This window comes from Podarcis filfolensis, assembly GCF_964270895.1.
Source record: "Podarcis filfolensis genome assembly, chromosome: 3".
Taxonomy (NCBI): domain Eukaryota; kingdom Metazoa; phylum Chordata; class Lepidosauria; order Squamata; family Lacertidae; genus Podarcis; species Podarcis filfolensis.
In genome coordinates, this window is record NC_139606.1 from 101095171 (window position 1) to 101167259 (window position 72089).

Genomic DNA, 72089 nt, shown 5'->3' on the forward strand with positions numbered 1-72089 from the left:
AGAGATCCTCGTTATTACATATTTTTACATGGCAGTTTATTTGTATATATTCTAAAATGTTATATATGGACGTTTTATGGCCTATATTTGTAATGTCTAATAAAGGTTTGGCAAAGTAAGTTCTGTAAGTAGATGTAAGGGCTGCCCTACACCTGGATTTTCTGTCTGTGGGGAATTTCCAAAACGTGGTGCTTTCTCCTGGATCTAAGGCAAGCCAATAGAAAAATCGTGTTTTCCAGCTCAACAATTTTTGTAGTTTCCTTAAAAAAAAAAAAAGGTCATCTTCGAAAAAAGAGGAATCCTATGGCAATCCTAGATCAGGGCCGACCCGCCCATGAGGCAAGGTAAGGCAGTGGCCTTGGGCGGCAGGATCAATGGGCCCAGTGGACCCTAACATATAGTTTTATTCCTTTCTTGTTCCTGATGTAGATCTGCACTCACCCCTTCTTCCCGAGGGGAGGAGGGGGCGCCATTTTGCGGTTTGCTTTGCCTCAGGTGCCAAAATGCCTTGGGACGGCCGGCCTTTGTAGAGATGCTAAAGCATCTGGCCCAGTTGAAGGCTGACGTCCTGTCACTTCCTAGGCAGCAGTAAGCGTCCTTGTGAAGGGGCTGCAGTTACTACCTCCCAGGGGTTATGTATGTGTAAAGTTGCACTGTGAATCTGCGTGCCTTCGAAGGCGCCTCAAGTACAGACCAGCTCGGCTTCTCCTCAGCCTTTGCACAGCCTTTGCGCGTTCTTACCTAAAGGCCTTTTTAAACCTTTCCTATTGGTTGGCGATGATGTAATACGACAGAACATACGGGCATTTCTCTCTCTGTTCTCTCTCCCCCCCCCTCCGCCGTCCTTCCCGTTCCTGGTAAGTACTGGAGAGAAGGCCGCCCCAGCGCTCAGCCAATCACAGCGTAGAGGGTCTATTGTGGCCTTGGGGGGTGGAATAGGGAAGGGCTACTTGCTCGGTTGCTTTTCAAACACCGCCTTCGTTCTCATACCCCGCCCTCCTCCCCCCAATCGATGTGCAGGGATTCACGCCTGCGTCCTTGGCTATTTGAGAAGCTTATTATGAAGGACGCGGAAGCTGGCGAAGATAGGCAACTTTCGCAGCCAATAGTAAGAGGGCAACAATGGCGGTGGGGGGGAAATAGGAGGAAGTTAGCGTTTGGTAAGAGAAAGGAGCAGGGAGGGGCGGGAGAAGAAGTTAATTGGCACTTACTTCGACCAGTGACATTCCATACTGCATAGCCTATGTTTTTTTAAAAAAATATTGCGCATAGGTGAGGACGGCGAGCTTGGCAGACTTGATTGGCAACGGCAGCAGCCAATAGGTACAAAGCTGAGACAGAGGCGTACACCCAACGGGCATTTGTGGAAATAAGCTGGCGAGTAAGTGGCAAGCGAGCGAACCAATGGACGACCAAGAAGCGAGAACCTGACAGGCAGGAAACCCAATGGGGATGCGAGCCGAGGGCCGCGCATTGAATGACGGCCTCTGCGGCCAATGGCAGGGGGCTTCTCACCCTTCTCTTTTGCGTGTGCGTGCCGGCAGGACCGAATCCACTTTGAGGCGCTTGTGTGAAGGGAGGGGGCGCTCTTCCCCTCCCCCCGCCCGGTGCATTCTGACGTTGCGCGGCGGGGAGGGACGGCCCATTAGCGGCCGCTGGGACGGGGGCTCCCAACATGTCCGTGCTGCTGGCTGCGCTCGGACTGCCACAGCGGACGACCGCGAAGGGAGAGGCCGTTGCGTGAGGCGGAGGCGGGAGAGACGGCTGCTGCTGCTGCTCCTCGAGCTGTGGCCTAACCTCAACCTTAGTCGGGAGAGACGGAGGCCGCCTGCGCGCGCGGGCACGGGGGGGCTTCTAACCGAGCGGCGAGCTTGCGGCGCCAGGTACAGGCCCAGGCCGGTTCCGCCTGAGGGGAAGCGGGGGAGGGGAAGGGAGGGGAGAGGCTGGCGGCGAGGAGGAGGACGGGGCCTCGTCAGGCAGCAGGCCTCGAGCGCGGGTTGGCTGCGGGAGGAGGGCGGGAAGAGGGCGGCTTGGGCTCGGGCCTTCACTCGGGGGTTAGGCCTGCGCTGGCGTTACGGGCGGCATCGGCGGGGTCTTCTGCGTACTGCGTAGTTCGGAGCGGGAGGGGCGAGGCGAGGCGGCCGAGGAGGAATGGCTGGATTTGTGGCTGCGTTGTAAGACTACGGGTAAGAGGAGGGAGCGGGGAGAAGAGAAGGGGAGCGCGGAGGAGGAGATCCGGCGGTCGTTGGTCGGGGTGGCGGGATGGAAACGGGTGGCTGGGCGGGCGGCAGCGGGGAGGGGGAGAACCTCTTCGTCTCGCGTCTCATGGCAGATCGGGCTGAGTGGGAGGGGAGGGAGGAGCTGCCGCCGCTTCTGCTTCGGGCCTCGGTGTGGGATGTTCAATTTGGGATTGGGCGTGGAGTCGGGCTGTTGAAAAAGGAGAGAGGCCTGAGCTTGATAGGGGAGAGGTGGGGGGACGACGACGACGACGACGGTCTTCTCGCCATTGTCTGAGTTAACCCCGGGAAGGAGAGAGGCCTGCATTGACGGCGATCTCCCCATCCTACCCTCCCAAAAATCACTGTCTGTTTAAGGCCCCGTTATTTAGTTCCCGGCCACGATCCCAAAACACACTGCAATGGGGTGTTTTTTAGAATTCACTCCTCCTTCAGCCTGCTTAAAAAATAAATAAATAAAAATGTTGTTAGCACCCATGTCCAAACGCCTGAAAGTTTTGGACTTGCTGCAGACCGTTAAGATTAGCTGAAGTGGGCAGTTTTTCGTGTTAATGTGCTTTCTGCACAGTATGAGGCTAACCTTTTCTTTTGCGGAAAGGACCTGGCTTTTTGGGTTACCAGTGACATACGCTGGTTATAGTTTCCATCCTGACCATGTCAGATGTAGCAATGGGAAGTATCAGTGGGGGATACTTGTGCCTGTAGGTGACTGACCTGGGGTTAAAGTTCTGACTCTGCTTATGAAATTTGTTGGCTGATTTAGTCTTCATTATTTTCATATAAATAATAGTTACTTATGTGTTAAAAGTGAAAGCATAGTATAAGTATGTTTTAAGGAAGGCACTCTGTAGGCTTACATCATGTTCCGCTTATTTGAAGATAGGTCAAGTGAAAGGTGCAGGATTTTGGATTTGGGTCAGGGTTGAAAAACTAGTGTGGTGGATTGAAAATTAGGAGTTGGATTTAAATTATGCTCAGCTATGAGAATTGCTTAGGTTAAAGAATGTAGTCCAAACCTACAAGATTAGTAAAGGACTGGAGTATATTTAAAATGCCCTGAGACTGTGGGCTCTTTGGGGGCTGGGGAATTATCATTGCACTTGTATGCCTTTTTTAGCAGTAGAGGATGGAGGCATCAAGTATTGCAGACCTACATTAGTTGTATGAATGTTAAGATATTAGGTCAGGAATATGACCTGTGAATCTGTTTATTTGCTCTGTATAGAGAGGTGCATTTCGTACATGGAGCCATCTTAATGGAAGCTCTTGTAGAACAAACTAGGGAGTAAGCCAAAACACTTAGGTTTTTGTGCAAACATCCTTCATATCATTGTGAATGTAGGTCCAGTGCTGGATGACTAGAATCCTGTCCCCACAGGATAACATAACCTGGGTGAAGAGTGGGTAAAAAAATTGAATAAAGTATAATAGATGGGGACCTGCCACAGAAAGGATGAACTGAGTGCATTTGCCTGTTGGACCTTTTTAAACTCTTGGTGTAGGGTTGTTTTGGGTATCTGGCCATATGTAAAACCGTCAATGGCTATGAAGCATCTTTGTGGCTTGACCTACAATTAGATTGTGACAGGTAGCAAACACTTTTAGACAGTCACACGTGCCATGGCTTCTACTCAGAACTTGGGTGCATGCCCAGCTGTTAAGCACTCTTTTGCTCTTTACTGGAGGCCTACTTTGAGCAAGGTAGAGGACCAGCTTCCCCTTCCACTGGTATACTGCTAGCACAACCCATTACCCCATTGACTATCATTCAACACATTAGTTTTCCTTCTTGAGTGAACAGTGGAGGGGCCCTCTTGTACCACTCAGATTTGACCTCAGTGATCCTTTAGTTGCTAATTTCCTACTCTACTGGCTCCCTAAGGGTTAGGACAAGGTTCTAACATCATGCACTATTTGCTACATGAAGGAATGGCTGTGTAACTCACCACAGCTGACAAGTTTGTTTTAAGAGAATAGCCATGATCTACTTGGCCATGTTGAGCTTTATGTTCCACTGCTTATGTTTTTTAAGTCTGCGCAGGGCTGAATATATCATCAGTAGAGGATGCGCCTGGTTGCGTGGAGGCAATTTTTGGTTGACACACCTGATCAACCTAGTCTTAAAGTGGACAATAAACTGCAGTAGTAGTAGTAGTAGTAGTAGTAGTAGTAGTAGTAATAGACTGCTCTCTTATTGATCAGATAACGGTATGGGAAATATGTGTTAGCAGTTAACAGGTCACTATATGGAAATACGCATTTGGAAAGACAGGAAGTGCAATTTTCCATGGAACAGGAATATTTGGGAAAGGTTGCTAAAGAGGTGAAGACTAGCATTTAATTAAACAACTTGGCTTTAATGTTTTCAGACATTTTGATTAAGAATGTTTTCAGCTTAGCCATGGAAAGCCAGGCTCAAATCGCTGCTCATGTCTGGTGGCTTTTGCTAAATTATGGTTTATCAGCTACCTCCCCAGGGTTTTAAAAACAGTCACTAGCCAACATCTCCCACTTTGTAGATTGTATGGCTCCCTCCTTTGTGATTTGTCTCTGTGGTCATGGGCTGCAGGAAACAGGCCCATGGGTTAACACTGCTGGGGTAACTGCTGCTATTCCGGTATTCACCTTCAACTGAAATTGGGTAAGGGTAACAGGCTTAGGCAAAGTTATTTACCAAGCCTGCCTAATCCTTCCCCTTGCTGCCAGCTGTGTACGCCCCCTTCCTCAGTTGCCTGTTACTACTACTATAGATTTCTAGCTGTAAATGGATAGGAGAGGCTGTTCTACACAATCATGGTAGCACTGTTGTTTTTTGTTCTATTCTTTTCTATTCTGTGTACTCCTTCCATAATGGAAAGTTGAGAAATATAGGCAGACTAAGCTGCATAGCTTTTTCCACCTGGGCGGGGGGAGGGGGAGATCATTGCAATGGAAGTGAGAAGAAAATTCTAACAATTGTCCATTTATCTGATGCAGTTGATGTGCCCTAAACAAGCAGGTAACTGGGGATCTGTAGCTATATGTTTAGGCCTGAGTTATCCTAGTGCTGGTTCTTACCTGGGAAATCCTGAAAACTTAGGTCTTACACTGACTTTAAAACAGGGTCCAGGATTCATGTCTGTGTTCAGCTGAGCTTGTGCTTTTTTCACTTCAGCCTGGATAGCTCAGTGGGTTAGAGTGTACAATGGTACCTCCGGTTACAAACTTAATTCGTTCCGGAGGTCCGTTCTTAAGCCGAAACTGTTCTTAACATGCGGCATGCTTTCGTTAATGGAGCTCGTTACCCGAAGCATTCGTAAGGAGGATGATACATAACCCGTGGTTCCACTGGAGTGCTGATAATGCCACGGTTGCTGCATATTTGGGTTGGACTAGATGATCCTCAGGGTCCCTTCCAACTCTTTTGAATCCATGAACCATCCTGATAATATGTGTGAATATTATATAGATGCATGGATGTGGAGAAGAATAATGTGGCTACTCTCCAGCAATGGAAGTCAATTGCTGTGGAGTTCTGCCAAAGCCTAAGTACTATCTTGACCATTTTAGCGCTTATGAATGTTTTATCTTTTAAGCAGAGGGAAAATTGAAATGGCTCAGAAGCTTGGTTCCTTCCAACCCCTTCCATCCCTCAGCCTTGAACCCTAACATACATTTTCTCTCCTCCCAACCACTTCAAACCTTCTTTACTTAGTGACCAATGTTAAGGGTGAAGTTATTTTTAGCTCCATGTTTAATAAATTTTGTACTTCATCTGTATCCTTTAAAAGCATTGCCAATTTCTCAGAGCCTAAAGGCTAAGTATCAGTTTTAATTCAGTGTTGATTAATATTATTCATTGAAAGCTACTGAAAGTAGATGGCCCATTGTTCAGTCATCCTTCTTTAATCTATGCAGTCCTTGCCTGTTTTTTTGTGGTTGAAATTGAGATTGCAAGCTCCTTGGTGTAGAGACCTGTGCCTTGATTATATTACTCTATAAAGCACAATATGCTTTGGATTATAAATAATAGAAATACCTTCCAGTGTTTCAAAGAGGTTCAGGCTTTGGCAAGTCTCCATGTGAAATACCATATTTTTCGCCCTATAGGACGCACGGGCCCATAGGATGCATCTAGATTTTTTTGGGGGGGGAAATAAAGGGGAAAAAATTATTTTCCCCCCCCCAGGCGCGGGGCTGGGACGGGGGAAGCCCAAGCTTCCCCCCGACCCCAGCCCCCAGAACGGGACCCAGAGCCATGCCGAAGGCTTGTGGGGCTGGGGGAGGGGGAAGCCCTCCGCCAGCCTCCAAACCAGGTCGGGAGACAGCGGGATGGCACGCTGCCCCTCTCCCGCTGTCCCCCGAGTTTGCGGGGCTGGCGACAGGGAGGAGCAGGCTTCTCCCCCCTGCCAGCCTTCTAACAAAGTCGGGGGACAGCGGGATGGCGGCGTTCCGCCTCCGCGCTATCCCGTGAGCTTGTGGGGCTGGCGACGGGGCTCTCCTGAAGCCTGGAGAGCGAGAGGGGTCGGTGCGCACCGCAGGCTTCAGCGAAAGCCTGCATTCGCCCCATAGGACGCACACAGATTTCCCCTTCATTTTTGGAGGGGGAAAAGTGCGTCCTATAGGGCGAAAAATACGGTAAGTTGTGTAATGAATGCATGACATACAATACCTAGTAAATGTACCAGTTGAAATTTTTAGTGGACTAGTAAATACATTTGCATAAGTAGCTTAAATATAAAGTGGGCCAGAAATATGACAGATTCTGTGGTCCTTTGGCGATTTCAGTTGACCACTTGCAGTGTGATATCTATCCTCATGGCGAGGAAAGTGCTTTGTGGTTCTGTTATCCTGCTTTCCACATGTTAATAATGCTTGCATTACAGCTTGGCCAGATGCTAAACAAATTCAGTTTGCCATGTAGTTGCAACCATGATACAATAAATGGTAAATGAGAACACTGTGTGTAGTAGTTGGAGAGTAGAGGTGAACTTTGAATAAAATGTATGCTAAATATATTAATAGAAATTGGACAGTTGGGAAGGTAAGTAAAAAGTAAAAGCCTGTTCTTCTCATATTCATAAAGTTTTAGCCCGAATATTAAGAAGCATTTTCAAATATTGAGAAACTTGGCCACACATTGAAATTTGGCTACATATTAGGGAGCAACATGGTATGTACAGTATTTGACTTGAAATATGAGAAGGCAGCAATAATAAAATTATATGTATTTATAGCCATAGACCTAGCTTGCACATAATACTTAGCCATGATTTGTTTAACGAACCACTAGTTAACCACAAATTGTCAAACAAACCCGATTCTCCAAAGTCTGATTTGTTTTCTGCCTGCTATTGCCTCATGCCTTTGTAGGTTGGGGTGGCCATGGTTAAAGAAGGATGTTAGGTTCATGCATAACATAATAGGCTATAGTTAAAGCAAGCCATAAGCCAGCAGAAGACTGTGGCTGCAGATCTTGTAACAAGCTATGATTTAGCAGTATGTGCTAACCAGGCCATATTCTGTATTTGAACAATATTTCGGAGAACTGTATATGAAACTTGGCATGGAAGAACGGTTAAATTAACTGAGTTGCATGGAACAGTGGGCTGATATGTAGTCTGCCTTGCCAAATCTTTTGGAAATTTATACAACTTAGTTCTCTAAGCGTGTGTGTGTGTGGTGGAATGATTTTTCTGCTGATCTTTGTGTAATATATTTATACACCACCTTTCCAGCAAGGAGCTCAAGCTGATATACATGGCTCTTCCCATCTCCATTTTATCCTTGCAGCAGCCCAGTGAGGTAGGCTAAGCTAAGAAAAGGTGGCTGGTCCAAAGTTACCCATTGAGCTTTATGGCTGATTGGAAATTTGAACCTGGATCTTCTACGCCCTAGTCTAACTGGCCCTACCATGCTGGTAGGTTGTTTTCCAATGTCTGGTAACAGGGTGACATTTAATTCATAGCTAGCTAGTTAAAGGCGGCAGCGGGGGAAGGAATCCAATCTCTTTAAAGATTGCTTCTTGTTGAAATCTTCTGCAGGCTCTTTGTCTTTTACCTCTCACCAGTGGTTCAGCTTCATTCTAGATTGTGCAATAAAGAGTCAGTTGTGGTATTTTCTAATATGGCAGAAGTACTACTATTTTCGCACTCTTCTCAGCCTTCTAACCTATGATAGAATGTGGAGTCTGAACATAAAAATCTATAGCAACTAGGATATATATGTGACCTAAGAGGTTAAAATGATGGAGTCTAAAGAAGGAGAATAATATTAATGAAGATCAAAACAAGGGATTTTGTGAAGAAATTGGCACAACTGAAAACATATGAGATATACTCTTGACTGTATTTGGGTTATTATGATTGTAAAAGTTTCTGTGTTAAGACTGTATTTAATTAATAATAAATAAAATATATTGGGGGGGGAATCCATAGCAGCTAACATCTCATCCTGTTTGCAAATAGAGTCCCCAAGTTCTGACTTCTTAACTAATTAATGCCTTATATAGGATCTTGCTCCAAGTGTTCCAGCCACTTACTGGATTGTGCCAATAGTTTTGTTGTGAAATAGTCTTCTACTGTTCCTTTAATAATGCTAAATCATTGTCCGTTATCTTCCCCAATCTCATAGTGGCCTAGCTTCTGCTGTGCCATAACTCCTAGTAAACCTGCTTATTGCTCTCTTCAGCTTCACCATGTGAAAGCTTTGGAAGCCAGCTTTATTTGTAAATGTGGTTTTTGCAAGTACCTTAACAGTAAAGTATAGCAAATGAGGTGTGGACCAGATGTGTTCATAGACTTAAATATCAGAATCTAATCTGGGTTAATCTGTCACAAATTGCTTGGAATAAACTTTGGGAATTTTTTTTGTTATGCAATGCCAATTTCATCAATTTCCAAGTCAAGGAAAATAATTGTATTTTTCACTACACTGTCCTTGTTCAGCTATCTGCATTACTGAATTTGTAATATTGTTATATACCTCTCATGCTTTGGATTATTTGAGTACTGTTTAAGCTAACTCCCCTACCTATCCAGGGATGATTTTTGCAACTATGAGTTCTGATATGAACTCTAAAGTGAACTTGTTGGTTCGACATCACAAGGACATTTCTATTTGCTGAAGTGAGTGAGAGAGAGAAAAAGTCAGGTCTGTACTGTCAGTTGTAGAGAAGGGATTTTTTTGGCACACAAGAGACTAGGTGAGAACTAGAACAGCTGTTAGGTCTCTAATATGTTTGGAAATTGAGAATTTGACTGCTTCCAATTATACTGCATACTGTCATGTAGTGACATTTACATAAAATACTGCATGTTTCCTGACTGGCCCTTTGCCTGCTATAGGCATCATCCTGTATACAGTCATTGGGCTACTTTATTATTTACCCAATGTAGATGACAATGCATCATTTTATTGTGATCCTGTTTCTGATAATGCTGCTGCCTATTTAAAGAGGTTTTATGAAAGCTCATAATGCAGGTTAAAAAATACAAATTAAATATGTAGCTTAGTAACAGCAGTAGTGTGTTAATAAATGTGTATTAATAAACACTTGGGTGTACTTAAATAAAAAAAAGTCAGTGTATATTTAATGCATGGATCTGGGACAGCTTATGCTGGAAACAGTCAGGTTTATAAACGTGCTCCAAAGCATCCGAAGAACATGTGCAGGGGCTTTGGAGGCACTTGAAAAAAGTAAGCTTGTGGTTGCTTCTGAGTACAATAGAGCTCATTTTATTGTATATACTATTAAGTCAAAATCACTATTTTAATATTGAAATGACAATTATAAGTTATTTTTTAACGTCAACACTTCAGACCTGCATAATTGCAGGTAGGTGCTTATTTAGCCAAAATAACACCATCCATGCACAATAGGAGAGATCAGCAGGCTTGGGGGAATTAAAAGAAATATAACCTCCTGCACCAAAACTCTAGAAAAAAAATTGAAAGAAGAAAAACCTCAAAAGGGCCCAGTGTGCACTGAGCCACAGAAGACTCACTGGCTGGGGGAGGGGAAGCGGATAGACTGGTGATCTTTTGAAAGATGCTGTATTTCTAAGTGAAGGGTATGGTAGGAAAGGATTTGTATGCTTCCAGGTCAACCTGTAAGTGAAATTTTAGATATGTTGAGGTCACAAGTTACTAGACCTGTGAAGTGAATTTTTTTCATCACACCCTTTTTTCTTAAAAACTTAATCAAAACCCACTACTTGAGTTTGTGCTAGAATGAGGGGATCTAAAGTCTCTTAGAAATCAAATCTCTCTGCTTGGCACCAAACAACAACAACAAAAACTCAAAGGATAAACCCTTATTGCATATTGAAACACCACCACTAAAAGGAATAATTAAGTAATATATTTACAGTATCTGAATGAAGAACAAAAATAAAATACAGAACGCATGCATCCTCCTAGCTCTGACTTTGTATTTAACATAAACACAGAAGTGGGTAGTCAGTAACCTTGTATGTTTTGAGTCTTTTGATTGGATCCATGTGGTGTTCCCACTGTACCACTTGCTCTTCTTCCCACCAACAGAACTCAGATTCTCTGATAAAAAGATAACTTTGCAGATCTCTCCCTACCATATTATTTTCCTTTAACATCAGACTAATTTCCCATCATATTCCAGTAGACTTTGCAACTAAAACTGTTCTGAATGCATGGCTCAGCCACTTCTCTAACAAAATACTGGGAGGATGGATTTGCATAGTAACTAGGTGTTAGTCCTAGGTTGAACTGTTTTCTTATCAGTTGAATCTAGGAGGGGTGCTTTTGGCTAACTTTGGTGCATAAGTAGAGTACTTTGTTCAAATTCCACCCCCACCCCAGATAAGAACTTTACAAAGATTGCTTGTTAGGTGAACGGTCATTTCAACACATGGACAGTTTTCTAGCACTGTTGGTTTGAAGTTGGACCTTCTGTACTAAACAGTAGCAAACAAGGATTGAACAGCAGCAGTAAAAAATAAAAAAATTCTGACTTACTTTTCCTTATCTGTCTATTGAAAACTTCTTGCCTTAGACCACTGTATCTGGGCTATATTATTGAGCACTAGGCCTAAATTGTAAGCTGTTGTGGAAAGTCATATTAAAGAATTTCATGAAATTTAAAAGGAACTGTTTTGGCGGTGTTATATTAATCACTTGTTGAATTTCCATTATAAAATATTTTGCCTTTTTAATAGCCAGCTCAGTTCTCCTTGTGCTGGTCCTTATATAGCCAAAACGGCACCATTTGCATATGAGGGGATTCCTAAAGTTTGCAGAATTGCAGTTGTTTTTTTAAATGAAAAAAGCACACATTTGGCTCTAAATAGTAAATCACAGTATTATGGAAGCATAGTGGTATCCATGGTATCTGGATGATGGGTTCAAGCCCTCAGTAAGTCATGAAGCTTTACTGCATGACTATTGGCCTGTCACTGTTACTTGGCCTAGTGTTAGCAGAGGTGCTATGCATGTACAACAACAAATTTTAGTGGAAAAATTCTGAGTTATGAATAGATTGAAGTCTTACTATTTCACATGTTTCTTCAGCAGAGAAGATAAAACTGAAACCATTTCAGCAACACCTTACTTTAGGTGTGATTACACCGGTAATCACTATTCCTAAAGAGAAACAATGTTTGAAGTAAAATTTTAATGAGATAACCTTGACAGTGCTGCTATTCAGTTTGTTTAGAACCTGACATGGTTCTCGTCAGAGCTCTCCTTTCAAGATGCCATGACATAAGGCTAAATCACTTTGCAGACCTAGAGCTGTAGTTGTGCAAGGTGCAAGGGGGGGGGGACGGAATGTGGAGAATGGACACCTATGATGAAAAGATGCTGATAATAAAGGACCTGCTCAGGCAACAAATAGTTGAGGATGATAGTTGCAAGAGGAAGAGTGCAGCTAGCGTTACACCTCTTTTCTCAGATTCTTCACAGATTCCCCCCCAAAAAAAAATCTGGGTGCATGTACCAGGAGCTACACTGTAGCTAGAGTTAAAGATGATAGAACAAAGAACCAAAGGCAGAGTTTGCAGGGGTAGAGGATGAAGAACTCTTATCTCCTTAATTGAGCTACCAGCAGTGGTTTCTCTATAGATGACCCATAGTTAAATCATGTGAATTATAGGACTCACGTAAAACTGCATGCACTTAGGAAATGAATTGGAAGTGCATCTACTCTTGGCCCTGGCCCCTGGCCCTATATGCACTGCTGGTTAAATGCAAATATCCCCTTTATATTGTCAAAACAAAAAATTTTTTTTTCCTGCCAGTAGCACCTTAAAGACCAACTAAGTTAGTTGGTCTTTAAGGTGCTACTGGCAGGAAAAAAATTTTTTTGTTTTGACTATGGCAGACCAACACGGCTACCTTTATATTGTGTTGGGGGTACAGCCAGAAAACAAGTGGCAGGTCACACGATAGCTGAAACTAGATCCTAGCTACCAATCTGTGTGAAAGATAGTTGTCTCTGGCAGTTTTCTCAGTTGGTAAATCCTTAAACTTCAGGTGAGGTTAGGATACACATAGAATATAGGTTGGGGGTCTGGGGCTTGTAGAATCAGGACCTATCCTGAGAAGGGAAGGAACACCTGCACTTACTTATACAGTGGTGCCTCACAAGACGAAATTAATTCGTTCCGCGAGTCTTTTCGTCTTGCGATGTTTTTCGTCTTGCGGAGCACGGTCAGTCGCAACTGTACTTCTTCAAGCGGTTTTTTAAAAAAGGAAACAAACTTGCAAGACGTTTTCGTCTTGCAAAGCAAGCCCATAGGGAAAATCGAAAAAAACCGAAAAACTCTTTTGTCTTGCGAGTTTTTCGTCTTCCGAGGCATTCGTCTTGCAAGGTACCACTGTAAATTAAGTCCTTTTGAGTGCTGATTGTTCCAGTATGCCAATTGATGGGCATAGCTATTAAGTTTAATCCCTTCTCTCACTATAGGCAGGCATCTGGTTATGAGGAGAGCTTATTTGGAGAACCCCTGGTCTTCTAGATGTTTTACTTCAACTCTCATCATCCCCAGCCAGCATGGCTGATGGACAAGAATGTAATCCACCAGCATTCAGAGCAGGGGCCATCAACCTGTTTATCTGTGGGCACATTCAGGTGAGTGCTGTGGACAGCACTCCTTCTGGTCAGTTGTTTCTCCCAATTAGTGCCACCTCAAACTTCACTTTTCCAAGGCATCTCTGATCCAGTAGAAATACAGTGGTACCTTGGGTTAAGTACTTAATTCGTTCCAGAGGTCTGTTCTTAACCTGAAACTGTTCTTAACCTGAAGCACCACTTTAGCTAATGGGGCCTCCTGCTGCCGCTGCGCCACCGGAGCACGATTTCTGTTCTCATCCTGAAGCAAAGTTCTTAACCCGAGGTACTATTTCTGGGTTAGTGGAGTCTGTAACCTGAAGCGTATGTAACCTGAGGTACCACTGTAATCTGAACCTTGAAGAACATAAACCTTAAATAGAGTTACTCTTCCAACTTCCTCCTTCAGCTCTATGTACTTTTCAAGAGAGAAAAGAGTAAGCACCCTTACCACCAAAGGGGCAGTTGGAAGGGAATGTTCTCTCAGTAGCTTTGGTAGGTACCAGGGAAAGACTTCAAGAACATCATTGGAGATAACAAATGTCTTCTTGAGAGATGGAGTTCTAAAGAAGGCAGTGGTGAAGCCACAGTAAGAGCTGTTCAGTGGTGGAACAGACTCCCACGAGAGATGGTGGACTCTCCTTCCTTGGAGGTTTTTAAACAGCGGTTGGATGGCCATCTGTCATGGATGCTTTAGTTGCAATTCCTGTAGCTGAGATTCACTGCATTGCTACCTTGTAAGGAGTTGGACTAGATGACCGTTGGGACCCTTCCAACTCTGATTCTATGATTCCTTAATCTAGGAGTGTTTATCGTGGACACTTAAGCATGTCGTTCAGTAAAGTAGTAGTTGGAGAACTCAAATCAGTGCTTGGATTATACTGATTATTTGGACCCTTTGCAGTAAGATTCAGACCTAGTTTTGGGCCAAGGCCCACCTTGGTTGCCAAGGGAAGGTATGTGTGGGTAGGGGAGTATGACACTTAGTTTTTGGGACACCTGTTTGTTTTCAGTACCATTAACCACGGTATCCTTTTGGGCTACTTCTCAGGATTAGAACTTTACACATGATCTTGTGGCTGTTCTGATGCTTCCAGAATCAGATGGTGGTGCTGATACACTTCTGTTCCACCCCTTGGCCATTGGGGTACTTCATTGTTTCTTCTTGTCCCCATGTGGGTACAAGGCAAACTCAAGAGGGAGCAGATTCCTGATCCTACTAGAAGAAATAAACCTGTAGCTGCTATAGTCATTGTCTTCTCTTTTAACATTAAGGTCAGGGTAAGAGCACACAAACAGCCTGCCCAAGTGCAGCATTGTGTTTTCCCTTATGAGGAAAACTGTTGCATTGTGGCAGTTGTGATAGGGGGTGGAGAGTCATGTGAGGAAATGGATACAGAAGCAGATACTCCCCCAACATTTTTTGTAAATGAAAGCTACAGTCCAAAGTATTCTTAGAACACTATGTTGGGCAAGTCTTCATTTTCTATGAATGACAGTGCATGGGAAAGCTACACATTATTAACTCCAAGACTTTCCCTCACATAATGTATCCAGTCATACTTGTCATTGTGCTGTATATTTTACTAGTATCTCCAATTCATTGGATGGGTTCAAAACAAATATAGAATCCCTGTTGATGCCAAATCCAGATCAGCTAAGATCTTAAGGATTATAAATAGGCGATAGGCATTGAAGAACAAGATAGCATTTAAACTGCTTATAGCGGCTTTCCTTCAACGAAAGTCATCTTCTAATATTTTGCTAAAGTTGGAATAATTAACTCTTTAAAATTGGTTCTTTTAAGTCTCTCCTGTGTATGTTCATGGCCAGGGACTACTGTGTCAAATTGTTATTGATGATACAATGATTCATATTGTCTAAATCTACAGCTTCTGACAATTCCTGAATATATCCATATTTTAAAATCAGTGCTACATGATATAAGTGTTGAAACCATTTAGTTGGTGTTCCTTCACTTTCTCTGTCATTAATAAGAGGTGAATATTTTAGTTTGATATGGGCTTCATACACTGGTAAAGATGCAGGATTGTAAAATGTAATTTCTTGTACCCACATAAATTTAAGCACAAATAACCATTAACTGCATGTGTTTTTTATTAAAAACCAGCAAGTGAACATTTATGGAAAGTGCTCAGATTATATAGAAATATCTTTTAGAACCCCAGAGGTAGTTGCATAATGTTGCAAAAAATTACCATGTTAGCCTTTACAATCACTGGTCTAACTGTTCATAAAACAGCTGTAGAAATAGTAGTTCCAGTGGTTCAGCAAGACAGGAGTAACATATTTCTCCTCACTATAATTGTATAGTGGCAGAAGCCTGAATATGTGTTGCCAGGAGCCCGTAGTGTTTGACTAGATAAACTATCTTAGTAATTCTCATGTTTTATGGGCGGGAGACTTGATTTCTGAACTTCCATGGCTGGCGACTCTGCAGCCTCTGGGAATCCATGGCCGGCTACTCTGAACTGTTTTTCAAGTTTGTCTTGTCAAGTTTGTTTTGTACTTATTTATTAACAGGATTAAAAGAAAAGGCTATCCTCAACCCTCAAAACTAGTTCCAATCTAGCAGTCTTGTCTAAACAGTGTTCAGATTATTAGGAATGGGATCTTCTCAACAGGCTAAATGCTTTGTTTCCATAAGTCTGGTGCCAAAGTGCTTGAACTAGTCAATGAAGTAAATTTTCAGGCTTTATTGTAGAGTAAAGCAACCCTGTAAGTGGTCACTTTCTAAAGCTCAGCGTTATGTTAAGCACAGTATAAATGGGTAAACAATTCCTGGTTTCGTATGTGTTTCTGAAGCATGTACTATAAGAAGAGTGACATAAGGGCATTTTACTACATTCTTAGTTTCCTAGATTCGTTGTATAATCTAGAGGTACTAATTACTACTACTTTTTCTCTTAGGAAATTCCGAGTTAAAATAAATGTTGCATCCTGCATTATCTGAAGGCTTTCAAGCTTAATCAGTTCCTGTTGGCTGAAGGAATGTAAACCCTAAGGTTTTAGATCTGTGCAAAAATTGGCAGAGCTGCAGTTGACAGGTAAATACTGTTTTTACTGTAGACGCAGTGCAGTGGAACATATAATTGGTCTCTCTACATGTTGGAACCATATTAATTAATAGCATTTATTTGTTTAGAATAGATACCTGATAAAAAAATCCATTTCCTTTTAAACATCCATTATATCTGTGATCCTTCATTTTCAGGCTGTTAAATGGCGGTCAGCTAGTGGTATGCCTTTAGTAGTAGCAGCTTACAATTTCTGCAGTCAAATATAGGGCACCGTTAGCTGGCTTGTGACACATTTATGTATATTCTCTTACATGCATATATTCATTATGAAGTTGCCCAGCACTGCTTTAGAGAGTTTTTCATGCCTCATTCCTGTGCACTACAAATCCTGTTCCCTAGAGCTAAAGTTGGCAGTTCTAGGCAACAAGCAATTCCTGGATTTAGACTATCAGAAATGTTGGAAAGAAATAAAATAAAAGTGTACTTGCAGACATTTGTATATCCAAATGTCTATAGCTATGCTCTGCCTACACTGTCAAGAGGCAATATGCCTCTAGATACCAGTTACTGGGATTCTCAGGTCTGTAGAGTGCTGTTGCACTAAAAGTCCTGATTGCAGAGGCATTTCGTTTGCCTCTGATAACAGGATTCTAGGCTAGTTGGGCCGTTAGCCTGATCCAGGAGTGTCTACTCAAACTATTATCTAGATCCATGCTACATTGTTAAATTGTTTGTGCTCTCATAATCCAGTGACCTCCAGTGTGGGTGCCACTATTGGCCATATGCTTCATGGTATGTGGCCAGAACTGTTGGGAAGACTCATCGCACATACACTGTATCCCAGTAGAATTGATAACAAGTTGCAAAATATAACTTGATTGTGGTAGCCTTTCGAATTGCGATTACTTCCCTAAAGTTTTATTGATACTCAACTTGCTGAATAAGATAGTTGGCAAAGTTCTCTCTCCATTATTCAGAATCATTAATGAAACCTCAGACTTGTCCCTCTTAAAGCATTGTTTGCCATTGTATCTGAACTGAAAAGTTGTGATTTGCCTTTGACCTTCAAAGCAGGGTGGCATTCCTTAGTTTGGAGGGCAAGGGAAATCAGTTTGCTGGTTCAGGTAGAATGATAAATTGGTTTGCCTAAAAAACAAAAGGAATCAACAAAGCAGACCATGTAGTAAGGGTAGCTTATTGGCACAAGGCTCATTCCCCAAACAACAAACCAGATTACATGTGAAATGAGCCGTTGGAACTAGCTCACAGTTACCTGTTCATAAATGAAAGTAATAGTTTATCTCATACATGTGTTCTGAACTGAAATGCTTACATTTTGCACATAAGCAATCCTACGTATATAAATGAAGCACAACTAAAATATTTGTGAAGCGTTCTGAAGTGTATTTTAATGCTGAACGGTAGTGATCCTTTTCCGAAGATTTCATTCTAAAGCTGCTTGACTCTTAATATATTAGTCATGTGGTGGGCTGTTATGAGAGCCCTTTTGAAATTGTGCTATTATTCCTCTGTATCAGTGGCTCATAGAATGTAGCAAATGCTACCTACTTTATGTTGTGTGAAGGTAAAGTAGATGTTTCAACATACCATTTTATCACTTATGGTGGTTGTGTAGGGTAACAAAAGAATTTTGGGAGATAGTGTACTCAAGAAAATGTTTAAAAGAGTGCTTCCCAAGAACCCAGCTTATCTTTGGGGAATAATAATGACAGAAATCCCCAAAAAACAAATTAACTTATGGATGTATGTAACAACAGCTGCCCAAATTCTAATTGAACAAAAATGTAGAACAGATATTGTCCCATCAAGAGAAGAATGACATCTCAAAATACTAGAATAAATAAAATTAGCCAATCTGACAAACAGATTAATAAATAAAGATAAGAGACTGAAAGAGGATTGGATATTACATACAGATTATATGGAAAAGTATTATAACAAGAAAATAATCATAACAGGTTGAAAAAACACTCAGCAGTATATGTTACAACATGAGATTACATAAAATAATGAAAATCATTTAGAAGAGTAAGAAAATGCAGTTAAAAGGTCAGATAGGAAACCATGGAAAGAGTGGAAGGGAATTAAAAGTAAAGAGATATAGTATTTAAATAACTTGAAAGAATGTAGTTACGTTATTATTATTACTACTTGTTCATGTTTTATATTTATGCAGTTGTCTTTCTTACCATTTTGTGCATGACTGTAACATAGTATGTGTTCTCGGTGAGATATAACAGAAAAGCAAATAAGAATTTTTTTTAAAAAAAATAGATATGTCAACATTCATTGTATACCTGTAGATGTACATGAAGCAAAAGCTGCTTTTTAAATTGTAGCTTGGCCTGGTTGCGGGGAACATAAGATTCTGTGTTTATGTTGGAAGACCTTTTATTTTTTTTACTTTGTTTTTTCTTTGTGTTAACATTTCAATACAAAGGAATTAATCAAACATCTGTATGCTAGTATAGGCCATGGAAGCTCTGGTTTAGAATGGCAGAGCACCATCGTAATCAATAAATTTCTGTAATCCAGCTGTATAATGGGTGTACTTAATTGGTAAACGACATACAATTTTGATTCAGGGAAGGAAGCCACGAGACAATCTGTGCATTCATAAGAGTCCAATGGAGTAACACTTAACTGTACAACTTTATACTGGCTGTAACTGAGAAGTAAGCATGTTTGCTAATTTCTGTTTAAAGAAGCAAATAAAGCACCCTCCCCTTACACATGGAAACCAGTATGGTGGGGTACAGGGTTGCATACATTAGTTCTCTGTGTGCAAGATGTATTTTATATGGAGGAGCTTTCATGTTCATTACTTTCCCACCTACAGTCTGGTGCTACAGTCCCTAGAGGCCTGCATGAGTAGATTGCTTTCATAATACTTAAAAGGAAAGGATAAGGACAATGAACAGCAGATATTAGTAATCTTTCTGTCTGCCATGACAATCTATTGTTCACCATAGTTTTGGCAGCCATGGTCAGGTTGTGTTGAATGTTTCAAACAGTTCTTTGCATGATTTCTAGTTGATACGACTTGTATTGATGGTCACATTTTGTTTTGCAGATTTCTTTGCAAATTAGGTAAACATGGGTGCATTTTTGGATAAACCAAAAACTGAGAAGCATAATGCTCATGGGGCAGGAAATGGGCTGCGCTATGGCCTCAGCAGTATGCAAGGATGGAGAGTGGAAATGGAAGATGCTCACACAGCTGTTGTAGGAATTCCTCATGGTTTAGAGGACTGGTCCTTTTTTGCTGTTTATGATGGTCATGCAGGATCTCGTGTGGCAAATTACTGCTCAAACCACTTATTAGAACACATCACTAACAATGAAGACTTCAGGGGAACAGAACAGCCCGGCTCTGCTCTTGAACCTTCAGTGGAAAATGTAAAGAGTGGAATCAGAACTGGCTTTTTGAAAATTGATGAGTACATGCGCAATTTTTCAGACCTCAGAAATGGCATGGACAGGAGTGGCTCAACAGCAGTGGGAGTTATGATTTCACCTGAGCACATTTACTTTATCAACTGTGGAGACTCTCGTGCTGTTCTCTATAGGAATGGACAAGTCTGCTTCTCGACACAGGATCACAAGCCTTGCAATCCAAGGGAGAAAGAGCGAATCCAGAATGCAGGAGGGAGTGTCATGATCCAGCGTGTTAATGGCTCGTTAGCAGTTTCTCGTGCTCTGGGGGACTATGACTACAAATGTGTGGATGGCAAAGGTCCTACAGAACAACTTGTTTCTCCGGAACCTGAGGTTTATGAAATTGTAAGAGCAGAAGAAGATGAGTTTATTGTCTTGGCTTGTGATGGAATCTGGGATGTAATGAGCAATGAGGAGCTCTGTGAATTTGTTAAGTCTAGGCTTGAAGTATCGGATGATCTGGAAAAAGTGTGCAATTGGGTAGTGGATACTTGTTTACACAAGGTATGCAACTTACTCTTTCTCTCCAAATAATTGAATAAAGTTTTTCTTTTTTTGCAAAATCAGAAAACTTCCTCTAGTAAAATAGCATTGAAAGGATAGTTTCTCAGTAAAGAATGAGGCAGTGCAAATTCATGCAATTGCAAGCTTGTTAGGAGATCACCCAGCTATTGGATTTATGATTTTGAAGGAGGATTGATAAAATCCAACTTCAGTAGTGCAGCTTAGTACATTTGAAAATGATTATTTTTGACAGTGTTTCTCAGTATTCCGAAGATGAATGTAGAAGGCTTGGATTGCCAGAATTGAGCAGTTTTTTCCTTGAGTATCCTGAAATGTTTTTAAATGAACTTTGATTATCAATATATTAAAAGGAATGTCAATGAATGGTGCAGCATTTCTTTTCTACTAATGGTTGTGCAAATTAAGGTGGAAATAGATATCAAGGAATAAAGTAAAATACGTTCTTAACCACAATAGGTCACATGAGAAACATGTGTTTAGGAACATACAGTTACTTAAACAAAATCTGAGTTAAGAAATGTGTGTCAAACCAGTAGTATTTAAGATTTTTAAAAATTTACACTGAATAATCAGGTGGTCTGAAAGAGAGAAGCTAAATCTCAAATTTGTACTATTTTTTTCCTCCCAAAATATAGGGAAGTCGTGATAACATGAGTATTGTTCTAGTTTGCTTTTCAAATGCTCCTAAGGTCTCAGATGATGCAGTGAAAAGAGATGCAGAATTGGATAAGCACTTGGAATCACGGGTGGAAGGTAAGAAATTGCATTCTGAATTAGAAGCTTCCTTTAGTTGGTGATGCACACAAACACACACCCAAGCTCCCAGAAGCAACTAAAGAGCTTTCGTCAAAATTTCGCTGGAGTATAGCACCAGTACAGCTAAAGAGAATTTTTGGTCATAAATGTACATCTGAACCACAGGAATCCGGAGAGTAACCTAGTGTAATTGCTGGTATTTTTGTCTCGGCTTATACAGATAGTTCAGCTCCAAAATTCAGTTTCTTATTTGAAGAATATGCATTATCTTGCAAATCTGCCCACTGGCCAATTATTAGTAGTGCAAGGTGTTAACGTTTTAAAGCATGGTACAGTTTCTACTATTGTGCCAGCAGATGCATTGGGACTTCTTCTCTTCCCACTTCTGCACCTCCCCCCCATCTTCTTCAGAGAGTCCTCCAATCCTCAAGCAGATTTTTAGGGTGAACAGGGGGAGGGGGCTGCCAGAAAGAGGGAGGGAAAGTCCCGTTGCTCTTGGACCAACCCATTGGGTGCCACTCATATTGTAAAGTTAGGAATGTTAGCTCATCTTTGATTAAAACATAAACTCTAATTAAGCATAGCAAATTCTTTTACAGAGCAGGCAAAGTGGCTTATATTTTTCAGCTACTGTAGCTATGGGATAATTTGGATTGGTGTATGTGGCTTGATATGCTGAACTGGCAACACCACTATTCATATTTCATAAGCTCTCTCTACATAAGAATAACTGCCTGGAAGGTTAAAATATACTCAAAGTCCTGATGCATATTTGGTGTGTGTTTACAAACTTGAGATTTTACTCAGGAACATAGTGAGTTGAATTATGAAATATCTGTGTTTTTAAATCAACCTGAAGTTTAATTGGGAGATGAGAAATAGCCAGAAACCTTAGTTTGATGGTATATTTTTGTGGTAGTATATGGTACCAATTTTACTTGAGTACAGGCTATTTTCAGTATAAATTACTTCAGATGTAAGCCACTTCCCCCTACCCCACCTCCTTTTGAAGTGTTTCTTATGAAGCTGACATCCTGTTCATATAAGAGGGTGCAAGGAGTGAAGTATCTTCAAGTTAGAAGGAGGTTAGGGGCATGGGTAAAGTCAGGGATTCACCACCTGTGCCCTTTCAGGTGATGCTGTACTGGAACTCCTATCAGCCCCAGGTGATGGTCATGGATCTAGAGAATTTTAGTCCAGCAACATCTGGAAGGTCACAGGCTTCCCACCCCTCATATAAATGCCAGTATGTTCTGAGAGAAGCTGGTATTGCTTTTCAAAGACCTCAGTATCTTTTACTTTCATATATTTTGGGAGAAATGGAAGGATAACATTCAGACCTTGAGAATAGAAACTACTATTTTGCATAATGGACTTTTGAATATTGCATTTATACATTTTTTGGAAGCTCTGAAAGGAATACCGGTGTAAACTTAGCATTCTAGTTCTACCTACTCATATTAATTTGATGCTGCTCTACTTTTGCTTTCTGACCCACAAAATCAATAACCAACTTTTCCCCCTCAGTTCTGTTTTGTGAAGTTTTGTAGGCTCTCTATTTAAACCAGAGTGGCTGATAAACGTGACTCATAACTAAGTTTTCTGGAAAGGTTTGAATTGGAAGATATTCCTAGGCAAATTAGGCTAATTTGGATATGGTTATTTGCATCAGAGAATTGCCAATTTGCATTGGAAAACTATTCTGATGCCCTAGAATAGGATACAATTTAGCATATTTATTTTACTTGTATTAAATAAACAAAGCTTTACAATACCCCATACTATATTTTGCCCCAATACAGCAGAAATATTTTACCTGAAATATTCAAGGGCAGGAAATTAAAACACACTTAATGTAGTTTAAACATTATATTACATATAATTCCTTATTGGAATACTGTAATTGTAAAAATTTAAAGTACAATAACATTTACTTCCCCCATGTTGTAGTAATTTAAGGTGGGGGGGTGTTATCCAGTGCTCTACTTGTGGAGTTGCACTTGTGCAGTGGAACACCCTCTAAATCTGCTTCGGAGGGTCATCCAATCCTCTGGAGCAGATTTTGAGGCGGTGTGGGGAGTTGTAGGGGACAGGAAAGAGTGGAAAGTTCTTCTGCACAAGTGAAAGTGCTGTTCTAGTGAAACAGCAGCATTGGATATGGCCAAAAGCTACTGAAAACCGTTTAAACTGAAAACCAAAGAATTAGGCATACTTGCAAGGCATGAGGACCTAAAAAATGTTAGTTACAATTTTGAAATTGCCAATCTTGCCTAATACTGTATTTGCAGTAATGAACTTATGAAACAAAAAAAATTCCATGGAAATAATGCTCAGAAAAGTTGTCCGCATCACCTCTGATAATGGAGTAAGATGTGGAGATGTGTTGACATCATCTTCAACCAAGTGTATGTTTCTGCTCACGTGGCCATGTTTGATAACTCAGGTCTGCACACCTTACTTGTACTCAGTCCCAGAAAGATTAAAACTGTGACCAAACAGTGAAAAGTGCACCATGTGAAGCTAAAGTCTGCACCTCGTATAGATTACTATAAATATGTATGATTTCTTTTTACATAAGCCTTCAATCTTTATAATAACCGGAATTAAAGTTCCCTCCCCCCAGCCATTAGATATCTTCACCCTTATTGACCATGAAGGTTTCAGCAGGCATTGCTCTCACTTATTGACCAGGATAGGCTGAAGGGATCCCTAGTTAGATGGCTTGGTTCCTGTCTGTATTGATAATGGGGGGAACTGGTTTAGGGTACTTGGCTACGCTCCACACTTCATGCTATAAAGCACCTACTGAAGAGGCAGATGCAACATTGAATTCAAAGGGCCACTGTCTTATTTGAACAATCAACAAAATTGTTTGGGTCATCTGTGTATGGGGCTTTCAGTTTTTTTCTGTTTGCTTCCTTGATTTAACTATTGCAATGTACTGTTAAAGGATGTATCTTGAAAGCCTCACCCAGTAAGCTTGCAGAATTGACCTGCTTATCAAACATTTTCTTGGAATCTCTTCATTTAACTCCTAGAAGTTCCCCTGGATACAATACTTGGCATTGTCTGAGCTAATGGTTGGTTGTAAACTTTTTTTTATTAGCTTCTCAAGCTTCCTTGCAGATCCTGACTGGGTACAAAATTAAATGTGTTTGTTGTCCTTAACAGTGTGGTGAAAGAGTTTTGTGAGTTGGAATGGGGTGAATAATGATCAACTAGATGATGAAATATGTCTTCATGACAGTACCTATTTCAAGGGTTAAATGAAATCTTTTATTTAGTATTAATATTGTCTAGGATAGTTGTTAGAATAGTGCATGGATGAGCTTTTTCAAGTACTAAAAAGTACTACATTCAGATAAGTTACTGTTTGAAAACATTAGTTTTTAGGGACACTTGCAGGTAATCGAGCTGTTAGTTAACTTATTATACAGTCTGGTCATAATGCTGTAGAAAATACAGCATAGCGTTTGGGTGGAATGGAATGGAAAATTATTATCTAGATGGGTGTTACCTAATATGCCCAAGTTGCTTACCTTTGTGCAGTTCTTGAACTATAGAAGTATGTGTATACCATTATCAGGGCACCTTGAGTCTTGTTTGAATCAGGAATGGAAATGGCATTGGAAAAATATATAGACTAATTCAGCTGGAAAATTCACAGCCTAACATTAGGTCAGTGTGAAATTTAGCTGTCCACTTCCCACTGTGGTCTCCTTCTCTCCAGCTTACAGTCCTGGGAATCTCAGCAGGGACAGACTTTGGTACTATGGTGCCCTGAGCTAGGCCAAAATTAGGTGCCCCCCTCTCAACTCTCTTGCCATCCTGGGCTTTGGAAAGGGGGCACGAGGGCTCCAGTGGTGTCCTAGGGCCCTCCCATTTCTCCAAAGCTGGGTAAGTGTTAACTAGGCTTTGGGAAGGAAACTATAGGACTCCCTCAGGACTACCACACCACCTTCCCGTAGCTGGGCAAGTGCTTACTGGCTGCGCTTTCTGCTGTGGGGAACTGGTTGTGCTGCCCTAAAACCACCTCTGATCTCAGTGCTCAGAAGAAGGGGTCCTACACTGCTGCTTTGCTGCAATAGTGCCAAATACTGTTTAAAATTAACTATAAATGTTTAAAGTTACTTAAACTGTTATGGCAAAGCAGCAGCAGTGCAGGTGCACTGTGGATGATCACAGTGTCTTGCTCTGTGAAAGGCCCCTTCAAGACATAGGGAGCTGCCTTATACCAGGTGAGGCCACTGTTCTAGCTCAGTATTGCCTACACAGACTGGCTCTCCAGAATTTCAGACAAGAATCTTTATTGGCTACATCCAGAAATGCCAGGGATTGAAACTGGATCTTCTACATGCAGAGCAGATGATGTAGCACTGAGCTACAGTCCCACCCCTCCTCAAACTGATATTTGGGGTGGGCGTGCCAGAGTGTACTTGAGTTGCTGCCACTTTGACATCAGATAAGGAAGCATGGCTAGTGAATAGGAGAGTGGGCTAGCCAGAAGCATGGTGGCGTTGTCTTGATGGTGGTGGGTAGGCTTGTCAGCAGCAGATGTGGGTACACAATCTGTGGTCCCTCCCAATCCAATTCCAATAAATATCTGTTGCTTGTAGACATAGGACATTACAAATACAGTAGAATCCTATTAGCACAGACATAAAACGTCGATAAATATATTCTCCATTTAAAATGCAGTCAAAATAATAGACATAACACTTCCTGGGGTTACCCTTATATTTAGCTTGCTCAAATTAACAAGTCATCTTTACAAACCACTGACATTTGGTTCAGGTTTCTCACTCGTGGCTCAGTGTGACTCATGATGGGATCAGTTTTGCCCACACAAAGGTTCCACCACGTGTGCACGCCTGACAGTATTTTGCCTCAATGTTAAGCACTTTTTGCTGAATATACTAAGTTTATTAAATGTTCAGCATAGTCAGCCACCTACTTCATCTGTCTACGTGGTTTTGGTTCTTGGAGAATGTTAATCTGGGTGCTATCTTCAAATTTTTTTTTAAGTGGGTTGGCTAGTTTGTCCTTCTCTGGGTGAGACTTGCAGGCTGGAACTGAAGGGAATTGAGTCCAACATCACTTGGAGGGCCCCATGGCTACCCAAATGTACCTGATTGTCTAGCATAATTTATATTGTTTATCGACCACTGTGCCACAAAGTCCTATATAAGCTTACCTGGTTTTGCACCTTTGCATGTTGTTGAGAAAATAAGATTGTGTGTCTTATCTAGGTCAGTTCACATGCAGAACCATGCCATGTTTGGTACTCTAAGAATGAGGCTTGTACTGTTGCCTTCAACCTGGAGAACTATGGTTTGCACCTGCCTCAATCCCTGCCTTAAATCCTGGTCTGCAGGGGAAGCACAAATAATACATGTTAATTGTTTGATATGTTAGATTAGTAGAAGTGTCCTACCCTCATGTCCAGAAGGTTCCCAAGTCTGACCACGCTCAATATCCATTCACTGAGTGTGGATGTCTACACAGGGGCATCTGGAAGTCTCTAGTCATTGGTTTCTTCTGTGTAGTTACACATGCTCAGTGCATAGATGTCAAGGGTAGAGCCACCAACAGAACTTCCATGTAAACCATGTGTGACAGCTTAATGGCTCTTCTGGGGAAACTGGTGGAAAGTATTGTTAAATATATGGGACGCGGGTGGCGCTGTGGGTAAAACCTCAGCGCCTAGGACTTGCCGATCGTCAGGTCGGCGGTTTGAATCCCCGCGGCGGGGTGCGCTCCCGTTGCTCGGTCCCAGTGCCTGCCAACCTAGCAGTTCGAAAGCACCCCCGGGTGCAAGTAGATAAATAGGGACCGCTTACTAGCGGGAAGGTAAACGGCGTTTCCGTGTGCTGCGCTAGCTCGCCAGATGCAGCTTGTCACGCTGGCCACGTGACCCGGAAGTGTCTTCGGACAGCGCTGGCCCCCGGCCTCTTAAGCGAGATGGGCGCGCAACCCCAGAGTCGGACACGACTGGCCCGTACGGGCAGGGGTACCTTTACCTTTATTGTTAAATATAAAATAAAGCATATAGAAGAACAAGTCTTGTTGAAGCAGAGCCAGCATGGCTACTGCAGGGGCAAGTCCTGCCTTAATAATCTATCAGAGTTATTTGAGTGTCTACAAGCACTTGACATAGTGTACTTGGACTTTCAAAAAGCTTCCAGCAAGGTACTTCTAAGTAAATTCAGCAGTCACTGAATAAGAGGAGTGGTCCTCTTGTGGATCAGGATTTGGTTAGGTAGCAGGAAGCTACCTAACTTAGACCTACTTGGACAGCTTCCCAAATGAAGAAATGAAGAAAGTGGAGTCCCCTAAGGGTCAGTATTGGGACTTGTGCTTTTTAACTTGTTCAAAAATGATCTAGAATTAGGTGTGAACAGAGAGGCAACCAGGTTTGCTGATGATAGTAAAAATTCTTCAGAGTCACTAATACAGAAAGATTATGACAGGATTCCAAAGGATTCTCCAGACTGAGTGAATGGGCAGTAAAATGGGGAAGAAAGTTAAGTTATTTTGTTATTGCCTATATGAAAGCAAGGTGGAAGTCTGGCAAATTGGAAAATAGTGCATTCAGGCTAGATTATTTTCCATTTGATAAAAAAAAACATATCATCATGGAGAGGATCCCATCCCATGCTGCATCCTATGTTTCCCCTCCTCTAAGTGCTACTGTATGTGGTTATTCCTAGGCTTACCCCTAGATTGTTCCACTCAAACAAAGGCCATTCTCCTGTTCCTCATAGTAGTTGTTGGAGTGAGACAGGACTCATGGGGTATAATGCTATGTTCTATCTTCACTGTGCCTCCCAGCACCATTTGCTGGGAATTGCAAGTGGAGAGGCTGTCACTGTACTCAGATTCTGCTTGTGGGTATCTCATGGAGATCTGGTTGGCCGCAGGACATAGGATGCCTTTTGGCCTGATCCAGCTGGCACTTCTTTTATTATGGGGAGTTAGGGGTAGGGCAACTGAATAATTTCAGGCCTGTAAGTTCCCAAGAACAACCTCTGCAATGGAATATGTTTACAAATGGCATGCAAAATGAAAATTAGTTGCACAGCGGCTATATAGTGACTAGATTTCCACAAAAACCTCCTTGACATTTCAGTGTGGTTCTTTAATCTTGAGAAGAATGAAAATCTTTCACAACAACCTGCCAAACATATCATCTATTTATTCCCAATATAAACTCTGTTATTAGCAGGTACACTGAAGTTAAGATTATTGTGGTATAGAGAAATTTATGTGAGAGGCTTAGCCAGAATGGTTTGTGTGTAAGGGGAAAATCTGAGAGCTAAGTATAAAGGTAAGTTGAGTTTCATGCATTTTGTCTTATTAGACAAAGAAAGTAATGTAAATCATAATCAGGAATTCAGGGGGAATCTTGCATTTCAATATATCTATCACTTTCTGAATTGGTTCAGTTTCCACCTTTTGTAAAATAAGTATTTTGAACCTGAAAGGCATTCATATAGAACTGGCATTAAATCGTTTATAACTAAATTGTACAAAATTCAGTTAATACAATCATCAGTTTATTACGGCCATAGACCAGCAATTTCCAATTAATACTAAATTTGGAAGTTCTTTATCTTTAAATATGTGTTTGGTAACTTACATTCTTCGTGAAAGTTGCATCCTCAGAGGAAAGAACTCAAAAAATAGGAAAAAATAATTGCTACTAAATTTGCAAAACAGTAAAGGCAACTCATGGAAGCTATTGTGCTGGTTTTTCTACTCCTCTGGTTACAGGACACTAGTTTCCTTAAAGAGTGGTGTCGGAAGCTTGGTTCCTCTAGTATACTTACAAGAGGATGGCTGAGCACTTCCCTATTGATTAAAAGTACTCATACTTAAGTTAACCTTACTTCATTTGTGGTAAAGTTGGTTGAATGGCCTGAAGTGAGCAAGTACGCCACTTAACAGCCTGTAGTTCTGTAAACTTGTGCAAGAATCCACACTGACAGTACATTCCCCTACTTAACTCCAAAGGTAGTGGTTGTTTGGCCATGCTTCTGAGCTTTATAGGTGCTTTTCCTAACAACCAAGAAACTTAATGGGCTCAGATGTTTGTGGCATTTACATGTCTAAATACATTTGCTACAATCAGTGCTTGCTTGGTCCCACATTGTGGGGATTTGTAGCACTACATTTTATACTACAAAACTTGTTGCAAGAGGGACTTTGTGAAGGACCCTTGCATGAAGTGCTTGTACTATCGGGAAGCTTGCTAAAGAATTTAATGCTTGTCCCCAGTCTAGGGGGATCCATTCCATTGGTGCACAAAGTAAGGAGATTTTTAGTATCATTTCTGTACTCTGCCCACATGCCGCATAACTTCAGAAGTTTAAAAGCCTAGCTTATTATGTTTTTCAGGAAGAACTACTGTTTGGTAATTGCAATAAAATATGTTATTTCCTTCAGTGGAATAATTACCTTTGTCTGGCCACTAGGCTGAGCACTTCTAAGATGCAGTATGTTCAAAATGTACCATAGATCATGATGCATCAAACCGATTAAAAGGAGGAGCAGTGTCTTTATTACCACAGACAATTTCATATACAGGATAGCTCATGTATAGTGTTAAGCCGAAATATTCAACATAATAAGTTACCCATATTTTTTCAACCCTATGTGTGCTGCTTTTGATTTTTTTCTCTACAGGAATTGCCCAAGTCATTCAATGTCCTGTACGTTGGATGAACTGTAACAACTTTAAGTGACACATACTTGACAAGAAATGAGAGTTAGAGTATTGAAGGACTTTTATTTCAAGATAGAAGAATATAAAGAAAACAGAAGAGAATTCAGAAGAGCAGACTTATTTTTCCCTTACTTTTTTCTTTCACTTCAGATTTCGCCTAATTCCAATAAATACTCTGGCCATTGACAAATGTCTATTGTTTTCTTAATTAAGTAGCTTGAATTGGAACTGTGGTCCAAGAGATGTAGAGATTGTAGGTTTGCATAATTTTTCACAGAACAGGATTGCAGAAAATCCTTTGGGGCAATATGATTTCTTGACTTCACATAACAAGGGAATGTGTTAGAAAGCTTCATAACTTAGATTTTTTTATTTGCGTTGGGTGTTTAAATTAATCTTTCAGGTTTAATCAAGAATTCACATGTTACCAAGTTTTGGTGGGAGGAATGTTTGAGGGATGTTTTTGGAACTTGCACATCACCCTTGAAAACAACAAAACTATTCTTTCCACAGTTTTGTGTACATTTATGTGAATATAGTCAACCTGTTGAAAAGAGATGAGAAGTGTGTCTATGGTGTAAAGATACAGTGAAGAGAAAATACCTACAGCTTAAATGCACTTTTATAAATAGTAGTCAGCAATCATGTGTACTTCCTTTTGTTGTGGAAGAATGTCTAACTGACCCACTCTTGATTTGCAGCTTTTTATTTCCTTATTCTATAAATCAGCACATTAACTGCTATTATTTTATCTTTCTGGATTTTGAACTGGATGTGGATGAAATGTGAAGGCAAATAATAAGAATTATTGCACTAAGACTTCTATAGTTGAGCATAGCTTGATCATGGGAGTCCAAGTAAGCTCTAGAGTAACTACAAGGGTAATGGCTGTATTTTATTGGGGCTCTTTAATATGATGAAGGAACGGTGGGGGGGGGATGAAGGTGGAGCTAGAAAGAAAAAGCCAGTTGAAAACTGCTTATACAACATTGTCTTCTGTTGAATATATTTCCCACCTAAAGCCACCAGGCGGTTGATTGAACCTTCTGTCAGTTTTCATTGAAGAATAGCATCCTTTAATATATTAGCTCATATTTTTCATTGAGGATAGAAAGGTATTGTTGGAATATAGGTAAGCATCATAGTGGCAGTGATGATAAAAGGAAGTGTAGAGCGGATGAATGGAGCCAGAGAGCTGGATGTCAAAATAAATAAGCAATTGTGAAAGAAGGTTGAAGGAAAAAGGTAGAAGGATGAAATGAAAATGCAGTTCTCTAAATGGTAATGAAAACTGGAAAAATATTACTAGATAAACTAGATAGGCAATCTTGCTTGGGACAGATGAAATTTTAAAACTCCAGACATGGAATCCGTGTGAGAGAAGATCTAGCTGTGAAGCTTCAGAGCGTCTTGTTCTCCATGTTTCTTAGAAGTTGCACTGCTAGTCCAATGCGCAATTTCCTATTTAGATTACTGTATAATTTAAAAATATGTCAGGATCATAATAACTGTGCAAATGAGATTTTACACACAAGAGTTTCCATAGCAAATAGAACACCTTGGAGAAGTGTTTGTATGTGCCTGTGCATACATCTGTCATTATTTGGGAGAGACCATGACTGCATTGCAGCCATGTACAAAATACTGTAAAGTTGAATTCTCTAGATAGGGAATGAGAAGCCCAAAAATGTCTACTTGAGATCACTTTAGCTGTGTAGTCAGGCATTTCTAAGTTGGAGAATTATGCTGACCTTGGTAATTTTTTTCTCCCTCTAATATGAGCAGTAAAACAGGAATATTCCTATTGATTCTGTTCTCCAACCTAATCAGTGTTGGATTGTGCACTACTACCTCAATTTTCTAAGTGGGCATGAACACAAAACTATTGCCTTCCGTATACTAGGTGCTCAGCATCTCTTCTCCACACACACACCCTCCACCCACACACCCACACCCTTAGTGGTCATTTTGTAAAGCTTGCTTTCTAGGGCATGTGTGAAACTAGTGCCCAAAAGTAAGGAATATACACATACAATCCCACAGTATAGGCTGATGCATTGAAGTTTTGCTGTAATCTCTTTGGTTTGGAACACAGCCAACCTTTCAGACTGATACTAAAATAACAAGTTGTCCATCCCTTTTTTAAATATATGGAAAACAATTGCTACATGTTGCGAAACACTTTATTGAGTGTATTATTTTGCTACACCTTCATGCAGGTAACATTTTTATATAGTTCTTGATGTGCACGTGTATTTGTACCAGGTCTGAGATATTTGCATTGAGTATCACGTGTAGGGTTTTCTGTGTCTCCTCTTGGTTGTAATAATTTGAGCATTTTCTTTTAACTAGAAATTATGGAGAAGTCGGGCGAAGAAGGAATGCCGGATCTTGCTCATGTAATGCGCATTTTGTCTGCAGAGAATATTCCAAACTTACCACCAGGAGGTGGTCTAGCTGGCAAGTAAGTGCAGAATGTCAATGAAACTCTTAATTATGGCTTTGAAACGGTGTATACAGGCTTACATCTTATATTGCTAAATTGTTCAGCCTGTCTTCTACATGCTATTCATTTCATAAAAGTGTAATTCAATCATCACTCCCACACATCTGAATGGAGGAAAGCTGGGCTGGGCTTGTTGACACATGCAGGTATTTTAATCTTCCTTTGTGACTGATTTAAATGTATGGCATGGGCATATCGTTATTGCTGCATCTTTTTTTAACTACTTGCAGAAGCCAACAGTTTCAGTTGTATTTTTATCCCGCCCTTTCTTCAAGACATGGCAGAGATGCATTTTAGCTTAACGCTCTGTGTGGTAGGTAGGCTTGAGGAGGAAGAGTGTGCCCAAGACCACACTGTAAACCTAAGAGCCACTTCGGCAAAAGTGCTTTGGAGCTGTCTTTCAGAATGGCAGGTGGGGATGGCAAGTTGTTGAATGTCTTCCATGTAGCCAGTGTTTTGCACATTTACACAACAGCTCATGAAACAGTGCCATTGGCAAAATTTCTGGCCGCCAGTTGGGAAGCCTATAAGCAGAGCAATAGATTCCCGCTGTTTAGCCATCTTGACTAATAGAGCAGATTGTTTACTTTTGTATGTGAAAACCTGCTCAAAACATAACTTAGAATTTTACCTTTGTCTAGGCGAAATATTATTGAAGCTGTTTATAACAGGCTGAACCCACACAGAGAGAATGATGGGGTAAGTTCTACATTTGATTGCTAGCATTTATTGATGCAAGTAAATTATAATATTTCAGTGGGGGATGTTATAACTGTGTGTTTGCAAGTGCATTGTTCCATGCCACCAAAAAATACATTGAATTTAAAGGGTTAATGGATCCTCCTGGGATGTCTTGTTCTGAAGAAGCAAACTGCTGCTATTGCTCTATACCAGAATGTAGGGTCACCAATATAAGCATTTCTTTAAGACTATATGCTTACAGTAAATAGGTGAGAGACAGACATAAATGTGTGGCACCTAATGTTGAGACTTCTTCATTTGTTAGGCCTTTATCAAATATGCAACTGGTTTTCCTGTTAGGTACAATTTAATTTGTTGTGCCATCTTGCCTAGTAGAAAGGCAATAGGGTGATCAAGTGGATACATTTATTTATTTTAATTTCCTAAACCACCCTTCAACTAGTAGATTCCAAGATAGTGTATATTAATAATAATAATAATAACTCATTTGTTCAAGCAATTAAAAAACACACAAATAGTAACTATTAAGTAGAGGCCATAAAATAAATTTAAAATGTATAAACAAATATGTGGCTGGGGAAACACAGCCAGGTTGGCAGGGTATAAATAAAATTATTATTATATATCACCCTGGTACTGAGAGATTCTAGTGTCAGCACCAATCAAACCTCCTTGGCAGAAGGTGTTCCAAAATTGAGGTGCCTCCACAATAAAGGCTCTCTGCCTTCTATGCACACAGTAAGAGAGGGGCTATTTATGATTAAGTGATATGAAACACTGGTTTCTGTGGGAATAGTACAGTGAGATAATTTAGGTAAGACCTGATGCTATGGTTTGAATACTTAATTAGTTTTCTCCCATTGATCCAACTGTTTTCTATGAAAGCCAATTGGACTCTTTTGTTTTCCACTTAGAATTGGCAAACTAGGAAACTTAATTTCACTACTAGTATACAGGTTTCAAAATACTTTCCCAGGCTTTCTTAGCATATCTAGATTTCCCTGTCAGAGACATCCTTGGCAAGGTGTATAGGTTTGCAAGGAATCACAAGTTTCTTATTTCCTGACTCCACCTACATTTAATAACGATGTGCTATTTCAGTAAGCTAACTTTACTATGTAATGTAAAATAGCTTAAGCTTTGAGCCATGAGTATTCAGAGCTCCCAACAAAGTAATCTAGGCCCCAAAGAGTGAATTTGGTATGCTGTGTTCTGTTTTAGTTTTGGCATAGGTGTTGTGCTTAGTTAGCTAAACTTTCATATGGAAATGTGAATTGTAAATGCCTGTAATAACTGCAGAGAAGAATACAGAATAACCTAGATGATGCATAGTAAAAGGTGTGTTTCTCAAAAATTGGCTTGTAGAAATGTGTGCTAATGTGAACAGCTTAATTAAAATGTGCTAAAAGTACACAATCTCTAGTTTGTTGAAATAAGCATTTTTAACGTAATTTTTTAATAAATTCACTTGGAAGAAAGTCCCATAAATTTCAACTGAATTAGATTTTCTGTTCTCAGCCTTGGTCTTGGAGTGCTGTTGGTGATGTTTTCCCATTTTTCTTTCCTTCAGATATTAAAAAGTGTGCTATCACATTGATCTACATGAATACATTCTTGTGCACTAATAATGTATTCATTGGCATTTCCCCTTCAGGGATAGAGTAGATCAGAACTTCTATTTTTTGTACTCTCATAATAGCATAGGAGGTGTGTTTTCTGTGTTTCCCAATGCAAATGAAACTAATTTATACTGAGTCACACCATTGTTCCATCTAGCTCACCGCTGTCTACCAGGGTTGCAGTTGTGGGAAAGTCTCAGCAGAATCTGGAGATGGTGCTAATTGAACTTACCTGTAGTTCCTTTTGCAGTCAAAGAATGTGCTTTTTCAGAGTTATGAAGCAGGAACAGTAGTTTCTCCCACTAATGTAGACTGTTCTGCACAGAGTTATGGGCCCATCCAGCTGCTTCTGACTCTGATTTTGGGAACCTTAATTGAGCTTTTCAGTGTTATGCTGAATTGTCAGATTTGGTGGCTCGGAATAGGGCCATGGTGAACAAGTGAGATAGAAACTGGGAAAGAGTGCAAGCTTTCCATTTAAAAAAAACAACACCACATACTTTTATTAATCCGTATTTTCAAGATAGCCTACAAAAGAGAACCGTAAAACAAATATAAAACAGATCAAAAACATCAGAAACAAAAGCAATTATCGTAGCAACAATAAAAATACAAGAAGCAGTAGATTTAAAATCCAAGGTTTCCAATTTCTGATACAGGCTTAAAAATCTCACCTGCTCTGTGGGTTTTTACAGGCCTAGTATGTATTTTATTTGCTTAGTTCTGTGGCATAATGGGTGGAGGCTTCCGTATGTTGCAATTAATGCGATGTTAACAGATGCCCCACTTACTTCATTACTGAAAGTTTATTTATGTGGCTGAATTGGCCCACAACACTCAGAAATACCTGCCATTTATATCCATAATATAGAAAACATGACAAGATCATAGTCTGACTGCAGAATGAGAAATAGTATCCATTCACATTAATATACTGTATGTGCACTCTGAATACTACTTCACTGTAAAAAAAAGGAAAGAAATCTGTCAAGGCCAGTTCTCAAACTGCTTACAATGCATTTGACATATCTGGTGTATATCCAGATCTGAGAAAATCTGTTTTCCTTCCTGGAAACATTTTTCATAGGTTTGCTTTTTTGTGTTCTAATTTTTTCTCCTAATTTCATATGAATATTGGGTAACTCGCTGAATTTAGTTTTGTGTTAGAGTTTACCATTAGAAAACTGGGAGCACTTTGGGTGCAAAATTAATGCATAATAGTTCTTCATGTCATCCAAGTCCGGAGCAGCTTAGGGTTGTATCTAGTGTTAGTCAAACTCAGAGTAGGCCCATTGCAATTAATGGAACGTGATGAACTTGGTAGAGTCATTGGAATTAAAGGGTGTCTGAGTAAAACTTAGTTGGCTACAACCCTCAGTCTCAAGGTATTTGGGACTCATGATTCATGTGAGGAGGTGGTATCAATGGCTGACATTTTATATTTTCCTAATTGGGTAGCAAGGGACACAGGTGGCGCTGTGGGTTAAACCACAGAGCCTAGGACTTGCCGATCAGAAGGTCGGCGGTTCGAATCTCCGCGATGGGGTGAGCTCCTGTTGCTTGGTCCCAGCTTCTGCCAAACTAGCAGTTTGAAAGCACGCCAGTGCAAGTAGATAAATAGGTACCCCTCTGGTGGGAAGGTAAACGGCGTTTCCATGCGCTTCTCTGGTTTGCCAGAAGCGGCTTATTCATGCTGGCCACATGACCCGGAAGCTGTATGCCGGCCACGACTGGACCTAATAGTCAGGGGTCCCTTCACCTTTACCTAATTGGGTAGCTACAGTTTCTGAAAGAACCATCAAAGGAATAGTTGTTAGAATGTTCAGACTGGTCTTTCCGAGCCCTCCCTGGAAATGGGACCGTTGCATGCTGAGCATGTGCTTTACGACTCATCGAAGGTCCCTCCCCTTTAATTTTGGCTTGTTCTGGGCACAACCAGCAGAAACCTCATCAAAAGGAATGAAGGTAGTACACTGAAGTTTCCTGAAACAGAACAGTATATTCAGCTTCTTGTATTCCAAGATGCAGTAGCCTTCCTGTGATGATCCTACACCTTTTGAGTTGCTTGTGGTCATGATGAGAATGTGAGTTTGAGGTGCAAATGGGAGATGGGGCACAGCAAGAGGGATAAATGGGCGAAGCTCTGATGGTAAAAGTGCTTGGCTGGCAGAAAAGAGCTTCTGTAGATGGACATCTGGGAGGTTAGCTGTTGGTAGAGGAAGGTTCTGTACTTGATAGTGTCACACATCCCTTTTTTGTTCTCAGAATTGGTTGCCACTGTGTCTGCACAATAATGGTAGTCCTGTGCTTAAACACACAGCACTGCTGCTATTGCCTCTCATTTGTTCTTAATCAGTTTGTATAGTGTGTTTGGCTTAGCTAAGGTATGAGGATACCTTAGCTAAGTATGAGGATCAGCCAATGAAAAGGCCTAAGAAAAAGCCTCTGAATTAGGTACCATTTCTTTGGAATGGGCCAATTTGCAATGCCAGTGATTTTGAATTGGGCATGATTCCTTGTTGATAAAGCCAGAGGGTTTACTACTAAGCCCTTATGACATACGTGACTGGGGAAGGACACTTTGCCTGCTTTGAGAGGCATATTTTGCTACTTTCGGCTATAACAGGGACCTCCAACCTTCTTGAGCCCGTGGGCACATTTGTAAACTATAGAAACGATTGTGGGCAGCACACACTCATCGCAACCCCCTCCCCACTTCCCCCCTCCTAGCAATCAGGCTTTAAGTAGAAGGATTCCCCCCTTGGGGCAATTTTTGAGGTCACAACTGTGGAGAGAAGGGTTAGCTGTCTGCCTCCCAGTTACTCCTCCCCCATTGCAGTTAGGCTTGGAAAAAAACATTTCATTTGTTCCTGTAGGAGGCTTGTTTAAAGCTTAATTGTGTTTGTGAAGGGGTGTCACAGCTAGGGAGAGGAGAGTTAAGCCTTCCTTCCCTAGCTGTGCCACCCTCCAAAGGTCCCCCATGCAAAAGCTTTGCTTGAAAGAAGTATTCTGTTGTCTACAATAGAAAGCAGCCTTTAAGCCCTATAAGCACTGTAATCAGTGTGGGGGTGCCAGCAGGTGCCAGTGAGGGTCTTGGTGAGCACATCTGTGCCCACGGGTGCTATGTTGACAATCCCAGAGCTGTATGTCTCATCAAAGATCCTTTATATTACTAGGCACAGGTAATCAAACATAATGAGCATTAAGAGCCATGCTGGATCCAGGCCAAAGGATGGCAGTAGCCCTTTCTTGCAGTTGTTGCCTAGCAACTAATATTTAAAATACAGGCTTCCCCGGATACTGGAGGCATCATACAGCCATCACGATGAGTAGCCACCGATGGTTCTCAACTCCCTCTTAAAAGGACCTAAGTTTAAGGTTGCCAACAAATCCAGTGGCAGTGAATTGAAAAATCTGTGTAAAGCACCACTTTTTGCCTGCCCTGAATCTAGTTTTAGTGTTCTAAGAATACTAAATCTTAAAGTCATAATATTCAGCAGACTTAAGATTAAAGTGCCTTTAGGTTCTTGAACTCTGGGGATATATTTTGAAGAATTTGTAAATTAAAACAAAGTTCTTTTCACAATGCCATCTGCATATCTCGATAGATTTGTACTTTTGTGGAGAGTTAGCTTGTACTTCACTCTGAAAGAAGTGTTACAGTCTTCCCATGAGTGCACCCAATTGGCAACAAGTTTTCCATTGGCAACTTCATGTGACTTACTCAATTACACCTAAAGTATCTCTTTCCTAAACAAGATAAGTAGGAACTCATTTTACTTAAGCTGTTCACAATTTTTTATTTTGTTTTTGCTGTGTTTCAAAGCACCAGTGCTTTTATATTTAAAGGTCAAAATTTATATATGCTATCCAGCCATCTGCAACTGTCCTGAGTGAACAAAATGCCCATGAAATGGCAGAATAGGAAGATCTGGTTCCACATTGCTTTTTCACAATTAATAAACTTCCTTTAACCATAAGCATTTAGGACACTTATCTTCCCCAAGGCTCATTAAGACTAGCTGAAAGTTTGCTTCTAGACCATAGAACTCTAGAGATTCTTCATAGCTTGTCTAATGTATTAATAAACTTAGAAATATCCTAGTTTAACCACTGATTCTGGGGTCTTGAATCTTAAATAAGGACCCTGGCGAAGCCGCAGAAGGTGGAACACAGGGAAAGTTGGTGGAAGCTCTCAGACAAGTGAGAATTACTCATAGGGGGAACTACCGCCACCTTCTGGAGGACGTGCTGATTAGTTACAGGCTAGCTAGAATGCAGGGAGAAGAAGGCTTTGATGAATCGGCTACAGCCTCTACTTCAGATTCCTCTGATGGATCCAGTGACCAAGAGACAGACACCAAAGCAGAAAGTGAGCAGAGTGCTCAAGAAGATTCTGAGATGGGCGATGAACAGGGTGCTAAAAAGTTGTAATACCTTCATTTTTTTCACACAGTTGATGGTTTAGCGATTATAATGTCTTGGTCTCTTGCTATTTGTTACATCTTAGACAGTTAGCTTTCCTCTTAAATTTATTTGTACATGCTGAATGCATAAAAGGTATTCTTCTCTCTGTGTGTTTTGTGTGTTGGAGAGTTCTTCCCGAGAACTGCTGCTTGCCTAGGCATTGTTACTGCTTGTCCTCTGCATGCATGGCAGGAAGCAGAGCAGCAAAATTCTTGTACGTTGGTCAAGAGGTTTCTGCGGATTTGAGTCTCATGGCATTGGGCTGGAATTTGATAGTCTAAGAAGAATGTCATATTGTAAATGCATTCAAGTGAAAGCTATAACTTCTGTGGTTTTCATTAAATTGGTAGAGCCTAAAATTGTCACCTTAATCCAGCATTTACAGTGTGTTGATTATAACTCACTTTCTTTTACTTATTACAGTGATGTAGATATTGCATGTTTGTATTGTGAATAGTTCTTGTCATGTCAAAGGCATATTAGCCCTTTAAGTTTTAAGGCATGTTAAGTTAGTCATTATATTAAAATATACGGTGTTATGTCAGGCTGTAATTTGGACTATATCATCTGTACCTGATTTTCTGAAATTGTATTCAGGATGCACTTATAGCACCTATGTATCCAATGGATAAAATGTATTGACCATTAGTGTTTAGTACATGAGTTATTATTGTCTACGACCAAATAAAATATGTGTGGAATAATCTGAATGCATATTGACTTTATTTAAGCAGTTTGGGGTAGTTCAAGTTGCCATCAAACAGAGCAGAATGTGTAATATCTAATTTGTTGACATATGAGAGTGATCTTTATTTGTATTAAGTTTTAACTCGCTGAACAAATTTTATTTCAGAAGTGATACTCCTGAGCCAATAATATTTGCTACTTTTATTAAGTTTTCTGCCATTGGATAACTGACTTGTTTACACATTGGAATGTAAAAATGATAGCGTTAACACGTACAAAAATTTGTATTGGGTTATGGGTTCTTTGGGTTAGGAGCATTGCTGCGCTCGCTCACCTTTATGGAAAGGCTTGCTTTGAGGTGTTGCTATCATACTTCCAAAAAATTATACTGACTGTCTAGCAGATGCCTAGGCTAATTTGCTTGGTCACAGTTTCAAATGGTTCGTATTCCTGGCAGTTTCTCCTTTTATTGCCATTATGTTCCTGGGTTAGTGGAGAAGTGAGAGTGATTGAACCACCTGAGGGCGTGATGGTCTGGTAAGACTGTGGAACCAGAAGTCCCAGCTCCTCCTTGTATGTTTATTCCTTGTTGCAATTCAGGACAATGCGGATTTTTAGGCCAGTAGAACACTAACAGTTTCCTTCTTCTTTTCCTGTAGGGTGCTGGCGATCTAGAAGATCCGTGGTAGCCTTACAGATCTGCTAAAAATGCTTTTGAATCTGAAAAATGGGGGAAAAACTTTTAATCAGTTTTCTTCAATACAAAGGAAAAATTCTGGTGGATTTCCAACATTTTGTGAAATGGGCAGAAAGAAATTATTAGGATTTTCCATCATTTGTTCATATTTGTGTTTTCTGATATTGCCACTCTTAGCATTGCCTGTACTACAGTATTTTTACCAGCCTTGGGCGCATTGGTTACATCTTTATGGAGCCTGAGCCCTAAAAACCAAGGAAGGAATAATGCTGGGAGCACATCACTAAATGTACATAAAGTACCATGGGATTGTAGTTGTACTCTGAAGACACACTATGTTTTAACAAAACTTACAATAAATGCACAATTGAGTGCAAATAATTGTAATGAGACACTTACTTACTTCACCTTACCAAGATGGAAGGCTTTTGCAGCTCTGGGCTTGGAAAGTCATTTCAGTTGGGCAATATGCTATAGGATGTGTATTTTTTTTTATTTTAAATTTTCCAGTTTTACCTGTATTACCAGACTGTTAGGTTTTTCCCTACAGTGTCCAAATTGTGATATGTTGCCTACTGCTTGCTTAAGATAAAGTGTATTTGGCAATAATATAAGAAGATTTTAGGCATCTAAAACCAATAAGAATTTTGCGCATGTGTATAACACATCCATAAACTCTTGCTAGAATAAATATTTTTAAACCAAACAACTTAATTTATGGTTAGTTGTAATTTGCTTTGACATCTCACTCATTGCTGCAGTTTTTTTTTTAAAATGCTGAATATTTGCCTTTATTATAATGTAAATTGTGATTTTGTTCTAAATGTGGTTTTCTATAGTTCCCCCCCCCTTTGATTTCTTATCAGCTGTTAAAAGAGGTCGAGTAATATGGGTATAATTTTTAATTGTTTGCATTATTTACAAAGTTCAAATTATCACTTTGAGATTACTATAAATACAGCTAAAATTATCTATTTTAAATCTAAGAAAATATTAGAGATATTTTCATGGGTTCAGTGACCTTTCATTTTATAAGCAATGGGCATGGTACAGAGTGGCCGTCATGTAAGGTACTTGAAGATTCTTAGTTTAATTCTATTTTTGCAATAACCTTATTTTTTTTTCTTAATTCTTTTTGAGTTGTGCATGTATTGAGTCCAGTTAATGCTGAAAGTGGAGAAGAGTAAAGTATTTATCTAAAAAATAAATAAATAAAAGCTATTGGGGAGGGGAAACATTGAATGTATCCATTTGTACATGATTTACATGCTGTGGATGCCTTGTAAACATTTTCCTATTTGTTTAAAACTGTGTTTCAACGAGGATGTAGTTGCCCTTGTGTGTAGTTTAAGCTAACGACAGTCATCAACTGGTTTTGTGTGAAATTCATGGTATTTTTCTGTAGCTTCCCCCTCATACACACACTCGAGTGTAGATCCATGTACACTCTTGTAACCTGGTGCCTATAGCCAGTTTTCCCGATCATTTGGTTCTTCGTGTATCTGATTTTGGGGGGGAGGGGGGCGGTTGGGAGGGGCTAGAGGATTATTGCCACAATATATTTTATTTATTCATTAGATTTTAGCCTTGTAAGTTAAAGTGTTCTAAATGATGATGTTAACAGGTATTTGTCCCTACTGGGTTTTTTTTTGGGGTTGTTTAAAAGCTAGGGAATGAAGAATGCAAAATGGTTTACTGTTCAGACTGTCTGCTCTGGTCCAATCCTGTACTGATAGTACCTTCCCAGTATGATATTGTGATGTTTCATACAATACAGTGAACATAACCAACTTGTTATCTTCAATAAAGGATTGCTAAAACAGTGAGAAGCGCAGTTTTGTGGGAAAGGAATTAGTGACGAAACAATTACTTGCTTCTGTGATTGTAAATACTGTGGTTTTTTTGGTGTATGATCAGCATGCTGTTGACCTATAAGAGCATAAGAACTCTGGCTTTTTCTGTGATATTTGGTTCCAAAGAACAATTGCGTATCAATAATGCACAAGTCTGTATAAGCACCTAGTTCTTGAGAATCATCACTGCTTGAAATTTGGTCCAGGAGGTTAGAAATGAATTGAACTGCAAGTGAAACAAGCTGAGGTGATAGCGCTTGATAACATGTTGGTAGAAGGCAGCCTGTGCTATTTGCAAAAATATTACTGAACATTATGCAAAATGTTTGGTGTTACTCAAGCAAAGTGTTAAGTTTTACTTTCAGACGGTCGTAACTTTAGGAAGAATGATTTCCCAAGGTACAGGAAGGGAAAAGAAATCTGAATTATTGCCATTATGTGCAGTGTGTGATCCTTTGCATAGGAAATGCTATTGACAGGTGTTCTGCTAACTGAGCTGGATCCATTTACATCAACATCAGAAGGCAAGTGCCTATTTGTGTGGTCTAAGCTATTTTGATGGATGCTAAAGCCAGCCTGTTCTTAAACCTTAGCGGAAGGATGCTACACAGACTGTTGATCCTCACTCTTTTTCATAGCTTTTACTGTTATATGTCCATACTTGAGAATATGCCTTTTTGTTCACTCCACAGTAAACACTAAAGGTTTAATATAATCACATTCTTCTGAACCTGGAAAATGTTCACTTGTGTATTGTTGATATTTATATCTAATAGACTTAAAAGGATGTTGCTAGGATTGGTCTGTTCACCAAGATAACCATGCCAAATATAAACTAAAATTCACTGTCAAAATCTTGTAGGCCAAGTTTGGGGAAAAGTCAAGAGACACGTTTTACAGCCTAAATTGTTTTACCTGTACAAATTGTTTGGTGGGCTGTCAGTTTAAAACATGAGGATAAATCCTAATGCAATTTATAATGGATAATTGTTTCCTTGAAGCACCATATCATAGCCCCAGTTAAGTTATAGCTTAGTTGCTCCGCCACTCTCTTTTCTTTTTCCAATGAGATGATGTAAAGGGGGTTGCATCAAAACACCTGAATATTTCTTAGTCATTGTTCCATATTGAAGAGTAAAGCTGGGTTTTTCCGCACAACTAATTTGCCTCCAGAGAGCAGCTTTCTGCCAACCACACTATGGATATGTTTGCTTCATTGGCAGGCCATCAGTTCCGCTGAAACATGATCTTAAGCTAAGTCTTGGTTTATGTCCAAATCAATCCTTTTCTCTTCCTGCCTGCTATCACCTCTGCTTGCTGTGTTTGGTTTTAAATTGCCAGTAACGGTGCAGAGACTTGGAGTGTAACAAGCTCTATTGATCAAGAATAAAAGTGAAAAGTAGTTTGGTATGCAGCCTAATCCTGCACGTTTTACTCAGAAGTAAGGTCTACCGCTTGCAAAGAGGAAACAGCCTTGGAATGCTAGAACTTGTTTCTGTTGTAATCAAAGGTGTAAACTATCACAAGCTTGAAACTGTGCGATGACACCTTGCAATTCAAATTTTGTGGACGGTGCTTTGCGTTTGTGTGCAGCAGCTCACACTGAACCAGGTGGGCTTCTCTCTCTTTTTAAATAGCACCAGTGCACACCATTCCATTTCATTTATATTAGCTTGTTGAAAATGTTTTAAGATTCATACAATGAGCTGCTGTCTGTGGTTTGAATTGCCATATGGAACAGTTAGCTAAATGGCTTGGATCTTAGGCAGCCATTGCACTGCTGGTTGAAGTGAAGCCTCCACTGTGAAGCACTTGCTGACTTGAGCTGCTTCATCTCTGTTCAGGTGGCTTCGTTTGCTTAGGATGTCAAAAGAGAGTACTATTAGAAAAACAATCTGGATCGGTAGAGTTGCTCTAAATCTCTTGATTAGCTTTTGCTTTGGATTATTATTATTATTATTATTATTTTAAATCCACACAGCCATCATAAATTTCATCTTGAAATCTTAAGAAGAAATGGTGGTATGTATCTAACATATAAAAAGGAAGGTTAAAGCATGGACAGCTTTACATTTCATCTGAACTCACTCTACAATATATGGAAGTTGCATTTATACAAAGGGATGAGAAATGGCCCAGTTAAGAAAAAGGTTGTGTCTTGTTGCTTTGTCTGAACATGTGTTTCATTTTGGCCTATTAGAAAACTCCTCCATCCTCATTAACGTGGTCTCCTCTGGTGCTAGCACTGTTTTACTTCTTGTGTTTTTTGCAAATGCTTGCCTATCTTCTGCTCTTTATGGTCTGTAAGCACCACCAGAACATATAATCTATTTAGTTGATTTAAAATTCTATTCATTTACCAAATCCTGTAGCCTCCCCCATTTAATGAAGCTGTAATGTTTCTCTTTGATGCCTGGGGTGTCTGTAAATTTGTGGAACTGGTGCATGTCTGTTCAGAAGCATAAACGTTACTTGTAATTGTTCCTATTTGGTTTTTATTCATGGTGTTGATTTTTAAATGATTTGAATTTTATCAAATGAGTTCCAACAGAAAGGAATGGTTGCCCATCATTTGTTCAGCACAACAGTGTAACCCAAGGTCCTTGTATTTCCCAACAAGATGAGTTTTATGCAAGGTACACATTGCTGAAATAAGGAACAGACCTTCTGGCTACTTAGGTTTCTCGCATTGTTTTCACCTTGGCAAATGTGGCACTACATCAAACAGCATGGTAGCCTATAAAAATCATTGATGCCAATCAAACTCACTGAAGGTTCACAGTTCTTCTGAAAAGTAACATGACACAGTCCACTTAAACAATATTTTTTATTTTGTTCTGCCATGGATGATGATCCAGTCATATTCCTTATACGGTGAAATGTTATCTCCAAAGCTACCAAATAACAAATGTCATCGATCAATCACATAAAGCAGTTTTAAAGTTGGGTGGCTGCAGCAGGGTCATATTCAAGTCAAACATACTGAGGAATCAATATTGTGTTTTAGTTAAAAAGAAATCTAGGGGCATCCCTATAAAATTCCAGACCGTAATGTAACTATAGTCTCACTTAAGCAGAGAATTATTACACAGAAGAATGATGAAAATTGCCATGACTTTGGCAAGGGAAGTCTTGAAGTGTTCATTGAAGTTGACAATCAACTTCATTATGATCTGTTGATGCTCTATGTTCAGATTTCCTTAAGAGCCTTTCACAAAACATCTCGTAGTTGTTGAACCAATTACCTTTCTGTCATGGGATCTGCCCTGCAATTGCTAGTTGCCTTCCAAACACTAGAAAATAAATTATTATTTTTTTCTGAATTAATCTGAATAGAGAGCAAGAAGAGACTGGATAATGTCATTGTGCTATAGACAGCAGGTGGCACTGGAGTGTGCTTGTGCCTTTGCAAGCTCACCTCCCAACACCCCCAGGTGCATGGGTTGCTGTCTGAAAGGGCTTTCTATGTGTGCTCTGTTGAATGTGCTTAGAAACCCGGTAAAAGGGAGCCTTGCTTCATCAGGCTTCTTGATTGCAGAGAGGTTTCTAATTCACTGGAACAGAAGGAGCTTTGACACCACCTTCAGGAGCTCTGAAGAGGTGACCACACACCCAGGGATGTTTGCGGGTGAGCCCTGCATGTGCACCCTCTGCTCTAATCCACAGCATGTGGTATCTTGATAGAGCCTGGAGTTTCCTGTCTCTGTTCTCTTACTGGAGGGAGGCAAGTTCTCCTGTGTCTTAAGTCTGTACTCACAATCATTAATTTCAAAATAGATTCACAGTTATTTCTGAGGAAGACGCACACAACATTGCAGACCACTTGGTTCTCCAGAGCAGTTTTGCACAGCTCAGATGGTTTCCTGCAGTGCCTTGGATACAAGGAAGGGGCAATTTGTGTTCACTGCATACGGGATGGGAAGTCACCAGTTGGGTAATCCCCTCAGTCATGGAGCAGCTACCAGACCGGAACTACTGAAAACAATAGGAGGGGTGTTTGGAGACACTGGTCTGCAAACAGGTGGTAATATTGACATTGTGTGGTTTGGCATCACCCTCTGGAATCCCCAATACCTTGACATCACAAGATGGAATTGGAAAAGATGAAGCATCATGGCATAAGGGAATCACATGAGCCTACCTGTGCACAAATAAAAATTGTTGAGTTGGAAGGGTTCCTGAGGATCATCTAGTCCAACCCCCTGCAATGCAGGAATATGCAGCTGAGAGAAGCATGCATCTGCATAGATATTTAAGAGCTGGATCAAGTTTCAGCTTGGGGGAAAAACACCACCACCAGAGGAATTTCACTTAACAGTCAGTACCCAAATAGTTTCCAGACTGGATGTCTCAAGCAGCTTCTCACAGATAAACTCGGATGAACCAGAGTGCTCAGCAGAGTACATTTTCCACATGTCAGATGTGCCTTCTCAGTAGTTGTGCCCGTCCTGTGGAACGCCATCCAATCAGATGTCAAAGAAATTAACAAATATTTGACTTTTAGAAGTGGCCTGGCCAGGGTAATGGGGAATTGGAGATACCTCTCCAAATTATGAGAGTTTCTGTAACTGGTACAAATCTCTGCAAGTGCTATCATAATTAGTGTCAGCATAGAGACTTCCTACCCAACTTGAAGAAGGCAGGGTAGACTCCCAATTACTTTGCAAGGAAAATGTAGAACACAGAGTTCATAGAATCAGAATTTGTAGAGTTGGACAAGACCACCAGGGTGATCTAGTCCAACCACCCCCTGCAATGCAGGAACATTTTGCCCAATGTGGGGCTTGAACCCATGGCCCTGAGATTGAGAGTCTCCTGCTCTACCAACTGAGCTATGCTTTGTGACAACCCAACATGGGGTGCAGAACAGGAACTAATGACAACTTTCCTTTCCTGAGAAGGTATAATAGCCAAATGCATAAGTAGTACCTGAAAACCCAAGTGCATCTGCTGAGGCTATGCTAGGCTGTCTTGTAAACACAGGTGACAGTGTTACCACTCAAGGCATCACTTGCTTGAGCTATTCGGATGCCTGTGAGATTTAGAGATAAACGAGTGACAATCGTGGGTTAAACCACAGAGCCTAGGACTTGCTGATCAGAAGGTTGGTGGTTCGAATCCCCGCCACGGGGTGAGCTCCCGTTGCTCGGTCCCTGCTCCTGCCAACCTAGCAGTTCGAAAGCACATCAAAGTGGCGGGAAGGTAAACGGCGTTTCCGTGCACTGCTCTGGTTCGCCAGAAGCGGCTTAGTCATGCTGGCCATATGACCCGGAAGCTGTCTGCAGACAAACATCAGCTCCCTCGGCCTATAGAGCGAGATGAGCGCACAACCCCCAAGTCGTCCGCAACTGGACCTAACGGTCAGGGGTACCTATACCTTTACAACATTGCTATATATATATTTAAATTGTTGCTTCTTTAAACACACAAACCTAGACATGGTTTAATCACTAGAGAGCAGGGCCATCCTGAGATGTTTTGCCTTGTAGGCAAAGTGCCCCAATGCTGCTTTCTCCCCCATGGCGCCGGCGACAGCACAACGGCAGGGAAGGGGACAGATCTGCTGCCTGAAGCAAATTGTGTCACCTTGCCCTGACGGACAAGCAACGTCTGCTAGTTAGGCACTGGGCTTAGTTATATCAGAAGCTTTTCCTGGGTCAGTTCTTGTCTAAGACAATAAAGTTCCTGTCTACCGGTGTGCTCTCTATGCCAGGATTTCCCAAATTGTGGTCCAGGAGCTTCGCTCAGGTGGTCAATGGCATGTCTGTGAAGAAGAGCAGGCGCAGGAGCTGCTCCTGAATTTGAAGAACATAAGAGCCCTTCTGGATCAGGTCAATGGTTCATTTAATCCAGTATCTTGTTCTCACGGCAGCCAACCAGATGCTCTGAGCAGCCTGCAAGCAGGACATGAGTGCAGCTGAACTCTGTCCATTTGTGATCCCCAGAAACTGGTGTTCAGAGACATAATGTCTGCCAGTGGAGGTAGATTATAGCTGGTAGCTGCTGGTTGCCTTCATCTTCATGAACTTGTCTAATCCTCTTTTAAATCCATCCAAGTTGGTGGCCATCACTGCCTCCTGTGGCAGCATGTTCCGCAGGTTAACTGTGTGCTGCAAGAAGAGACGTGAGCTTTTGCCTGTCCCGAATTGTCCCAACATCCAACTGCTTTGGATGTTTTGAGAACCTGTTGATCTAGATGGTACAAGGTGAATGGGGCAGATTGGAAGTGACAGGAGGGGATGGGCAGAAATGACTAGAAAGAAGTGGAGAGCATTAAGAGAGCAAAACAGAGAGAGGAAGTGAATAAATAAAAATAAAGCTGTATAGAAGAATCAGTAAAGAGAGGATTAAAAATCACTCAGCACCTTACAGTACCCTGTGTTCACAATTGCTACAAACTGATGTGGAAATGTGGAGAACTGCACACAAGACTGAAAAAAGATTGAGAAACTGAACTCAAAAGATTTGACCATTCTGAGCTGAGGAACCCTGAAACCTGCCAAATATTTGACTGTAACCTTTGGTGTTGTGTAGACAGGCATGGGGCTAAGGAATGCCTGTCTCTCACCTGCGTGTTTCCCTAACTACTGACTGAATTGTTATGCTATCAGTTGATTCAATTAATGCTGATGCAGCTGCAGGTGCAGCTGAAAGGCCGGTCTCTGATAGCAGGAGGTTTGTGAGGCAGAGTGGAAAGTTTCTGATGTAATTTAACCGTGTCAGAGGAAAGAATAATGGCAGGGATGTTGGAGAAGATAGAGGTGCTCACCACTACGGATGCAGAAGGGGGATTAGTGGTTCTGTTTAACCAGCCCATTTTGGATGAAAAGTTTATAATCATTTACAAAGCACAAACAACTGCCTTAGGGGTATTCTTTTGGCATCCTAATCCAACCAAAGTTCAGTATCTTGAATTCAGTTCATTTCACAGGGAGAGATTTACTTAACTTTCTCACCAAACTAAGCAGGGAGCTGTCTTAGTCTAGGTCAAGCTGTTTTCGCTTATATTCACGAACGTGGTCCACTGTGATGGGCAGTCTTGTCAGGTGCATCTTTCCCCTCACCTGCTAGACAATCCTCTTAGCTGGCAATAACAAGGGTTGAACTGCCTAGAAAGCATATTCTGTATCACTGAACCGTGACAATATTTGGGCCACATTCACACCATACTGCTTTAAACAGCTGTCACCCCCCCCCCAGGATTCTGGGAACTGTAGATCCCCCGCCCCCAGGGTGCTGAACATTATTAAAGGTAAAGGTACCCCTGACCGTTAGGTCCAGTTGCGGACGACTCTGGGGTTGTGCGCTCATCTCGCTCTATAGGCCGAGGGAGCTGATGTTTGTTCGCAGACAGCTTCCGGGTCATGTGGCCAGCATGACTAAGCCGCTTCTGGCGAACCAGAGCAGCCCACGGAAACACCATTTACCTTCCCACCGGAGCGGTACCTATTTATCTACTTGCACTTTGACGTGCTTTCGAACTGCTAGGTTGGCAGGAGCAGGGACCGAGCAACAGGAGCTCACCCCATCACGGGGATTCGAACCGCTGACCTTTTGATCAGCAAGCCCTAGGCTCTGTGGTTTATGCCACAGCGCCACCCACGTCCCTTGAACGTTGTTAGGAGACCCCTATTCTGTTCACAGCCGCAATTCCCAGAGTTCCCTGTGTTTGTTAAACAACTCTGTTATGAAATATTGGAAAATACATCTTGTTTGCTTAGAAAAGAGCTGTTACTGCTGCTTCTCCCCTCCCCTCTGGGCAGGATTCAGCCACCCCTCTAGTAGCAGTTGCACTGAATAGTTATCAGGGAAAGGGAGGCAGCCGGCAAATGTGAGCAGCCATTTATTGGCAGGGGAACGTGTTTGCTATTCAGAAAAAGATCCGATCCATCAAAACATTCAGGGCATAAACAACCTTTGCACGGTCTGAGTAACAAGCACAATAGAACCTTGGAACAATTCTGCACTTAAAAAAAAGGGAAAAAAGAACACGCTTCTGCATATAAAAACCCCTTACATGTAATAAATTAGTAGAGCAGAGAGATTGCTTTCACTGTAGCCATCTCCTTGATGTGCTACTTTACTCCTTGCAGGGAGATTTTATTTTGATTTTTAGCTTTGTGGAGCTACGTATAAGGAAAGTTATGCATGCAGAATTTTGCCCAGATGAAGCAGGAGGGGAGAGAGCTCTTGTGCTTGGGTCCCGCTTGTGGGAACGAACTTGTTCCTGGAGAGCCAGGAACTCTTTGCGCCTTGGGCACACCCACAACTTCTGCCCAACTGGTAGGTCACATTTTGTACGTGTGACAGGCAGTGCAAAACTCAAGTGGAAAGCCACCCCCCACCCCCACTGCTGCTGGCATTCTATCTGCACAAATATTTTTGCGGTTTGCTGGCTTAATTTACTGAGGGCTTGAGTTTTCTGTGGATCAAGGAAGGCAGAGGCAGAGTTTGGGTGCCCTGGCCTCCTCACCCTGCTGCCAAAATCACATGTCTAAGAACATAAGGCTGTAAGAAGAACTTGCTGAACCAAGGATGGAAGAACGAGGAAATCCCGACCAAAGAACTGTGGCAAGAGAAACTGATGGACTATGCGGAATTGGCAAAATTGACACACAAACTACGTGATAAGGACAACTGTGACTTTAAAGAAGAATGGGAACCTTTTACAAAGTACTTAAAGAAACAAAATGAACTGGACTCTTTGGCAGGTTTTGAATAAATATACAGAAACTTCTTATTGGTAATATATATAGATAAATTAAGGATCTTTACAATTTTATAATATGCAGAGAATAACATGTGCTGAAAAACCAGAGAGAGGAGCTGAGGGAAGTGTGGTGGTGTTTTTCTTTTTTGGGGAGGGGAAAATGGGGAAAAATTGAGGATGATGTATTTTTGATAAATTGCTATGTTGAAATTCCTAATAAAAAATATTTAAAAAAAGAACCTGCTGGATCAGCTTGTGGCCCAACTGGTCCAGCACCCCGTTCACAGAATGGACAACCCAGTGCCTGTGGAAAATTCAAAAGCACAAGAGCACTCTCCACTCCGACTTGATTTGAGCAAAATACTGCCTGCATAACTTTCCTTATAACTCCACAAATAAAAAGGGCTAAAAACTTAATTTTTAAAGTTACAAACTTAGGGAACTGGAATGTGGCTATGACCCTGACAAGAATAAACAAGACATAGAAAGTAATGGAAGGAAGATGATGATGATGATGATGATGATAATAATAATAATAATAATAATAATAATAATAATAATAAAACCCATCTGGGTTTCCCCAGCCACTTTGGGCGGCTCCCAACAGAATATTAAAAATGTGATGTAACATCAAACATTAAAAACTTTCCTAAACAGGGCTGCTTTCAGATGTCTTCTAAACGTCAGATAGTTCTTTATTTCCTTGACATCTAATAGGAGTGTGTTCCACAAGGTTGGCGCCACTACCATGAAGGCCCTCTGCCTGGCTCCCTGCAACCTCCCCTCTCAGTGAGGGATCCGCCAGAAGGCCCTCGGAGCTGGACCTCAGTGTCCGGGCTGAAAGCTGGGGGTAGAGACACTCCTTCAGGTATACTGGGCTAAGGCCATTTAGGGCTTTAAAGGTCAGCACCAATACTCTGAATTGTGCTCAGAAACGTACTGGAAGCCAATGCAGTTCTATCAGGACCAGTGTTATATGGTCTTGGCAGCTGCTCCCAGTCACCAGTCTAGCTGCCGCATTCTGGATTAGTTGTAGTTTCCGGGTCACCTTCAAAGGTAGCCCCACACAGAGCGCACTGCAGTAGTCCAAGCGGGAGATAACCAGAGCATGCACCACTCTGGCAAGAGTGGTTAGATTTGAGTGAACGAGAGAGAAAAGTTATAGTTTGCCCACATTCCCGACTTCTGGGCAATGAATTTCTTCTCCCACCCAGCAAATGCCAACAGCAGGTATTCAACAGATGCAGCATTTTCCAGCATGGTGACTCAACGGGCAGAGGCCTTGCTTGTTGTTGAACGGCTGCCTGGCATGCAAGTGTTAAATGCACACGAGCCTTGCCCAGAAGTGGCCGCCTTCAAGTACCTCCATTCCTAAAACGCTAGGCTATTTTCTTTTGAAGTCTGGTTGGCATGAGCTGGAGCTTTGTTCTCTTGCAACATTTTGCCCCGTCGCGAAGAAAAGTCTTTTGTGCAGAGGAGTGGAAGCCCTTAATGCTCTTAATCTGGGTCAGACTTTGGACTGGTCTCTCAGGTTTATTTTTAAACCAGGGATTAATGACGCTTCCTCGTTCACCGACCAAAGGTTTTTCCTCTCTCCCACCCCCCACCACCTGCCCCACCTTCTTCCAACTGCACCGAGTCTTCTGAGAGGGGTGAGAACGGACTGGGGAGAAATGGTTGGCAAAGAAGACCGGGCCGTCTCTCTCGAGCTGGGCCAGAATGAAGGCATCGAGAACAACGGGTTTGTTCAAAGCGAGGAGCTGGAGGGAAAGGAGGCCGATGCCACAAGCCAAGATGGGTTGCCAAAAACATGTACTCTTTTCATAGAGTCTGAAACGGCGGAAAAGTTACCAGTGAGGCCTTACGCGGGGATGCCCAAAGAAGTGCTCCTCCAGTTCTCATCTCAAGCACGCTATAAAATTACCAGAGAAATACTCTTCTGGTTGATCATTGCATCCTCGCTGCTGCTTGTGGCAGCTACGATTGCCATTATCGCCCTGTCCCCCAAATGCCTTGGCTGGTGGCAAGCCAGCCCCATCTACCAAATTTACCCTCGGTCGTTTAAGGACACCGACAGCGATGGGAATGGTGATCTCAAAGGTAGGTGTGTCAGACTTATTTTATCTTCAGTTTCCTTGCGTTTCTATCCTGCCTTTCTTCCATCATGGTTCCCAGACAGTCACTACCTGGACTCACAGCTGAGTCGGCAAGATGGTGGTCTCACAGGCTGTAAGAATATATCTTAGCCTTTTCCTTCCTTTTTTTTTTATTAAAATCTTTTTTATTCAGTTTTACATTCTACATTTGAATTAAAACATTAATCATAATCATCCCTCTGAATTCTTAGACTCCCCCCCCCATTATCAAACATTTCCTACTGCATCACATAATTTCTCTGTTTTTCTTTCAGTAATCCATTTCACCTTAGTTTTTAGTACATTACAGGCGTTACTCAAATCCTGCCAAAGTTTTTAGTTGTTTACAGTGTTCTATATCTTAGCCTTTTCTGTTCTAGTCAAAGTAATGGAGAGTGAGTTTTCCTGACCCAGAATATTTTTAAAAAATATATAAAATGTATCTTGAAGCCTAAAATTGTGGACATATGTCCCAATCTATGAGACAAGGAAGTTATAAAATAAGGGACCCTGCAGGAAAGGAAATCAGGTGGAATGTTAAATCATAACTTCAACATTAAGTCATTTTCACACCGGACCTTTTAAAAGCATTCTTACACCACTTTAACAGTCGTGGTTTCTTGCAAAGTACCCTGAGAACTGCAGTTAAGGGTGCTGAGAGATTGTTATGTGATTCCTGGCAGTGCTGCCATTCCCAGCACCCTCAAAAAGCCACAGTTCCCAGTATTCTTTGAGGGAAGCCATGGCTGCTGAAATGGTTGTGAGTGCTTTAATTGTCAAGTGGCAAGAGATGTGACTGTTGGCAGTGGGGCTGCATCCCCCACCACACCTGAAGGCGGCAGTCTAGCTTGGTGGTTGGTTTTTTTTGCAGGGTCAGCTCTGCCTTCCAACATCTCACTGCTGCTTTTCTGCTGCCCACTCGGACAAATGCTGCAGCAAAATGAACACACACCTTGAGAGCAGAGCGCTAGGTATGCTAGCACGGTTTCTGCTGGGAAGGCAAGTAGGCAAGACACACAGACAGACCATATTAGTAAAAAGCACCCCTGCTACTTCCGGGGTGCCAGGTCAGGAGGAGAGGAAAAGCTGAGTGTGCAAAATAGATTTGTCCTCTAAATTGGGGAAGTCTAACAGAAATGGGTTTGGTCCACTGCAGTGAGCATCCTTCACTGACGTGCATGTGGATTTTCTTGCATTCATGTTGCAGGATTTATTTATCCACACAAACACATACCTAACCCCAACCCCCATGCAAGCCCTTGAGGTTCTTCACATAGCCAGTGCTGGCTGGGAAATGCCATTGAGTAAAGGGAGGACAGGTAAATTTAAAAAGCATAGATGCACATGTGTAAAAATAATATTTAGGGAATAAGGGATGAAAGCGTTTGTAATTTTGAAGGCAACTTTTTCTCTCTTGCCTCTCTCCTCACAATGCTGCTAGAGACCATCAGTGCTAGATAGACTAACGGGTCAGTTAGTCCATCTAGCTCCATATCAGACAGGCAGTGGCTCTGCAGTGCAAGTCCTCCAATTGGGAAGATATCTGGGATTGAAACTGGGACCTTTTGCCCAAAGAGCAATGTTTTCTGCCACTGAGCTATGGCTAGATAAGCCTCCTGGGGAAAGCCTAGCTAGTGACAATGTTTGTGGGCTGGTAATGCTTATTCATTTCCCCCCAAGGTACATAATGTTAACTCTCCAAACCCCAAAGACCAAGGTACGAAGGGCTGCCTTAAGGCTTCCTCTGTATGTTGTTGTTGTTTAGTCATGTCCAACTCTTTGTGACCCCATGGACCAGAGCATGCCAGACACTCCTGTCTTCCACTGCCTCCCGCAGTTTGGTCAAACTCATGCTGGTAGCTTCGAGAACACTGTCCAACCATCTCGTCCTCTGTCCTCCCCTTCTCCTTGTGCCCTCAATCTTTCCCAACATCAGGGTCTTTTCCAGGGAGTCTTCTCTTCTCATGAGGTAACCAAAGTATTGGAGCCTCAGCTTCAGGATCTGTCCTTCCAGTGAGCCCTCAGGGCTGATTTCCTTAAGAATGGAGAGGTTTGATCTTCTTGCAGTCCATGCAGTGGCGTAGCGTGGGTTGTCAGCACCCAGGGCAAGGCAAGTAATTTGTGCCCCCTAACCCGTGGATTTGCGCCCCCTAACCCGTGGATTTGCGCCCCCTAACCCTAACCCCCAGATGTTGCGCCCGGTGCGGCCGGCCCCCCCTGCACCCCCCACGCTACGCCACTGAGTCCATGGGACTCTCAAAAGTCTCCTCCAGCCCTGTATAGCCCCGCCTTTTTACTGAGGGCATGAATTGCAAGTAGACTTCCAGGGTCCTCCACTTTCAGAGGAAAGGGCGGTGTGGTGTTCATACTATACATTAAAGCACATCTCCCCGCTCCCAAGAATACTGGGAAATGGTTTTGGGAATTGTAGTTCTGCCATAGGTAAACTACAGTTCCCAGGATTATTTGTGTGGGGAAGCTGCTTTAAATGTGCTTCGAATATGTGGTGTGGATGAAGCCCAAGTAGCTAAGGAGGGCCGTGCCTTTTCTTGGCACCTCCTTTCTGTTCGTTTTGGTGTTAAATCAAAACTGGTTTATTTGAAAGAGAAATAGATCATTACGGGACGTTCTGTTTCTGGCTAGCAGCATTCGCCTTGCTGCTGTCGGCTCCATTTTGCAAAAGTGGGAGATGCATATTTTGAATAAACACTCAAAAATATTCAGTAAGAAATATAAGGTAAGAGCTACAGCTCACTGCTTGTCCTTTTCTGGAATGCAATGTCAGATGACCCCAAAGCTACTAGGCAACTGTTTGTATCTGAAGAATGTGTAGCAGCCCTGATTAAGGCAAAGATAAAGAGAGGTTTGGGAACTGGAAGAAGAATAACAGTCATAGTGAAGGCAAAGGCAAAAGACAGTTTACCTAACGGAAAATAGAAAGTTGTACCTTTGGCCCTGAAATTATTCTTATACAGTGGTACCTCGAGTTACAAACGCCTCAGGTTACAAACGCTTCAGGTTACAAACACCACTAACCTGGAAGAGTTACCTCAAGTTGAGAACTTTGCCCCAGGATGAGAACGGAAATCGTGTGCCGGCGGTGCAGCGGCAGCAAGAGGCCCCATTAGCTAAAGTGGTACCTCAGGTTAAGAACAGTTTCAGGTTAAGAACGGACCTCTAGAATGAGCTAAGTTCGTAACTAGAGGTACCACTGTAGTCTTGTGTCTTAGAAATCTTTCCAGTTAATGTTTCATGAAATTAAAAGATCTAGAAGGGTGGTTTGGGGGTTGTTTTTAAATACCCTACATTCCTAATAAAGAAAAAAAAAAGGATACTGTAGCTATTCTCAGGCAACACCAAAGCTTCTTAGGAATTATTCTGCCATGGAGACTTGGACCCCCTTGGTCAGTGTTTAGTTAATTCTGAATGGGAGGACATTCCACATCCCCTCATCTTCCCCAAAAAGCCTGCTGCCAGGTCCCATGGCTACTGGTAATGCTAATCCATCTTGCTCCTTCTGTCTCTGGGACTGGCAATCCAAACACTGGGTTTTATTTATTTGCTTGCAACATCCTGCCTTCCTTCCACCATGGAACCCCAGTGGCCTACAAGGGGTTCCCTGGTGGTCACCCACCCAGACACTATCCAGAGCCAGACCTGCTTAGCTTCAACAAGGTGGTGACCTCACTTGCCTTCAGACCATACCCTAAGATGGCCCACTCCAAGACTAAGGAGAGGCTTCCTAGAAGTATCTCTCATGCGTTATAACACTTGAACAAGTTAGGAACAACAGCAGTTGCAAACCTTACCCTATGTTATTGATATTGGATTCTGGATCATGTGAACCAAGAATGGAAGGAAGTTTACTTAAGCAGACTTTCCTGCCTCCTCCTTTCCATCACTGCTCTCTGTGGTCTCCAAAAGCTGCTTCAGAGGTCTGGGAGAATGGGATGGTACTGAACATAGGGAGCTGCTTGCTAAAGGAGTGGGGGAACTGGCCAAAATCAGATGGATGGAATGGAATATCCTGGAAGAGGTCCTAACAGGTTGGCTGGTTCAAACACAAGGCAGGAGCAATGTTCTGCAGTACAGCATTAGTTGTTGTTGTTAGTTATTAACCCACCTTTTATTCAAGGAGCTTGAGGCAGTGTAAGTGTCCCCGTCCCCCCACCACTCATTTGGGACTCTTAACTGTCCTGTAAGATGCAGAAGGAGTGAACTTTGCAAACCATCAAGAATTTGAACCAGCTAACCCCACTGGTTGTTACGGCAGTTTGTTCCTTCCCCTTTATTTTCCCTACCTAGGTATCCAAGAAAAGCTGGATCACATCCAGTATCTAAATGTAAAAACAATCTGGATCACATCTGTTTACAAGTCTGCCTTACAAGATTTGGGATATGGCATAGAAGACTTTCGAGACATAGACCCGATGTTTGGAACCATGAAGGATTTTGAAAACCTGGTTGCAGCGATACACGATAAAGGTTGGCTTTGCTCTATGTTTTATTCTGGATTGTTTCATTTGCTGTTTTTATGTGCTTTGATCTTTTCCCCCCTTAAAATTATAAAACCGTATAGAAATGAAATGGAATGAATGAATGAATGAATGATGATACATCCCACTTGGTTAGCTAACTTATTGATAACAGAATTAGCCATTAAGTTGCATCTGGAATGCTCATCCAACAGGGAGCGAGGAAGATCCATTCTGTAGTCTACTGGATCCAAGCTATGTTTTACTTGGTTTTGTGAAATGCTTAGTAGTTTTTATTAGATGCTAATTAACTCACTTGGTCTTCGGGACAGGATCTTCACAAGCCCTTTTAGCAATTTTTGGTAACAATTTCCCCCAGCTTGGTCCCAGTGCTTCACATGGTTCAGCTCAGTAATCTTTGCAATAAGCCTTTACAGTAAACAAGCAAGATTATCCCCCATCTGCTATTGTGCACCTGTTCAATCAAAGCCAAAGACTTAGTTCTCTTCTAGGAACAATGCAAGTGTGTGCAGTTTGACAGGCTGTTTTTTTGCATCCTCTTGCGCAAGGTTTGAAAGTGATAATGGATCTAATACCTAACCACACAAGTGACAAGCACAGCTGGTTTCAGCTTAGTCGCAATCGGACTGAAAAATACGTGGATTATTACATCTGGCATAACTGCACATATACCAATGGGACCACCAAACCACCGAATAATTGGGTGAGTACAGAACTCCGGTAGCACAAAAATAAACAAACAAAACATGCAGCAATGTAGGCATAAGCCTCACACCATGTGGTTCAAACAGTGACCAAACAGAGAGGCCTGGTGAGCTGTATTTGGTTCCTGAACCTGAGGTTCTCCACCCGTTATAAGGTATAACGATGAGAGGCAATATGTTTCTGAATACCAGTTGTTGGAAACCACAAGAGGAGAGACTGCTCTTGCGCTCAGGGCCTGATTGCAACATCTGGGTGGCCACTGGGGAAAGAGGATGCTAGATTGGATGGGCCCTTGCCTGATCTAGCACGCTCCCCTTATGAAATAGTATTGGTCTCCCTTTTCCCCTCAATGATAGACAGCCTCCTTGCTCTTGCAAACAACCTCTGCTTTGATCACAGCAGCTCAGCTTTCCCAGTAAATGCCATTCACATTTACGGTATGTCTGGCTGTAGCACGTCATCTCCTCTTATGTAGCCTGATTTCATTAGGACTGCTATTAACATATGTATAATATATAGAGACATAATATATATAATTTGCTAAGCAGCGTTACTGCAATAGCAACTTCAGCTCAAAATGAGAACACACACACACACAAACTTGAATTGTGAAATCACATGGTTACAGAATACTTTGTTCCCGAAAACATTGGCTGGGAACAAAAGTCCACTGACTCCAATAGAATGCTCTTATCAATTAAGAGTTTAGTCCTGTGCGCACTTACTCGGGAATAAGTCAAAGGGAGTGAATTCTGACTAAACACATTTAGGATCAACCTGTTAATCAGTAATAGCATCGTAAGTGTTGGGATGTTATTAAACAGCAAGCGTTTCCAAACAAACAAGAGATGTGAAATTCAGCTTCTTACGAGATATTTTGCCCTCCCAAGCACACATGTGTCACGTAAGTGATTTGGTTGTTGAAGCATTAGCTGCTGTTGCTTGTTTTCTGCTTCGTTTGATCTTAATTCTTTTTTGAGTCTGCTTTTCTTGCTTACTTTCGGCCGCTCTCTGTAGAAACCTGTTGGCAGGAAGCGACACATTTCGCATGGCTAGTTCGTTGTGACATAGCCCTTGTTCCAGTGGGCACGCCAGCCTAGGAGCCTCCTCATCACAGCTGTCTCTTCCCCCTGCCAAACATGACATCAGAATGAAACAAACCGGCTCATTGTTAGATCACTCTTTTCTGTTTCTGTAATGCAAAGATGTCAGACACTGGTTTCACTAGGATGAAAACTCTGCTCTCATTTCCCACATTTTAATCTGAGGCTGGAGCAGTTTGGGAAACGGCTGCAGAGGACAGTTTCAGAAAACACTGCCTTGTTTTGCCATAACATGCCCTTCAATGTGTTTCAGGCCAGAGCACAAATTGTGAATTTGGCAAACAAATCTGTATTGAGAAGTAATTTTATTTTAAACATTTTGCCCTGTAGTGTGCTTGCACTTTGTAAAATGAGCTTTTCAAACATAGGAAGCTAACAAGGAATATTTGGTGTTATGTTGGAGGGGATGCCAGGAGGTGTAAATCTGTTCCTTTTTTTTGGCAAAGGGTGTTTAAGGAGATAACAGAAATCACTGGGTTGGTATCTCACCCCAGTAAAATTAGCAAAGATCTATAATAAATATTCAAATCTCTGTTGGAGATGTAAAACAGAGGTGGGGACGATGTAGCATATGTGGTGGGGGTGAAGGTGGTTAAACAGTTTTAGATTGTGGTACATGAAGAACTTTAAAAGATATTTAAAAGTTCAATTTCCAAAAAGCCAGAAACATATTTGCTGGGCTTAGTATCCAGTGACATCCCCAAGGACAAAAAGAATGTATTCCTTTACACAACAGCAGTGGCTAGATTATAAGTGGCAAAAAATTGGAAAACAGGAAAAATACCAGAATTATTAAAATGGTGAGCCAAATTTTGTTCAGAATTTGCTGAGGTGGCAAAATTAATGGCAACAATCAGAGGCTGTCCTAATCAAAAAAACCCACAAAGAGTGGGAGTACGTAAAGGAATACATGGAAAGATCTGGTTTTGGAACTCAAATTTAATAGGCGATAGGTAAAAGCCGCAAGGATACAAGATGATATAATTTATATGGAACAACAAATACAAATCTTAGTTAAGGCAATGAGAAATAACATTATGTAGAGAAGATCACACATGGGTGAAGGGAAGTAAGGGGTATGGGGGGAGGGAGGTATAGGGTAGTATTCAGAAAATTGTTAAGGATATATATGGGATTTAAGAGGCCAAGAACAAAGAGTTATAAGAAGGAGACTAACATTAATGAAAAGTAAAATAAGGAAATCTGAGAAGAAATTGGTACAAATGAAAACATATGAGTCATGGTTTTGCTTGTATTTTGGCTGTAAAGTTTTCTGTTCTAAAGATTGTGTATAAAATGAGTTCTGTGTAAAAATCATTAAAAAAAGAAAGAAAGAAATCACTGGGTTAAAGCTGACTGCAAGTCCAGAGGTGGCATTATTATCAATTTATGATGGGGTGGAAGGTTCGCAGGCTATGAAGGACTTGCTCACAAATTTATTGACAGCTGCGCACATTATTAAAGCTAGGAAGTGGAAGAGGCAAGCAGAATATAAAATGGAAGAATGGTATAAAGAAGTGTGGGATATAGCTATTAATGATAAATTAACATGTGCCATTAAGGTAAGATGGGGAATATGCAGGAGAAATTATTTCGAGGAGATATGGAGGGTGTTTGTAGAATTTGTACTGTTAAAATGGAAAGGGGTCAAACCATCGCAAGAAGTGTTGAAATTTTGGGAGGTTGGATAGTTACAATGGAATGGTCTCAGTGGTGGGGTGCACATTTTTGTTGTCGTTTAGTCGTTTAGTCGTGTCCGACTCTTCGTGACTCCATGGACCAGAGCACGCCAGGCACTCCTGTTTTCCACTGCCACCCACAGTTTGGTCAAACTCATGCTGGTAGCTTCGAGAACACTGTCCAATCATCTCGTCCTCTGTCGTCCCCTTCTCCTTGTGCCCTCAATCTTTCCCAGCATCAGGGTCTTTTCCAGGGAGTCTTCTCTTTTCATGAGGTGGCCAAAGTATTGGAGCCTCAGCTTCACGATCTGTCCTTCCAGTGAGCACTCAGGGCTGATTTCCTTCAGAATGGCTAGGTTTGATCTTCTTGCAGTCCATGGGACTCTCAAGAGTCTCCTTCAGTACCATAATTCAAAAGCATCAATTCTTCGGCGATCAGCCTTCTTTATGGTCCAGCTCTCACTTCCATACATCACTACTGGGAAAACCATAGCTTTAACTATACAGACCTTTATTGGAAAGGTGACATTTTTACCCTTATTTATTTATGATTATTACTTTGTCAAAATTAAATTAAAAATTGAATTCAACCAACCAACAAACCTAGGAAGTGGCTTTGTCTGAGTCGGAGCATAGGCAACATGCCTGCTTCCAGACATTGCTGGACTGCAACCCCCATCTACATTGGCTTCTCCCGGGCCTACACTGAATGGCAGTGGGTCTCTAGCACTTCAAACAAGGATCTTTTCCAGCCCCATCAGGAGATGCTAGGGATTGAAGCTGGAGCCTTCGACATGAAGAGCAGGTGCTCTTCAACTAAGCTATGACCCAACTGTTTTGCACATTTGTTTTTTTTATTTCATTGGCTTATATTTAAATGAAATTAGACTAGACCACTGTGTTTTCCTGTTGCCCATTTTGAACGCTGCCCCTTTAGGCAACTATTTAATTGTCAACTTTTATGATAAAGGTGCAAACCAGAAAAAGTCACGCATAAGACAAGGTGGCAGCCCCATTCTGAGTTCTTGACTCCCCCCCACTCCCAAAATAAACACTATTTCCTAATGGTTGCCATTAATTTGATTTTGAATTGATTTTAGAATGCATTTCAATTGATTGATTGTGATTTTATGTGAACTGTGTTGCTTTTATTGTTGTTGGCCACTCTGAGCCCGGCTTCAGCTGGGGTGGGCGGGATAGAAATAAAATTTTATTATTTTATTATTATTATTAATTTGATTATTTGCATGCATTATTTATTGAAATGCCTGTATGCCACCTTTCTTCCATGAATGGCACTCACAGCAACTGACACACTTCCAGCGCATATTTTTAACATACAGAAGAAGGGAGAAGGAGAGCAGAGGCGGTTTGAGGGTCACACTGGGTGCCAAGCTGCAGCTGGTGCCACAATAACACTGTAGAATGGAGCGAGAGAGGCGGGGGTGCTGAATCTCCAGCAACCCTGGATGGCAGTAGCTATCCAGGGCTATCTTTCCTTGAACGAGGCCCAGATTCCTCCAGTTGCCTGATTTGAGATTTGGGCCTCGGCTGACTTTAATGCGCATCCTTAATTATAACCCGAGGGACGCGGGTGGCGCTGTGGGTTAAACCACAGAGCCTAGGACTTGCTGATCAGAAGGTCGGCGGTTCAAATCCCTGCGACGGGGTGAGCTCCCATTGCTCGGCCCCTGCTCCTGCCAACCTAGCAGTTCGAAATGACATCAAAGTGCAAGTAGATAAATAGGTACCGCTTCGGCGGGAAGGTAAGCGGCGTTTCCATGTGCTGCTCTGGTTCGCCAGAAGTGGCTTAGTCATGCTGGTCACATGACCCGGAAGCTGTCTGTGGACAAATGCTGACTCCCTCAGCCAATAAAGCGAGATGAGCGCTGCAACCCCAGAGTCGGCCACGACTGGACCTAATGGTCAGGGGTCCTTTACCTTTACTAATTATAACAACAATGATTCTAAATAGTCTGATTTTTTTAAAAAGATATTGTGTTCCGTATGTAATCAGGTGAGCGTGTTGGGGAACTCCAGTTGGCAGTACGACGAAGTGAGAAACCAGTGTTACTTCCACCAGTTTGGAAAAGAGCAGCCGGATTTAAATTTCCGTAACCCAGATGTTGAAGAAGAAATTCATGTAAGTAATCAATTGCCTTCTGATCACAAAGGCATGCACATGGTCTTTGGATCACGCAATATGATTTGTTGATCTACCTGTTTTGCTAATATATAATATAATGGGGAATAATGAGCATGTTTGAAAATCCTGTTGATATCATTGCTTTATTATCATTTTTTAATAGCCAGCTCTTCTAACAATTTTTGAAGGGCTCTAGGTTAAATAATTATACTGAAACACTATGGAAGTGCTCTCAAGTCCTTTATCCCAATTAGTGCCATTGCCTTCCGTTAAGAGTTTGGGTGTAATCCTTGACGCCTCCCTTTCCATGGAGGCGCAGGTTACAACAACAGCCAAGGCGACATTTTTCCACCTTCGCCGCATCAAGCAGTTGGTCCCTTACCTTTCCCGCCCCAGCCTGGCCACAGTGATCCATACGATGGTCACCTCCAGGCTTGACTACTGTAATTCGCTCCACGTGGGGCTGCCCTTGAAGCTGCCCCAGAAACTCCAGTGGGTGCAGAATGCTGCAGCGAGGCTCCTCACAGGGTCTCTGCCATGGGAGCATATTCACCCAGTGCTTTTCCAGCTGCACTGGCTCCTGGTGGAATACAGGGTCAGATTTAAGGTGCTGGTTTTGACCTTTAAAGCCCTTCACCGCCTAGGACCCTCATACCTACGGGACTGCCTCTCCCGGTATGCCCCACGGAGGACCTTAAGGTCCACATATAGCAACACCCTAGAGGTCCCAGGCCCTAAGGAAGTTAGATTAGCCTCAACCAGAGCCAGGGCCTTTTCATCACTGGCTCTGGCCTGGTGGAACGCTCTGTCTCATGAGACCGGGGCCCTGCAGGATCTGATTTTTTCCGCAGGGCCTGTAAGACAGAGTTGTTCTGCCTGGCCTTTGGCTTGGAGCCAATTTGATTCCCTCCCCCTCTTTCTTTTTCCTTTCTCCTCCTATGAAGAGACTGCATCCTAATGTTTTAATGTTGTATCTTAATCTTTTAAATTGTATTTTAATCAACTTGTTTTTATTATTGGTTGTTAGCCGCCCTGAGCCCGGTCTTGGCTGGGGAGGGCGGGGTATAAATAACAAATTATTTATTTAGTTATTTATTTACTTAAAAATCTGTTGTTTCCAAACCGACCTTGAGTACAATCCAGAGGGTGCTAGTTGCATTTAGCTCCCATTGGAATCATGGTTAGTCATGACTAACTTCCTGTCCCGATTTCAACTTCTCTGGATCAAACTCCTTCTGTCCAGATCTAGATCTGTTTTAGGTCAGTCCACTCCCCTGTTCCATGCAGAAAATCTCATCATAAGACTGCAACTTCTATAACCAAACATGATTATCATAAGGTAGTAAACTTCCTCTATTGAGTGCCCATAATAAGGGCTAAAGTACATGTGGCGTGCAGCCATGTCTTAAAAGCTAAGAGGCTGCTTCTATGAAAAACAGCTCCAGGAGCGGGAGATATGTAGTGAAGAATTAGCATGGAGGAGAAGCACAAAGGTCTTTACTTTCCACTGCAACTCTCTCCAAGCAGCCCCTCCCTCCGTGTACTTTTGCAAACACTCCATGGACCACCTGAGTGAACCTTGTGGACCATGAATGGTCTGCAGACCACAGTTTCGGAGCCCCTGTTGTATATCCCGCAAGTTCCAGGAAGCATGGCTAAAGGCCAGGGATGAAGGGAGCAGTAGCTCTGTGACATCTGCAGGGCCAAAGGTTCCCCACACCTCTTGCTGACAGAGCTTTAAGCCAATCTACATTTCTTTTACGAAACTCAAAATACATGAAATGTATTTGCTGTGATTTCTGACACAACACAAAACAATTCTGCCTCTTCTATCCGTTTAGGAGGTTATCAGATTTTGGCTCCGCAAAGGCGTCGATGGGTTTAGCATTAGTACGGTCAAATTCCTGTTGGAAGCAACACATCTGAGAGATGAGCCTCAAGTCAATAAATCCCAAAATCCGGTAACAATTTTTCTCCTTTGTCCTCTTGCAGTGGTACACACTTCGGACCGATAAGGATTCCTTACATTTTGTTAGTGAGCTGTCCTAGCTGAATAGGCACAGAGGCAGTTTATATTCTCAGAGGCAATGTACCTCTGAGCCATAGCTGTCAACTTTCCCCCTTTTTAAAGGGAAATTCCCTTATTCCGAATAGGATTTCTCGCAAGAAAAGGGAAAAGTTGACAGCTATGCTCTGAACACCATGTGTTGTGGACAAACGGGGAGGGGGGGTCAGCTGTTGGGTTCACACCCTTCTTATGGCTTCCTAGAGGCACCTGCTTGCCACTGTTAGAATGCTGAACTAGATGGACCTTTGCTCAGATCCAGCAAGGCTCTTCCTATGTCCATATGGGGTCTGCCAGAGACCTTGGAAGGCTACAGCTGGGACTGGAAGAGATGGACCAGTGGTATTATTTAGCTTCAGATGTTCTTGGGCATTGCCTCCAAGGCTTTTGGAAAGTTATAGGACTCAATTCTAACTAGACATTCATGACCTCCTATAAACCATATATATATATATGGCACCTGTGGTTCCACAATAGGAGAAAGGTGGGATATGAATGTATGAAAATAAAAGGTAGTTTTAAATATTGTGAATTGCAGTAGGGACTGACTTGGTCAGCACTTCCTGGGCCAACGCGTGGATCCGAACTTGGTCATCCATTGGACTTTGGACTTCCTGAATGTTCTGATGCAGCTCTTATATTAAATGTTAAAATGTATTGGGAGATAATACATTTAGAAATGTATTTTTAAATAGAAAACAAAATCTAAATATGTATTTAGAAGGAAAGATTCATTTCCACATGGATTTATTACAAATTTGCAAATTAATGCAGAAATTGAACAGAATGGATTTAGGAGCGAGTGGTGGTGAAAACGGCGCAGGCCAGAAATAGACTGATTTATCCATTTCAAAATTCTAGGTCCCCCCCCCACCTTTTTTTAAAAAAGAAGAAACACCCACACTGCAGTTCTTTTATAACTTGAGGGAGGGAGGGGGAAGAAGTGTGGTGGTATTATAAAGGACACCTTCTGAGAGGAACATTCTGGAGTGCCGCCATTGTCTCAGATGTCTCTCTCTGGAAGGGCCTAGAAAGTTAGGAAGAGGAGTAGTGACAAATATCCTATTGCTCTTCAAGGACACTATCACAGCCTATTCTGAACTGTATCACGACTACACCACCACCCAGGTTGGCATGCATGATATTGTCCGCAGTTTTCGGCACACCATGGATAAGTTCAGCAGTGAGCCTGGAAGATACAGGTAACAATACCACGACGTCTTCATTCCTTATTCTTTTCATGTGATGGTAAAAGTCACCCCTTTTTCCTAGGAAGCAGTCTGAAAACGTTAGCAGGTAAGAGTGAATGTCCCCATCCCATCCCAGGAACTCACTGGAACCATCTGCAAGAATGCCTTCTCTCATACAGACCTGGCAATCCACTAAGATCAGGGGTCAGCAACCTTTTTCAGCAGGGGGCCGGTCCACTGTCCCTCAGACCTTGTGGGGGGCTGGACTATATTTTGAAAAAAATTAATGAACGAATTCCTATGCCCCACAAATAACCCAGAGATGCATTTTAAATAAAAGCGCACATTCTACTCATGTAAAAACACGCTGATTCCCAGACCGCCCGGGCCGGATTTAGAAGGCGATTGGGCCAAATCTGGCCCCTAGGCCTTATTTTGCCTACCCATGACTACAATTTTCAGGGGAAGCCTTATTAGTTATGTCATGGCCTGCCAGTCAAGTCTGGCCTTTTAGGGCAAATGGAGCACTGCCCCACCAAACCCAGCTTGCTCTCAGCCAGCCCCCAACTACCTGCCTTCTTACATCCAGTCCAGCGGGTGGCGCTGGCTGCCCAACTTCCTCCTCCTCGGGCCCCATCCGCACTCACCACTTTAAACAGCCATGGCTCCCCCCCAAAGAATCCTGGGATGTGTTGTCTGTTTAGGGTGCTGAGTGTCATTAGGAGTCCTGTATTCCCCTCGGAGAGTTGCAGTTCCCAGAGTTCCCTGGGAAGAGGGGTTGACTGTTAAACCATGGGGAACTTTAGCTGTGAGGCAAATAGGGGCCTTCTAACAATACCCTTGCACCCTTAACAAACTACAGCCCCCAGGATTCTTTGGGGCAAGCCATGACAGTTGAAAGAGATATGATACCGCTTTAAATGTGCAGCGCGGATGGGGTCCTGGTCTCAGTGCTGCCTTTGTGGAAGTCAACAGGGAGGAGGATGGGGCCCAAAGGAGAACGTGACAACATCTGGTGGGCCAAAGGTTAGCCAAAACCTGATATAGGTGAATGATCAGCCAGTTGTACTGTCAATGTGTATTCAAGTAAGTGTGCAATCACGTGTTTTAATGATTTATCATTACAGTTCAGTATCCAGTTGCAACTGGTCCTTCATCATTGGATTTGATAATGATAAATATCGCATTAGCCTAAAACAGGGACGTCCAACTCCCAAGAGACTGTGATCTACTCACAGAATAAAAAACTGGAAGTGATCTACCCATGGGGGGGGCAGGTCAGAGTTCTTGAGGTTTTTTTTAGGGAGGAAAATCTAAATTGTCCACCTTTTTTAGGGGTACAGGTCAAAGTTGCTGAGCTTTTTGGGGGGAGGCTTTTTTTGGGGGGGGCTGCAACATCAATCTATAAGCATTAAGTCATCCTGCCAGTGGAAACTCCATCTTCTGTTCTTGAAATCCTGTGCAGATAAAGGGGAAAGGGAGGGGGCGGGGCCGAATGCTCATTTCCCCCCACAGACAAAAATGAGCCCGCTATCGACTGTGATCGACTTCTAACAACAGGGGGTCGACCTGTTGATTGTGGTCGACCTTTTGGACATCCCTGACCTAAAAGATGTCCCTAGAACGGAAATGCTGTGTTTTGGCACCAGCTGTACTCGGTGTCTGACTCCTGTGGAATTAGAACATTTTTGATTTTCAGTGTACTTAACCCTTCCAGCTGTTGAGAGGCCTATTGTTTTTGGCCAAGATTTCAGAGGCCCAAGTGAAATTACAGAGTTCCATCCGTTTATTGACCAGAGTCCCCTTCCAATTATTTGCTCTTCTCAATGGACCCTAGCACAATAAATTACTCTGGATGGGGGCTGAACATTTTTCAGCACGGAACAGTTCAGATATGGGAGAACTGAATTTCACCACAGACAGAGGAGATGCCTTAAGAGTCATTTTGAGATAGATGTCAGTGCTTTCCCCCCTAGGAAAATGGGTGCTGGAACTCACCATGAAGTTGTTACAGTGTCACACTTTTTAACCAAAAAAAGAAGAGGTGCCAGTTCTGCGTACCCTTGAGAGCCCCCTGGGGGAAAAGTGCTGGATGTGATTCACTAGATCCCAACAATGGTACCATCAGGTCAGGACTTGGGGCAGACATCTATGGCCCCACAACAGCACCCCCTCAAATGCAGTTGGCTTACCACGTTTAGAAGTAAGTGAAATAACACACACTGCTATCTGAGGAGAGGAGGTCCCATAAGACCAACAATTCCAGAGACTTAAATGATCTAGCTATACCACTAGAGGGACTCCAGTCCAGCAGAGGTTCCTGCTGGAGGAAGGACAGTGGGAAGACAATTTTTTCTGATCACCCCTTCCCCCTGCAGTCCCTTGGGCCATCTCCTGTACTGTTATGGTAAAAACAAAAAGGTAAACAGTTTTTAAACTGTTATGGATGGTCCACCAACTCCCTAAAGCTGCTTTTCAAAGGAACTCCCCCTCTCCTTCTACCTGTGGGAACATACCACAAGCATAACCCTGTTCATGCTGAGTCTGGATTTAGCCCAGTAATTGTTAAATTGCCTTGTAAGAACTTTGCCATGTAAAATGTAAATCATTATTGGGATTCAAGGAGAATCAGAGCCCAGTGTTCTGTTATCAAGTCCTGTGGCAGGTTTTCCATTTTCTGTTTTGTTATATCAAATGAATGCCACTTCTGAAAATCACGGGCAAGAAAACCAAACAGATGTTGTCCTCTTTTCAAGATTTATGGGCACAGAGGCAAATGACCATGATGACGTTGAGAGAACCATGATGTATTATGGGACACCTTTCATTCAAGAAGCAGATTTCCCTTTCAACTTCCACCTCATGAACATGCAAGAAATATCAGGAAATGGCATTTTTGAAATTGTGTCTTTGTGGATGAAGAATATGCCGGAAGGCAAATGGCCGAACTGGGCGGTAAGCTTCTGGTGACGAAGGCTTTTGATAGTCTCCCAGCTTGGCACACAACCTTTTATGACACTTGCAGGTGGCCAAATAATTGCTTGTTTTATTTATTTAATCATATTTGCATCCTTTCTTGCCTTTAAATTTATCGCAGCATTATCGATAGGGTGGTTATCCCTTTATATGTCCACAAATACTTTGTGAGGCAGAGTAAGGCCCAGAAATAGTTAAGAGCATCCAGTGAGCTGCAGGCTTCCTAAAGATGGCTGCTTTTAACCCCTTCGCCGCATTCCAAAGGTGGTATGCCATGTCCACTGGGCTGGCCCTACCATTTGGCAGAGTGAGGCAGCTGTCTGAGCTTGCAGATAGTAGTGTGGAGGGGGCAGGGAGCAGTGGCGATAAGTTGGAGGGCATTTCTGTCTGTCCCATGTTGCTTGTTCTGCATCCTCCAAGCTAGCCTGCGGCCCTGAAGTGTGGTAAAGAATGCTTTGCTGTCAGCTGCCAGTCCAGTAGATCAAAGGGTGGGGCTGCCATCTTGTCCTTTGTCTCAGGATGAAAAGTGTCTTGGACTGGCTTTGGTTATACAACAGTGAGAGTGTGAGGTTTAGCAAAAATCCCCCTCAAAAACCCTTCTGAGAATAAGGCGTCAGTCCCATGGCTCCCTGGACGGGGGTCCAATAAATTATTATTATTTTTTTTAATAAATGTTTATTAGGATTTTACAACACATAAAAATCAAACAAAGACATATCAACACAAAAAACAAAAAATACACACTTAGTAAAAAAAAAAGAGAGAAAAAACCCACTTTTAAATTTCAAGGTTCTATATCCCTCTTTCCTGACCTCCTCACATCTCCCTTTTTTGTGTTCCTCTTTATTCCGTCAAATTCAGCAAATTCTAACCCTCTTTCACATCTCATTTATAATTGTGTACTCCCACTTGTTATATCTCTAATTTCCCCTCTTTTTTAGATCCTTTTTTTCATACCTCTTTTAACCATATCCCAAATGCCGTGTTACCTTTACATCCCACATCATTTTAACATTCAAACAATTTACTATATTTCTGTAGATAATCCTTGAACTTTTTCCAGTCCTCTTCCCTCAACTCTTCTCCCAAGTCTCGAATTCTGCCAGTCATTTCTGCCATCTCCATATAGTCTATCACTTGCATCTGCCATTCTTCCACGGTGGGCAAATCTTGTGTCTTCCAATATTTAGCGAGAAGTATTCTTGCTGCTGGGGTCCAATAAATTAAATCAACACGACAATCTCGCCTAGTACAGCAGGATACTGAAAACTTTTCCAATGATCAAAATGATGACATTCCGTTTGTCTGTTTGTGCTCCATTTTGTACCTTTGGAGAAAAAATTAGGTACCCTGCTGTTTAAATTTAATATTTTGTCGCACACGGTTTATTTGGCTTTGATAATTAGACTTCACCATTGCTTTGTATTTAGGGCCTTGGAACAATTTATTCCCTCTGCTCTGCTGGAGCAAAATCTCTTTTAGCGGAAAGCAATATTAAACCAGCTTTATTGTGAATATTGAGTGCTATGATTAAAAAACATGTAAGCACTCAGTCAGTATATACAATAAAATATATTTCCATGGAGGGCTATAGTCTAACCAGGTACTTCATAGTACAGGACATTAAAAAAGAAAGACAATGCTCATAGGAAAGGCAGACTTCACTAGTTCAATCAGTCATTAATTTCATACTGCTATAACAAGATATGGTTCAAACCAGGGTTGGGAAACCTCAGGACCTGGGTCAAATGCAGACTTCCAGGCCTCTTTATTTGGTCTGCAGGACTCTCTCTAGGCCACACACCCTTCCCAGGCCACTCCCCTTACTGTTCCTGCTCCTCTTGCCTGGCTGCCATGTGTCCTACTATACAAAGCCAAGACACATTCAATGTTCCACTCATTTTTTGTCTCCAGACACAGTAACACTAGAAGAGTCCTGTGGGATCAAGCCAAAAGCCTATCTCATACGTACCCCCCCACACACACACCTTGAAGGCGAAAACTGGGACATCATCTTCCCATTTTCTCTTGTGAGAGAACGGCGACCATTCTGGGCACCATGATCTTGCACCACAATCCCCACCTGAAAAAGTGTATTGGGGGGCACAGTGCCCAAAAACATGCATTTTGGGGTGCCGCATGAGATTGCAGCCCTGAAAAGCACTTTTTTCCTGGGGGAAACTGCAAACTAGAAATGTCTGCCATACTCTCGTGAGAAAAAAATGGGATGTTCTGGTTTTTCCAGGACACTTGCAGGATATGCTATCTAGTCCAGCGTTCTATTCTCACACTGGTCAGATGTCCATGGGTAGCCCACAAGCATAACTTGTGTGCAACAGCATTCTCCTCAACTTTTGATTCATAGCAACTGGTATTCAAAGGAATATTGTCATTGTGGGTAGTAGCCATTGATAACCTTGTCCTCTGTGGATTTGTCTGTTCCTCTTTTAAAGTCACCCACCAATGGCCTGCAGCCACCAGGTTTCCCATCAGGGACTGTGGTTTGTGGGTGGAGAAAGATATCCCATCTCTTATCTACATAGCT

General features: G+C 41.9%; 2 protein-coding genes across 11 annotated transcripts in view; both read left to right on the forward strand.

Annotated features, from left to right (window-relative positions):
* The first annotated feature begins 972 nt into the window (after positions 1-972).
* PPM1B (protein phosphatase, Mg2+/Mn2+ dependent 1B) lies at positions 973-42315 on the forward strand. 9 transcript variants are annotated; one of them, XM_083605489.1, is made up of 7 exons: positions 973-1108; positions 16234-16370; positions 19438-20306; positions 20963-21080; positions 32161-32272; positions 32956-33013; positions 38779-39806. In XM_083605489.1, the coding sequence occupies exons 3-7, from the start codon at positions 19461-19463 to the stop codon at positions 39067-39069; spliced, it is 1425 nt and encodes a 474-aa protein (XP_083461615.1). In that variant the 5' UTR covers positions 973-1108; positions 16234-16370; positions 19438-19460; the 3' UTR covers positions 39070-39806. The 9 variants fall into 9 exon arrangements, with proteins under 9 accessions (XP_083461615.1, XP_083461619.1, XP_083461617.1 ...); XM_083605493.1 differs by lacking the exons at positions 973-1108; positions 38779-39806 and adding exons at positions 1272-1381; positions 40449-42315; XM_083605491.1 differs by lacking the exons at positions 973-1108; positions 38779-39806 and adding exons at positions 1478-1883; positions 40449-42315.
* A 9750-nt stretch (positions 42316-52065) lies between these two features.
* The window catches only part of SLC3A1 (solute carrier family 3 member 1), a 24659-nt gene continuing 4635 nt past the window's right edge, over positions 52066-72089 (forward strand). For both annotated transcript variants that reach the window (XR_014545827.1, XM_083605095.1), the window contains exons 1-7: positions 52066-53149; positions 57490-57669; positions 58229-58383; positions 63185-63310; positions 65155-65274; positions 66456-66580; positions 69325-69523. Coding sequence is in view for 1 of the 2 variants with exons in the window: in XM_083605095.1 (XP_083461221.1) it covers positions 52372-53149; positions 57490-57669; positions 58229-58383; positions 63185-63310; positions 65155-65274; positions 66456-66580; positions 69325-69523 (1683 nt within the window). In the remaining variant the exon portion in view is untranslated. The remainder of the gene's footprint in view (positions 53150-57489; positions 57670-58228; positions 58384-63184; positions 63311-65154; positions 65275-66455; positions 66581-69324; positions 69524-72089) is intronic.

Coding starts and splice junctions, on each gene's coding strand:
- PPM1B (XM_083605489.1), top strand. CDS start 19,461: ATGGGTGCATTTTTGGATAAACCAAAAACTGAGAAGCATAATGCTCAT. Junction 20,307..20,962: donor TGGATACTTGTTTACACAAG/GTATGCAACTTA, acceptor CCCAAAATATAG/GGAAGTCGTGATAACATGAG. Junction 32,273..32,955: donor GGAGGTGGTCTAGCTGGCAA/GTAAGTGCAGAA, acceptor ACCTTTGTCTAG/GCGAAATATTATTGAAGCTG.